The sequence below is a fragment of the Rutidosis leptorrhynchoides genome, chromosome 5, assembly GCF_046630445.1.
Source record: "Rutidosis leptorrhynchoides isolate AG116_Rl617_1_P2 chromosome 5, CSIRO_AGI_Rlap_v1, whole genome shotgun sequence".
Classification (NCBI taxonomy): Eukaryota; Viridiplantae; Streptophyta; class Magnoliopsida; order Asterales; family Asteraceae; genus Rutidosis; species Rutidosis leptorrhynchoides.
Window position 1 is genome coordinate 423,024,154 of NC_092337.1, and position 72,089 is coordinate 423,096,242.

At 34.1% G+C, this 72,089-nt stretch overlaps 3 protein-coding genes across 3 annotated transcripts; 2 read left to right on the forward strand and 1 right to left on the reverse strand.

The window, feature by feature from the left end:
• Window positions 1-22,586: 22,586 nt before the first annotated feature.
• LOC139847242 (phospholipase D zeta 1-like) lies at window positions 22,587-30,788 on the forward strand. Its single transcript, XM_071836896.1, has 19 exons — window positions 22,587-22,811; window positions 23,188-23,289; window positions 23,592-23,710; window positions 23,813-23,954; window positions 24,030-24,200; window positions 24,424-24,597; window positions 24,679-24,921; window positions 25,007-25,123; window positions 25,682-25,821; window positions 25,932-26,081; window positions 26,470-26,626; window positions 26,757-27,266; window positions 27,946-28,056; window positions 28,155-28,499; window positions 28,840-28,941; window positions 29,506-29,637; window positions 29,723-29,788; window positions 30,279-30,340; window positions 30,428-30,788. The coding sequence occupies exons 1-19, from the start codon at window positions 22,587-22,589 to the stop codon at window positions 30,678-30,680; spliced, it is 3,321 nt and encodes a 1,106-aa protein (XP_071692997.1). The 3' UTR covers window positions 30,681-30,788.
• Window positions 30,789-32,109: 1,321 nt separating this feature from the next.
• LOC139848317 (delta(12) fatty acid desaturase DES8.11-like) lies at window positions 32,110-33,512 on the forward strand. Its single transcript, XM_071838050.1, has 2 exons — window positions 32,110-32,166; window positions 32,272-33,512. The coding sequence occupies exon 2, from the start codon at window positions 32,278-32,280 to the stop codon at window positions 33,418-33,420; it is 1,143 nt and encodes a 380-aa protein (XP_071694151.1). The 5' UTR covers window positions 32,110-32,166; window positions 32,272-32,277; the 3' UTR covers window positions 33,421-33,512.
• A 2,432-nt stretch (window positions 33,513-35,944) lies between these two features.
• Window positions 35,945-36,892, reverse strand: LOC139850017 (uncharacterized). Its single transcript, XM_071839616.1, has one exon. It carries the CDS (start codon window positions 36,890-36,892, stop codon window positions 35,945-35,947), a length of 948 nt encoding a protein of 315 aa, XP_071695717.1.
• Between the last annotated feature and the right edge of the window lie 35,197 nt (window positions 36,893-72,089).

The following is a 72,089-nucleotide window of genomic DNA, read 5'->3' on the forward strand; positions in this document are numbered from 1 at the left end:
CGATTATCGTTATAACAACGTCTTACTAGGTACATATGAATCATATTAAGATATTGATACACTTGGTCAATTATGTTAAATGATAAGTAAATATATTATTAAGTGTATTAACAATGAAATACATATGTAAAAATAAGACTACTAACTTAATGATTTCGAAACGAGACATATATGTAACGATTATCGTTGTAACGACATTTAACTGTATATATATCATACTAAGATATATTATATATCATAATATCATGATAATATAAAAATTTAACATCTCATTTGTTATAATAAATAATGGGTTAACAACATTCAACAAGATCGTTAACCTAAAGGTTTCAAAACAACATTTACATGTAACGACTAACGATGACTTAACGACTCAGTTAAAATGTATATACATGTAGTGTTTTAATATGTATTCATACACTTTTGAAAGACTTCAATACACTTATCAAAATACTTCTACTTAACAAAAATGCTTACAATTACATCCTCGTTCAGTTTCATCAACAATTCTACTCGTATGCACCCGTATTCGTACTCGTACAATACACAACTTTTAGATGTATGTACTATTGGTATATACACTCCAATGATCAGCTCTTATCAGACTATGTGAGTCACATAACACATGTGGGAACCATCATTTGGCAACTAGCATGAAATATCTCATAAAATTACAAAAATATGAGTAATCATTCATGACTTATTTACATGAAAACAAAATTACATATCCTTTATATCTAATCCATACACCAACGACCAAAAACACCTACAAACACTTTCATTCTTCAATTTTCTTCATCTAATTGATCTCTCTCAAGTTCTATCTTCAAGTTCTAAGTGTTCTTCATAAATTCCAAAAGTTCTAGTTTCATAAAATCAAGAATACTTCCAAGATTGCAAGTTTACTTCCAAGTTTTCTAAATCCATTCCAAGTAATCATCCAAGATCAAGAAACCTTTGTTACTTACAGTAGGTTATCTTTATAATACAAGGTAATAATCATATTCAAACTTTAATTCAATTTCTATAACTATAACAATCTTATTTCAAGTGGAAATCTTACTTGAAATTGTTTTCGTGTCATGATTCTGCTTCAAGAACTTTCAAGCCATCCAAGGATCCTTTGAAGCTAGATCTATTTTTCTCATTTCCAGTAGGTTTATCCAAGGAACTTGAGGTAGTAATGATGTTCATAACATCATTCGATTCATACATATAAAGCTATCTTATTCGAAGGTTTAAACTTGTAATCACTAGAACATAGTTTAGTTAATTCTAAACTTGTTCGCAAACAAAAGTTAATCCTTCTAACTTGACTTTTAAAATCAACTAAACACATGTTCTATATCTTTATGATATGCTAACTTAATGATTAAAAACCTGGAAACACGAAAAACACCGTAAAACTGGATTTACGCCGTCGTAGTAACACCGCGGGCTGTTTTGGGTTAGTTAATTAAAAACTATGATAAACTTTGATTTAAAAGTTGTTATTCTGAGAAAATGATTTTTATTATGAACATGAAACTATATCCAAAAATTATGGTTAAACTCAAAGTGGAAGTATGTTTTCTAAAATGGTCATCTAGACGTCGTTCTTTCGACTGAAATGACTACCTTTACAAAAACGACTTGTAACTTATTTTTCCGACTATAAACCTATACTTTTTCTGTTTAGATTCATAAAATAGAGTTCAATATGAAACCATAGCAATTTGATTCACTCAAAACGGATTTAAAATGAAGAAGTTATGGGTAAAACAAGATTGGATAATTTTTCTCATTTTAGCTACGTGAAAATTGGTAACAAATCTATTCCAACCATAACTTAATCAGCTTGTATTGTATATTATGTAATCTTGAGATACCATAGACACGTATACAATGTTTCGACCTATCATGTCAACACATCTATATATATTTCGGAACAACCATAGACACTCTATATGTGAATGTTGGAGTTAGCTATACAGGGTTGAGGTTGATTCCAAAATATATATAGTTTGAGTTGTGATCAATACTGAGATACGTATACACTGGGTCGTGGATTGATTCAAGATAATATTTATCGATTTATTTCTGTACATCTAACTGTGGACAACTAGTTGTAGGTTACTAACGAGGACAGCTGACTTAATAAACTTAAAACATCAAAATATATTAAAAGTGTTGTAAATATATTTTGAACATACTTTGATATATATGTATATATTGTTATAGGTTCGTGAATCAACCAGTGGCCAAGTCTTACTTCTCGACGAAGTAAAAATCTGTGAAAGTGAGTTATAGTCCCACTTTTAAAATCTAATATTTTTGGGATGAGAATACATGCAGGTTTTATAAATGATTTACAAAATAAACACAAGTACGTGAAACAACATTCTATGGTTGAATTATCGAAATCGAATATGCCCCTTTTTATTAAGTCTGGCAATCTAAGAATTAGGGAACAGACACCCTAATTGACGCGAATACTAAAGATAGATCTATTGGGCCTAACAAACCCCATCCAAAGTACCGGATGCTTTAGTACTTTGAAATTTATATCATATCCGAAGGGTGTCCCGGAATGATGGGGATATTCTTATATATGCATCTTGTTAATGTCGGTTACCAGGTGTTCACCATATGAATGATTTTTTTCTCTATGTATGGGATGTGTATTGAAATATGAAATCTTGTGGTCTATTATTACGATTTGATATATATAGGTTAAACCTATAACTCACCAACATTTTTGTTGACATTTAAAGCATGTTTATTCTCAGGTGAATACTAAGAGCTTCCGCTGTTGCATACTAAAATAAGGACAAGATTTGGAGTCCATGTTTGTATGATATTGTGTAAAAACTGCATTCAAGAAACTGATTTCGATGTAACATATTTGTATTGTAAACCATTATGTAATGGTCGTGTGTAAACAGGATATTTTAGATTATCATTATTTGATAATCTACGTAAAGATTTTTAAACCTTTATTTATGAAATAAAGGTTATGGTTTGTTTTAAAAATGAATGCAGTCTTTGAAAAACGTCTCATATAGAGGTCAAAACCTCGCAACGAAATCAATTAATATGGAACGTTTTTAATCAATAAGAATGGGACATTTCAGTACCCACCATCACATACATGGGGTGTGTCCTCCATGGGGAAAGTCCTCCCCCTCGGACATGGGGCATGTCCTCAACCTCGGACTTGGGGCATGTCCTCAACCTCGGACTTGGGGCATATCCTCCACCTCTGACTTGAGGAATGACCTCCACCTCAGACTTGGGGCATGTCCTCCATCTCGGACATAGGGCATGTCCTCCATCTCGGACATGGGCCATGTCTTCCGTCTCGGACATGGGGCGTGTTCTATATCTCGGATGGGGGCATGTCCCTATCTCATACGTGGGGCATGTCTTCCATCTTGTACATGGGGCATGTCCACCAACTCGTACATGGGGCATGTCCTCCATCTCGAACATGGGGCATGTCCTCCACCTTGGACATGGGGAATGTCCTTCACCTCGAACATGGGGCATGTCTTCCGCCTCGGACACGGGGCATGTCCTTCGCCTTAGACATGGGGAATGTTCTCCACCTCGAATATGGGGCATGTTATCCACCTTGAATATGGGGCATGTTCGCCATCTTGGACATGGGGCATGTCCTCTATCTCGAACATGAGGCATGTCCTCCATCTCGTACATGAGGCATCTCCTCCATCTCGTACATGGGGCATGTCTCCAAGATTTGTGCCCAAACTTAATAAACTGCTAGCTAAGTTAAGTCATCCGGTAGAAGTCGAAATAGTGGATGGTAAGACGGTGTTAGGGTTGATGTGTGTAAAAATTATGATGTTGTATTTGGTGTCAAGAATTTTAAAATCGATCTAATCCCGATGACATTGGGTGAATTTGACATCGTCGTTGGTATGGATTGGCTCGATCATTATAGAGCCAATATTTCATGCCATGAAAAGTCCATTCGTGTAAAGACCCCAAGTGGGGGAGAGTTAATTATTCATGGAGAGAAACGGAGAAGACTCGTACCATTATGCACTTATGCACGGACTCGACGTTTTCTTAATAGTGGTGGTATGGTTTTTCTTGCTCATATAGTTGATACTTGTGACGATTCACCATCCATTCGTGAAATTCCGGTGGTTAATGAATTCGAAGACGTTTTTCTGGATGAGTTACCGGGTGTTTCGGCGGAAAGACAAGTTGAATTTCGCATTGAGTTGGTCCCGGGGGCTACTCCCATTGCTAAAACTCCTTATGGTTTAGCACCAATGGAAATGTAAGAGTTGTTAAATCAGACACAAGAGTTGCTTGAGAAAGGTTTTATCCGACCGAGTGTTTCGCCATGGGGCGCTTCGGTTTTATTCGTGAAGAAGAAGGATGGTAGTATGCGGATGTGCATCTATTATCGGGAGTTGAATAAAGTGACGATCAAGAATCGTTATCCATTACCTCGGATTGATGATTTGTTTGACCAACTCCAAGGTGCGACGTATTTTTCTAAAATTGACTTACGGCCCGGCTATTACCAAATGATGGTCCGTGAGGAAGATATAGAGAAGACGGCCTTTCAAACTCGTTACGGGCATTCTGAACTTGTGGTTATGCCCTTCGGTCTTATGAATGCACCGGCTGCATTCATGGATCTTATGAACCGAGTGTGCCAACCTATGTTGGACAAGTCGGTAATTGTGTTCATCGACGACATTCTTGTCTATTCTGTGACAACCCGGAAATTTCTGATCAAATTTAAACTTAATCTTTATATGATTTCGACATGATAAGCAAAGTCCATAATATTGAGTCTCAAAAATTTTGGAACAATATTCATGTAATCAATTACCCTTCGACTATTCTCGATGATTCACGAACAATTATATGTAAATAGATATGTATGTATGTATGTATGTATGTATGTATGTATGTATGTATGTATGTATGTATGTACGTACGTACGTACGTATGTATGTATGTATATATATATATATATATATATATATGTGTGTGTGTGTGTGTGTGTGTGTATTAAATTGTGATATATTAATAAAACATTAAACGGTTTGGTTGATATGAAAATAAGTTATGAAATCTATTATATGACTTGAAAACGTTAACAACGTATTAAATATAACGTTATACTTATTCGTTTTAGATAAACATCTACGTAATAAACGTGTTATGTGAAATGTGTGTGTGTGTGTGTGTGTGTGTATATATATATATATATATATATATATATATATATATATATATATATATATAGACAAAGTATATTGAACTTATATATAAGCGGTTTCGAATACAATTAATAGATATAGTAATAATTGATTGTTATTAAACGAGTTAATACAAACTTATAAGGATTTAAAATAAACATAAGTTCTAGTAATAGATTATGTGATCTGAATATAATTAGTTTTAGAAGAATAAACTTTATAATAGTTATTTGATTTAATTTCAAACGTACGAAAACGTTTTCAGTCTAAAAGAATTCTATTATTAAAATATTTTATAATGTAATTTGAATATGTACATAAAACCTAATTAAAGATTTATGCTATAAAGTACATATAATTATTGTTTCCAAGATATAAAACGTACTACGATATATTTCGAAAGATTTGTACATTTTACAACATGTCAAGAAGTAGATTATTAAAGTTATTATCATTATCTTTTATTGATATAAATTTTAGAAATCATATAAAATAATTTGAGTGTCACGTCTTCTTTAAAAAGAATGTAACTTTATAAATATCTGAAACTACTTTTGACAAATTGTTATCGAGCCATTTTAAAAGGGTAAAGGTTTTAACTTTATCTTAAAATTTAGAATCTTTCTAGAAACCTTTTGACAAGTTATAAATAATAATGGTCCGTGATTCAATTAAATATAAATAACTTATAACGTGTAATTAAAAACGTGTTTATATATATTTTAAATTATTTAATAAATGATATTAGTATTCGATTATTGAATCGATCGTCATTTAGATAAGTTAACTTATGAGAATTTGATGTATGAATAAATTATATCAATTATAAGTTTTAAAAATATAAACGTTATATGAAATAATAATTTTCTATTATTTAAATGATTTTAAACTTTGAAATAGAATTAATTTTGAAAAAATAAATATTATATTAAATGAATATTTCAATTATATATATATTTTACAATGTGATAAGATATTAACTAGATACAGAAACATTTTGAATTAAATTAATATTATCATATTAATGAATAACGAAACGATGAATTAGAGAAGCAAATGACCAGAACACTCATATGTTTAAGTTACATTTCATGAAATATAGTTATTGATAATTTAAGTCTATATTTTGATAAGAGTACGAGTCACGAGACTTAGAACACAAATTATTAAAGCATACGAAATGACGTTCAAAAAATCGGAACCGGGACATTAGTCGAGCGTCAACGAACAAGTTATCGGAACTAAAATTTCAAGTTAGCTATACACATGAATATAATATATATATATATATATATATATATATATATATATATATATATATATATATATATATATATATATATATATATATATATATATATATATATATATTAAAAATCGTCGGCAGAGTAAAACAAACAAACATGAGCTGTAAGTCGAGCTCATGCGATCGCATGGAGTGTGATTTCAGGAATTGTCTATAAATTGAACTCGTTCGTTCACTTGTACACACACATCTATCTCTCAGTCTCTCAATCGCTCTCTATATATATTATAATTATTATTATCATTATTATTATTATTATTATTATTATTATTATTATTATTATTATTATTATTATTATTATTATTATTATTATTATTATTATTATTATTATTATTATTATTATTATTAATCTTATAATTAGGAGTATTATTATTAGTATTATTATACATAAAATATTACGACGGAGTGCTGTCCGAGTGATTACAAAATGGTTTTTCGAGCGGGATAGAGTTAAGGAAATTACGGGTTATAGCTACGGAGGTTATGGGTATTGTTCGGGGGTATGCTCGTAAGGTCAATCTAGTGTTTATCATCTCCGTTGTGTCTACGTACTTTCCTGCAATATTGAATCACAATATTGATACGTGAGCATTCATATCTTATCTTTTATATATTAATAGTGTATCCCTGACTAGTGCTCGAGTATATATGTTTATGCATGCTTAATTTCGTCGTTAAATAGTTTATGATAAATCACAAATTTGATACATATGCTACTGAGATAATTTAACGACCCGTCAAAGTACACTTGGCGACCATCGTTATCTTGATCCCACTGCTTGATCATAACTCTAAATGAATTTAATAGATAACCTTGCATTCTTTATTTAAAAATGATTTCCTATAAAGGAAACCTACCAAAATATGTAAGTTTAAAAAAAAAATACATAAATACTTAATCAAAAGTTGACCAAAACAAAGTCAACAAACACCCACAATTTAATGTATCAAAATAGAATACAAGTTAATGTTTAACAAAAGCTTCCATCATAAATATGCAGACTCTCTAAGCATAGCGGAAGCAATCAATCATGAACCTGCGAATAAAACATGCGAGTAACTGTCAACAAAAATGTTGAGTGAATTATAGGTTTAATCATTGCAAACAATATTTAATTTAAACCATAAAGATTTATGTTTGAAAACATAAAGACCCATTTTGGACCACAAAAAGTATATGCTCGAAAACATATAAAACATTATTTCATTAACCCGTGAGCCACCTGGTAACCACTTAACCAATTCCACCCTTACCAAACACAATATACACTGAACAGGTGTATCTTCAAATAATTACGAAGTACTAATACATTCCGATTATAAATTGCTAGCGCGACTAGCTCGAAATGGGGTTGTCAAACCCGATAGATCTATCCATAGGATTCGCGTTCACCAGTAGAAACCAGTGATTACAGATACCATACTAGGGAATATTTTAGGGAATATTTTCGTTCAATTCACAATGAATAACTTAAACCAACTTCCACTTGTGTCCAATATGTAAAAAAAATGCATGTATTCTCATCCCAAAAGATATAAAATAGAAAAATGGGACTATAAGTCACCTTAACTTAAACGAAGTAATATCACAGAACGTGAACCGCAGAAATTAAAGTGATCAAGAATGATCACAACGCCGACCTATAAATAAAGCAGGTCGATATAAATAACTAACTTAGGTCAAGTCTTAGAATGATAACTATAGTACTTGTTGCAAGTAGACATAGAATAACACTCATTATGCTTCGGTTTGATCAGAACAGCGTAAGGACACGTACTTTCTATTTTTAGCAGGTTTTTCCCATTTTTGGAAAGTTTCTATTTTAGGAAAGTTTCTATTTTTGGAAAGTTTCCATATTTAGAAAGTTGCTATTTTTGGAAAGTTTATAACTTAGGAAAGTTTTCTTAATTAGAAAGTCAACAAAAGTCAACTGAAAGTCAAAGTCAACCGAAAGTCAACTCAAAAGTCAACCTTGGTCAAACATAGTCAACATTAAATTTTAAAGTATAAATTATAATAATAATATAAGTTATAATGTTATTTAAAGTCATATATGTATAATCATGTCATAATATAAGTTTAATTAAATTAAATTGAATTATTAAAGTTAACATAAGTTTAAATGATATAATTAATATAACATAAATATTTAATTAAATAATTAAATATTAATCATAACATAAGTATTATTAATTAATAATAAATTTTTAATCATATCATAAGCATTATTAATTAATAATGAATTATTAATCATATCATAAGTTTTAATTAAAATTATTAAATCATAAGTATTTAATAATTGAATTATAATTAAATAATAATTAAGTCTTATAATAATTAAATAATTAATTAATCTTTATTATAAGTCTTATTATAATAATCTCATAACGTAAGTTTAATACTTATCATAAGTATTTTTCATTAATACTAAAAGTATTATTAATCGTAAGTTTAATTAAATGTTTACTTTAATCAAATGTAATTAATAAATGATATAATAAATATATATATCATAAGTCTTAAATTAGAACAATTACTTTTATATCATAAGTAATTTAATAATAATGAAAATCATTATTTTATATTATAAGTTCCATTTTATAACCATAAGTTTTAATTAAAAGTTCACCGGGTCATAACTTGAGTCCCGGGTGTCGGTTTTCGGCGAGTCTTATATATATCTCCGCCTAACCAAACCACCTGACACATTAGTACACTAAAGAACACTCCAAGAACAGCCACCAAGTCGTGACCATCAGCCCTAACTCAACTTGGAGCTTTAATCCGTTCAAAAACATGTTTTAGTCATAACGGGTGATCCGTGGCTCGGATTTCGATGACCCGAACAAGAATGTTTATCCAATTATCAATCTTAACACACTAGTACACCCTAGACACTCCAAAAATGGTTATAAAGTCGGACCAAACCTGAACACATTCGTTTTTAGGTTTTGATTTCATGAAAACACCATTTTAATCACAATTTAAGTTCCGGGAATCGAAATAACATGAATCCGGAGTCTAAAATCAATGTATTGATGAGAGGAACACATCTAAACACTTTAATTTAACATTTATATCAGTTAAGTTTACAGAAATGGTTAAATACTCCGCTGTCCAAAATCAATCAAACCGAAAACATACACAATCGAGCATTCCTACGCATACAATCAACAATCCAACCACATACAAGTACTATATAATCATAATAAACATTAAAATCAGTAAAATAATGAAAAGATCAAAAATTTAGGGTTAGGGTTTATACCCTAATCAAGAATTGAATTATGTAGACGCGTGAGAACGAGATGAGGAATCCGAATACGTTGAAAGCCCTATGAATCAAGCTTGAATTTTTGATAAATGATGGTGATGTTGGGGATGGTTGTCGAAGGCTCAAGAAGGGGGAGGAGGAGAGGATTTTGCAAAATAAATTTTAGGTTTAAAATGGAGAGTAGTGTGTTAAGAAAGTTTAAGTACCACCTAAACATCAAAATGACAAAACAACCCTCCCATGCTCCATGGGAGGCTTTGGACAAAATCAATAAGGGAGTGGGCTCCCTTTAGTCCACTTTGAAGTATAATGTAATTGCTTGTGGCCCGAACGCCCGATCGGAGCCCGAAACGCGAATACACCGCTACGCGATTAATTATTCAGAGAGATAACAAATACGCGACGAATAAAATATATAAATACTATATATAATCATATGATATTAAAATATCATATTTAAAATAATTTGGATTTAAAAATCCCAAAAGCTTGACTGTTGGTTTGAAAACCTAAAAGATTCGCCGGATAGAAATCCACGACACGTAGAAACGTATAATTTAAAATATGAATACAAATATTCATTTAACACCTAACAATTAATATATTATTACCAAAATAATAATATAGGTCATAGAATGACGTGGGACGAATAACAATTAACGAACGTTAAATAATGAACGGTAAATGATAACGGAAAAAGTAAGGTCGTGACAGTACCTTCCCGTTACGGAAATTTCTTCCCAAAATTTAAGGAGGTGCAGGGGTTGACTCGGCATCTGAGAACAAATGCGGGTACTTCTGCTTCATCTGGTCTTCACGCTCCTAAGTGAACTCGGGACCGCGTCTGGCATTCCATCTAACTCGGACGGTAGGAATTCTACTTTGCTTGAGCGTCTTAACCTCTTGATCCATAATTTCAAAAGGTTCCTCAATAAAATGGAGTTGTTTATCAACATGAAGCTCCTCAAGAGGAATGGTTTCATCGGCCTCGGCCAAACACTTCTTCAAATTAGATACATGAAAAAAACGTCATGAACATCACTGAGTTCTTGTGGCAATTTCAAACGATAAGCCACGGGTCCAACTCTCTCGGTAATCTCAAACGGTCCAACAAAACGAGGATTCAACTTTCCCCTTTTACCAAATCGTACCACACCTTTCCAAGGTGATACCTTCAACATAACACGGTCACCAACTTGAAATTCTATATCTTTCCTTCTCTTATCGGCATAACTCTTTTGCCGACTTCTGGCGGTTCTCAATCTTTCTTTAATCTGTACGATCTTCTCGGTAGTCTCATGAATAATTTTTGGGCCTGTGAGTTGAGCATCCCCAACCTTATTCCAACAGATAGGAGACCTACACTTTCTACCATATAGAGCTTCAAACGGTGCGGCTTTAATACTTGCATGATAGCTGTTATTATAAGAAAATTCAGCCAGCGGCAAATATCTATTCCACCCATTACCAAAATCAATGACGCACGCTCGCAACATGTCTTCTAACGTTTGAATGTTCCTTTCACTTTGACCATCCTTCTGCGGATGATAAGCGGTGCTCATATCCAACTTAGTTCCCAAAGCTTCCTATAAGGATTGCCAAAACCTCGATATAAATCGACTGTCTCGGTCTGAAATAATAGATACAGGAACACCATGTCTTGAAACAATTTCCTTCAAATACAAATGAGTAAGCTTCTCCATCGAATCTGTTTCCTTAATCGGCAAGAAATGAGCTGACTTTGTGAGTCGGTTGAAATGTCCCGTTCTTATTGATTAAAAACGTTCCATATTAATTGATTTCGTTGAGAGGTTTTGACCTCTATATGAGACGTTTTTCAAAGACTGCATTCATTTTTAAAACAAACCATAACCTTTATTTCATAAATAAAGGTTTAAAAAGCTTTACGTAGATTATCAAATAATGATAATCTAAAATATCCTGTTTACACACGACCATTACATAATGGTTTACAATACAAATATGTTACATCGAAATCAGTTTCTTGAATGCAGTTTTTACACAATATCATACAAACATGGACTCCAAATCTTGACCTTATTTTAGTATGCAACAGCGGAAGCTCTTAGTATTCACCTGAGAATAAACATGCTTTAAACGTCAACAAAAATGTTGGTGAGTTATAGGTTTAACCTATATATATCAAATCGTAACAATAGACCACAAGATTTCATATTTCAATACACATCCCATACATAGAGATAAAAATCATTCATATGGTGAACACCTGGTAACCGACATTAACAAGATGCATATATAAGAATATCCCCATCATTCCAGGACACCCTTCGGATATGATATAAATTTCGAAGTACTAAAGCATCCGGTACTTTGGATGGGGTTTGTTAGGCCCAATAGATCTATCTTTAGGATTCGCGTCAATTAGGGTGTCTGTTCCCTAATTCTTAGATTACCAGACTTAATAAAAAGGGGCATATTCGATTTCGATAATTCAACCATAGAATGTAGTTTCACGTACTTGTGTCTATTTTGTAAATCATTTATAAAATCTGCATGTATTCTCATCCAAAAAATATTAGATTTTAAAAGTGGGACTATAACTCACTTTCACAGATTTTTACTTCGTCGGAAAGTAAGACTTGGCCACTGGTTGATTCACGAACCTATAACAATATATACATGTATATCAAAGTATGTTCAAAATATATTTACAACACTTTTAATATATTTTGATGTTTTAAGTTTATTAAGTCAGCTGTCCTCGTTAGTAACCTACAACTAGTTGTCCACAGTTAGATGTACAGAAATAAATCGATAAATATTATCTTGAATCAATCCACGACCCAGTGTATACGTATCTCAGTATTGATCACAACTCAAACTATATATATTTTGGAATCAACCTCAACCCTGTATAGCTAACTCCAACATTCACATATAGAGTGTCTATGGTTGTTCCGAAATATATATAGATGTGTCGACATGATAGGTCAAAACATTGTATACGTGTCTATGGTATCTCAAGATTACATAATATACAATACGAGTTGATTAAGTTATGGTTGGAATAGATTTGTTACCAATTTTTACGTAGCTAAAATGAGAAAAATTATCCAATCTTGTTTTACCCATAACTTCTTCATTTTAAATCCGTTTTGAGTGAATCAAATTGCTATGGTTTCATATTGAACTCTATTTTATGAATCTAAACATAAAAAGTATAGGTTTATAGTCGGAAAAATAAGTTACAAGTCGTTTTTGTAAAGGTAGTCATTTCAGTCGAAAGAACGACGTCTAGATGACCATTTTAGAAAACATACTTCCACTTTGAGTTTAACCATAATTTTTGGATATAGTTTCATGTTCATAATAAAAATCATTTTCCCAGAATAACAACTTTTAAATCAAAGTTTATCATAGTTTTTTTAATTAACTAACCCAAAACAGCCCGCGGTGTTACTATGACGGCGTAAATCCGGTTTTACGGTGTTTTTCGTGTTTCCAGGTTTTAAATCATTAAGTTAGCATATCATATAGATATAGAAGGATTAACTTTTATTTGCGAACAAGTTTAGAATTAACTAAACTATGTTCTAGTGATTACAAGTTTAAACCTTCGAATAAGATAGCTTTATATGTATGAATCGAATGATGTTATGAACATCATTACTACCTAAAGTTCCTTGGATAAACCTACTGGAAATGAGAAAAATAGATCTAGCTTCAAAGGATCCTTGTATGGCTTGAAAGTTCTTGAAGCAGAATCATGACACGAAAACAATTTCAAGTAAGATTTCCACTCGAAATAAGATTGTTATAGTTATAGAAATTGAATTAAAATTTGAATATGATTATTACCTTGTATTAGAAAGATAACCTACTGTAAGTAACAAAGGTTTCTTGATCTTGGATGATTACTTGGAATGGATTTAGAAAACTTGGAAGTAAACTTGCAATCTTGTAAGTATTCTTGATTTTATGAAACTAGAACTTTTGAAATTTATGAAGAACACTTAGAACTTGAAGATAGAACTTGAGAGAGATCAATTAGATGAATAAAATTGAAGAATGAAAGTGTTTGTATGTGTTTTTGGTCGTTGGTGTATGGATTAGATATAAAGGATATGTAATTTTGTTTTCATGTAAATAAGTCATGAATGATTACTCATATTTTTGTAATTTTATGAGATATTTCATGCTAGTTGCCAAATGATGGTTCCCACATGTATTAGGTGACTCACATGGGCTGCTAAGAGCTGATCATTGGAGTGTATATACCAATAGTACATACATCTAAAAGCTGTGTATTGTACGAGTACGAATACGGGTGCATACGAGTAGAATTGTTGATGAAACTGAACGAGGATGTAATTGTAAGCATTTTTGTTAAGTAGAAGTATTTTGATAAGTGTATAGAAGTCTTTCAAAAGTGTATAAATACATATTAAAACATTACATGTATATACATTTTAACTGAGTCGTTAAGTCATCGTTAGTCGTTACATGTAAGTGTTGTTTTGAAACCTTTAGGTTAACGATCTTGTTAAATGTTGTTAGCCCAATGTTTATAATATCAAATGAGATTTTAAATTATTATATTATCATGATATTATCATGTATGAATATCTCCTAGTATGATATATATACATTAAATGTCTTTACAACGATAATCGTTACATATAAGTCTCGTTTAAAAATCATTAAGTTAGTAGTCTTGTTTTTACATATGTAGTTCATTGTTAATATACTTAATGATATGTTTACTTATCATAATATCATGTTAACTATATATATATATATATATATATATATATATATATATATATATATATATATATATATATATATATATATATATATATATATATATATATATATATATCCATATATATGTCATCATATAGTTTTTACAAGTTTTAACGTTCGTGAATCACCGGTCAACTTGGGTGGTCAATTGTCTATATGAAACCTATTTCAATTAATCAAGTCTTAACAAGTTTGATTGCTTAACATGTTGGAAACATTTAATCATGTAAATATCAATCTCAATTAATATATATGACCATGGAAAAGTTCGGGTCACTACATCGGTCAACAATCACCCAAATGGTATCATAACCACCCACAACTCTCAGTAACTTCGTAATAAAGTCCATCGTAATACCTTCCCACTTCCACTCGGGAATCTCAGGTTGCACCAAAAGTCCAGACGGTTTCTGATGTTCAGCTTTAATCTTAGCACCAATATATATTTTTGGGACTGAGAATACATGCGCTGATTTTATAAATATTTGACGAAATAGACACAAGTACTCGAAACTACATTCTATGGTTGGATTATTATTACCGAATATCAACCTTTTTAGCTTGGTAGCCTAAAAATTGGTGTTTATTATAATTGCCACCAATTGACGCGAATCCTAAAGATAGATCTATTGGGCCTCGCAAACCCCATCCGGGTTACGGATGCTTTAGTACTTCGATTTATCATATCCAATGAGAGTCCCGGAATGATGAAGATATTCTAGATGCATTTTTGTTAATGTCAGTTATCAGGTGTTCACCATATAAATGGATTTTAATTCGCAGGATATGCTTACTATTTTATTACACAGGTTATGTGTAATATAAAAATGAAATCTTGTGGTCTATTAAAATTATGGAAATGATGGATTATGATAAACTAATGAACTCACCAACTTTTTGGTTGACACTTTTAAGCATGTTTATTCTCAAGTTTGAAAGAAATCTTCCGATGTGCATTTGCTCATTTTAAAGATACTACTTGGAGTCAATCATGGCATATTTCAAAAGACGTTGCATTCGAGTTGTTGAAGTCAACAAGATTATTATTAAGGCATTTATAGTTTGGATATATTATGAAATGGTATGCATGCCTGTCAACTTTCGATGAAATGAAAGTTGTCTTTTAAAAGCGAATGCAATGTTTGTAAAACTTATCATATAGAGGTCAAATACCTCTCAATGTAACCATATGTTATTGTATTCATCCTTATGGATTACGACAGGTCGTCTCATATTCTAAGAGCATGAAGGAACACGAACGTCATTTGCACGAAGTGTTGAAGACGTTGCGGAAGGAGAAGTTGTATGCTAAACTCTCCAAGTGTAAATTTTGGCTAAGGGGGTTCAATTCTTTGGCCATATTGTGAACAAAGAAGGTATCCAAGTGGATCCGGGGAAGATAGAGACGGTAAAGAGTTGGGAACAACCGACTACACCTACGAAAATTTGAAGTTTTCTTGGATTGGCCGGTTATTATCGTCGGTTTATCCAAGACTTTTCTAAGATCGCTTTTCCATTGACAAAATTGACGAGGAAGAACGTAAGATTCAATTGGGAGAATGATCAAGAAATTTTTTTTCAATTGTTAAAAGAGAAGTTGTGTCAAGCTCCGGTTTTGGTATTACCGGAAGGTGTAGAAGGTATGACGGTTTATTGTGATTCCTCATTAAATGGGCTCGGGTGTGTTCTAATGCAACAGGGTAAAGTCATCGCTTATGCATCTCGACAATTGAAGGAACATGAAAAGAGATATCCGACTCACGATCTTGAATTGGCGGCGGTGGTATATGCGTTAAAAATTTAGCGCCATTATTTGTATGATGTCAAGTGTACGATTTATTCGGATCATAAGAGTTTGAAACATCTTTTTGACCAACGAGATTTGAATTATCGTCAACGTAGGTGGATGGATGTGGTAAAGGATTATGATTGTGAGATACTTTATCATCCGGGTAAGGCGAATGTGGTCGTGGATGCGTTAAGTCGAAAGAGTCAACATCCGGCGATACGAGTAGGATCGTTACGCATGATTATTACTAACGATTTTCTTCTAAAGCTTGGTGAGATTCAAATTGAAGCTTTTGTTAACAACAAGCATGAAGAACGAATCATGGGGCGACTTAGTCCATTACTTTAGGCCCGCATGGTTTGTTGTCCTTTCAAGGACGAGTATGGGTGCCTAGAATGGGAGATTACCGACAAGTGCTACTTGATGAAGCACATAAGTCAAAGTATTCCGTTCATCCGGGTGGTACAAAGATGTATCTTGATTTGAAGAAAGAGTATTAGTGGCCCGGCATGAAACGTGATGTTGTTAAGTATGTTGAACAATGCGTCACGTGTTTGCAAGTTAAGGCCGAACACCAAAAGCCGTATGGTATGCTACAACCGTTAGAAATTCCAAAGTGGAAATGGGAGTACATTACCATGGATTTCATTACAAAGTTACCAAAGACGGCGAGAACTCAATTTGATACGATTTGGGTGATAGTTGATCGGTTGACGAAAAGTGCGTTGTTTCTCCGTATTCGGGAAATGATATTGTCGGAGACTTTGTCAAAGTTGTTTATCAAGGAGGTAATATCGAGACATGGGGTCCCTATATCTATTGTTTTGGATCGAGATACTCGTTTCACCTCTCGGTTTTGGAATAAGTTTCATGAAGATATGGGTACACAATTGAGAATGAGCACGGCGTATCATCCTCAAACGGACGGTCAAACTGAACGTACGAATCAAATGTTGGAGGATATGTTACAGGCGTGTGTTATCGATTTTGGTGGTAGTTGGGATGAACACTTGCCCTTGGTGGAATTCTCGTACAACAATAGTTATCATGCTAGTATAGGAATGCCACCATATGAGATGCTTTATGGGCGAAGGTGTCGAACTCCTATTTGTTGGGGTGAAGTGGGACAAAGGGAAATCGGGAGTACCAATTTGGTTTTAGAGACTAATAGTAAGATCGAGATGATTCGGGCTCGATTAAAGGCGGTGCAAGATAGACAAAAATCTTATGCCGATAAACGAAGGCGATCGATTGAGTTCCAAGAGGGCGACATGGTGATGCCTAAGGTTTCGCCGTAGAAGGGTATTATACAGTTTCGAAAACGAGGGAAGTTAACTCCTCGGTTTATTGGGCCTTTTAAAATATTGGCTCGTGTTGGTGAAGTTGCTTATAGACTAGAGCTTCCCGAAGAGCTTGCGGGGATTCATAACACATTCCATGTTTCCCATCTCCGTAAGTGTCTTGCGGATGACTCGATGTGGGTACCGTTGGATGAGATTTCGTTGAATAACAAGTTAGAGTATGTGGAGGAACCGATTGCCATTCTTGATGAGAAGGTTAAAATGTTGCGTAACAAGGAGGTAAGGACTTTTAAGGTCCAATGGCGTCATCGAAAGGGTTTCGAGTTTATGTGGGAATCCGAAGAGTTTGTTTTGGTGTATCTTCCTGCTTGTCATGCGGCTTGGATTGCGAGGACGCAATCCGAGTCAAGTGGGGGAGAGTTGTAAGACCCAAGTTCGAATGGTACATAATTGTGATTATAATAAAAAGCTGCCAGTATCAGTTCCATCAGGGGGCCGCGGCGCGGCCAATAGGCTCGCGGCGCGACCAATGTCAGATGGTGATTCTTTTGTTTTATTTAATTATAAAGAGGGCATTTTGGTAGTTTCACTTGTTGAACGACTTTAAGTCCTCTAGATCAGTTTTTGGAGTGTCATTTACTCCTCTCACACCAACCTTATCTCTTCCACTTCAATTTTAGAGAGAGAACCCATTTAAGAGAGAGAAAGCTCAAATCAAGGAGGAAGAAGCTTGATTCGAGTCAAAACGCGAGTATTAAAGTTGTTCATCTAGTCTCTAGCTACATTTTGATTGTGGTGGTAAGTCTTAACCTTGATTTTCTTATTTTAATTTGTTTAAGGGTTAGGGTTTTGGGTTAGTGATGAACATAAAACCCATTGCTGGCGATTTTGGGTGTTTTTGGGTAAGATTGAGTCATGAGGACTCAAGAATGACTAACCTAGGGTTTCAAAGTGATAATTGGTGTTTATGAGTCTTAAATGGTTAGTTAATCACTGGCACACTTTGATATTTAGTAAGTGTGTGTTATTTGGGTATGTTGATGACCCAAATGGGTGTGTTAACCTTGAAATGGGCCAAATGAGTCTTTGATGACCTAAGTTGTTTAATGAGTGTGAAAATGCGATAACCTTGTGCTAAAAAGTGTAATAAGACCATATTTGGCTAGTGTTAGGATTTTGGCGAAGTTGACCTAATATTATGTTTAAGAGTGCAAATGAGTCGAAATTGCACTATGGGTCAAAATGACACTAGGATGGTGAGTGAGTTGGTTGACTAACTTGATTGTGTGATTGATTATATGCATGATGTATTAGGTACATTACATTGAAGGTTGCAAGCTCGATTATCATTCACAAAAGGCTTTAAGGTGAGTGGAATAATTATATATGTATGTATATGATTTATTTGCTTGTGGGATATGGGTTTAAGTTCGATGTTGACGATACCATGTCCTAGAGTATATTGTTTGTTTTGATAAGGGTTAAAGTTCGATGTTGACGATACATCATGTATGGATTTAAATTTCGATGTTGACGAAGCCATACCACTATTGTAGTGACATTTGATGAGGGTTTAAGTTCGATGTTGACGATACCACATTAATTCCTTCGATGAGGGTTTAAGCTCGATGTTGACGATACCTCATATGTGGGTTTAAGTTCGATGTTGATGATACCACATTTATTGGGACGGATGGGAATTAAGTTCGATGTTGACGATACCATTCGTTGGGCTAGCCTTGAAACCTTGAATATTAATGGATGTTGAGAACATCAATGTTTTATATGTTGTTGTGTAGCATATTATATTGTTCGTGTTATGCTATTGTTTGTGCTAGCTTGTATATTGGAGATTTAACGTTATACTTTGCGATGGTATGCTAATTATTTTGTTAGTGTGTATGAGGTAATTGTGTAAGTGATTGCAAGTAGGTATATTATATATGTATGTGTATAATTATTGCATTCACTAAGCGTTATGCTTACCCTCTCGTTGTTTACCTTTTTAGGCTCCGGCGTGGATAAATGCAAGGGTATTTGCTTGGATTAGCGGACTCCTTAATGATTATGCTAGCGTATTGCTTTTGAAGTTCGACCTAGGTTTGGGTAGTTTAACCCCAAACACCATGCTCGGGTTTTTGTTTGGTATTTAAACTTGTGGGTCGAAACTTATACTTTTGATGTGTAAATGAGCGTATGGAGCTCGGTGGTCAAATACTCAAATTGTGGTTGCTAAAACATGTACACTTTATTTACTTACGCGGCGGAAAGCCTTTGTGTTGATGGTTGTCGATTACCACGAAATTTGGTGTTGTATAATTTTTGTACAAGCCAGAATCAGATCCAGGGTATTGCCGCGCCGCGAGTTTGAGCGCATTTTGGTGACAACTTTTTGGTGGTCCCTGACCTCCAGTTCCCAGTGTGGGCCGCGCCGCGGCCAGATGAACCGCGCCACGGTAATTGCCTGACAGGCTTGGCCTGTCCTTTTAAAAAAAAATGTTTTGCGATGTTTAACGGGTTGGGTCGTTACACATTGTAACCTAATTCCAACCTACCAATGAAGATGGTGTTACCCCGCTCTACTTGAGGTGTAAAAGAATGAAGTGGAGGTTCCGACACATGACTCCCATTTAAAACGGCATCTTCTGGTTGATCTGGACCCATCAAAAAAGGAGGAATTGAACTTTTCGGTATGCTTTCATCTTCGGCAGCAATTGAAGCAGATCTCGTCGGTACCCTTGCCTGACGCTGGCCTGACCAGATTGGACACCATCGAAAGATCTAAGAAGATCGGAAAAATTTGGGTTACTACCATCGGAATTGCAGTTTTAAAGGTTTTTCCCGGTGAGAATACGTTGTTTTGCGGCAGAAATAATGTCGTTGGGGGTGGTTTTTTTCGGAATATATATATATATATATATATATATATATATATATATATATATATATATATATATATATATATATATATATATATATATATATATATATAAAGATCGTAAAGATCCGGTGGTACACACGAACGACTAAATATTGAAAGGTCTCGCTCTGATCGTCCTACAAAATTGGGCGATAACATTGAAAGAGAGCGAGCACATTGAAATTGAAAAAGACAGTACACACGTATAAACCATCAAATCTAAATCAAAAAAATACATAAAACCGGCCTCGTATTTAAAAGCGCATTCACCACAACTCAAAAGCTAAACGACTAATATGAACAAATTGGGCACTCTAGTAGCACCTAACTTGAGGCCTGCAAACCAAAGTAACCTCACGAACCCGAAAAACCTGGTACCAACTCCGAAACCAAAGAAACATAAGCCTGTCGAATAAGATCAAATCCCCATTCGAGCGGAGAAAAGGACCCCGAGAGAAACACTCTAGTAAACATAAATTTTTCGAGGTCAACTAAGTCAACATGCGTCAGAAACGACATCAGGCCCACCCGAATAGACTCGACTACGGGATAAGTTTGAACACAACAGTGAAACATCAATCAAAGAGTGCAAAGCGCAGAGTCAAACCAATAGAAACCAGGCCATAATCACTGAATTTTCGAAGGATTTACAAACCCGGCGACTACAGATGCCAGCTCCCGCCGGCGACCACCACCAGTAGAAACCAAAGGTCTCCACCACCTACAGCCACTAGAGACCACTAGAAACCAACCGAGGCCGCTAGCAGTCGATGACCCTCCTAGGTAGCCGTCGGCAGCCGCCAGGCGTCCGGAATCAATGGGTTTCAACAAATAAACACTACAACTACTAATCCACTAGATCTAAGGGCAACCACCAAAAAAAAAAAAAAAAAAAAAAAAAAAAAAAAAAACTGAAACCCTACCTAAATGGGTATAGAACTCCGTCGGAGTTCGTCGCCTACACTCACCCGAGATAACGAAACCAGAAAAGGCACTGCATCCAAAGAAACTTGAAGAATTACCTAACCCCAACAGCCGGAACGAAAGGACCAAAGCAAAACAACCCCAACTCACGACCAACAAACAGATCTTGTACTGGAACAACCCGGAATCGCCGCCTATTTTCCGGATATGTGACCAGAGAAGCCTGTCGGACCTCACGACGCCAGAAGAGGAGAGTGGCGGTTGAACTTTATTCAACATAAAGTTGGTTTAACCGAGCCATCAGGGAGATGCCGGTGGCCGGAGATGGCAGTAGCGAGCACTACAAAACGGCGACGGCAAATGGAACAAGGAGAAGGGTGATGGTGGCTGGAGAAATTAGGGTAAAGAAGAAGAAGAGGTTGTGTAAGGAGTGTTTTTTATGAGAAAGTATGTTTTTGTGAAGGAAAATTTGACAAATGTGAAAGAAGCTTACCGGAGATCGTGAATATTAGGATGAAAAGTTAGACGGAAAAAAAGTTGTCGAAAAAGTAAAATAGATTCAAAATTCGGCACAGAAATCAAGTTAGAGGAACGTATTTTGATGCCGTTTGGGGTGGCTGAAGTGGTGACTGGTTTGAATATAATTGGGGATGGGATGAAGGCATTGAGGAAGGGGAAGTAACCATTGGTTCAGTTTGTTAGTAGGGCCCATGCTACCTCGTGCAAATAAGCCTGTACGACATCAACAAAGTAAAAAAACGTGGACCCGACCCGATCTGACAAAAAAATCTGACCATCCAAAATCCACTCATTACCGTGACACCAACGTACAAACTGCTCCGGAACACATTCATCATCACTTTCCATACTTTTTCACAATTTCCTTCGTCCAAATCGTACTTTTTCAATTTACTTTTCTAACTATAATCTGATATCAGCAACGAAACAACGCATGTACAAATTTATATCTCATAATTTAATTTGCAATAATAATATAATTAATATTAATATTAATCATCAATTATGACATTGTTTTGAACGGGTGTTAAATTAAATATATGGCATCGGAACAATTAATGCCTGAAGGTGGTTCACGTTACGTACAAATGCAATCCGAACCGGCAGCGATCATCTCATCGTTCTTTTCGCTTCAGAATCCGCCGGAAGCTAGTCGGATATTCGACGAGCTGCCGAAGGCTACAGTTGTTCAAGTTTCTCGTAATGATGCCGGTGACATTAGTCCCATGCTTCTTACATACACTATTGACTTTCAATACAAACAGGTCTATTATTATACATATACATAATACATATACATATACATATACATATATACATATGCATATGCATATACGTATACGTATTATTTTTTTAAATATACATATAATTGATTGATTGTGATTATGTTATATGTAGTTAATCTATTCAAACATTTAATGATAAAAATTCAAATTTTGCTATATGAATCTCTGTAATTTGAGATTGATGTAGATTCTAATTTTTCTTATTAGATTTGAAAATTTAATTTATACAGAGTACTTTCTTAATGTTGATTGAAATTGTCTATTAGGTCTTAATTTTGTGAAGTTACCGATTTGAAATTATTTATTAGGCTTTAATTTTGTGTATTTATACTGATTTACTTTATGTGTGTACTAGTTCAAGTGGCAACTGGTGAAGAAGGCTTCACATGTATTTTATTTACACTTTGCTTTAAAGAAACGCGCCATTATCGAAGAAATTCATGAAAAACAAGAGCAGGTGACTTTAACTTCATATTGTTCAACATCGTATAATGTGTAAAATTTACTCTGATGCGCGTAGTATGTAACTATGATGCACTTCGTACACTCTATATGCGTGTTTCATAAAAAAGTGATGCATAAGTTCACTTTTTACGGTGATCACATATTCACATTAGATGTGTAAAAGGTGCTCTGATGCATTTCTTCTACAACACTTAGGTGTGTATATGTATTTAAAAAGTGGTGTCTTACTGCCAATTTTAATACATTTAACTTGAGGCAAGTTGGATTTACCTCATCGGTGGTCTTATTTTGAAGGTGAAAGAATGGCTTCATAACATAGGAATAATGGATCATGCAGCAGTTGTGCATGATGATGATGATGAAGAACCAGATGATCCTGTTACACCTAGCAACGATGAAAGTGTGAGAAACAGGTGATTGCTGATCAATAGCTTGATTTTATTTCAGGGAGTAATAAATTTACCCTTTTTTTAGGCTATAATGATTATAGTTCTTACAGGTGGTTTTTTGTTCAGAGATGTTCCATCAAGAGCAGCGTTACCAATGATTAGACCGCCACTTGGACGACAACATTCCATGTCAGATCGTGCCAAGACAGCAATGCAAGGGTATTTGAATCATTTTCTTGGCAATTTGGATATTGCAAATTCACGAGAGGTAACTTTAACGCTCGAATGTGTGAATTGGCGAAAATTTTTGAAACTAGTGCACGTGAAAATTGTTTAATTTCAGGTTTGCAGGTTTATGGAAGCGTCTAGGTTATCTTTTTGTCCTGAATATGGGTCTAAACATAAAGAAGAATACGTGCTTGTGAAACATTTGCCCAAAATTCCTAACAGTGGTGACAGTAGACTATGTTCTGCTTGTTCTTGGTTTAATTGTTGTAATGACAATTGGCAACAGGTAGTGTTCTCTTAATCTCTTGTAAAAAGATGGTAATATACATGTTTTAACTTGCTTATTAGCTTACAAATTATTAGGTACAAATCTAGTTATATTGTAAACATGTATTTTTTTAAGATAATCGGATAAGCAATTTTTGAAGGAGTGTTTATATGTGTGTTGTAAAATAAGTAATTTACAGCATTTTTTGTGTTCTTTTAAGCCATTTTCATATTGTGTACAGGTTTGGGCTGTGTTGAAACCCGGATTCTTGGCCCTGTTAAAAGATCCATTTGACAAGGACCCATTAGATATTATTGCTTTTGATGTTTTACCTTCTCCACATGGGACTGGACAAGGTCGAGTTGCATTAGCAACTGAAATCAATGATCGTAACCCCTTACGCCATTCATTCGAGGCAAGTAAAATATAACTTTTTCACATACTTTATCAGGGTGATTAAACATAAAAATCACCTATTTCCTTGTAATGTTTTTAGGTATCAAGTGGAAACAGAAGAATCACTATAAGAAGTAGGACTAGAGTTAAAGTTAAAACATGGGTGGCTGCAATTAACGATGCGGGGCTTAGGCCCCCTGAGGGTTGGTGCCACCCTCATCGGTTCGGGTCGTTTGCACCGCCTCGGGGTTTGAGTGATGATGATAGTCAAGCTCAGTGGTTCATTGATGGTAGTGCAGCTTTTGATGCAATTGCTTTAGCAATTGAAGAAGCTAAATCAGAGGTTCTTAACTAAATTTAGTTAGTTATTCATGATTAATTACCATTATTAAGTTTATAACACTTAGATAATTGTTGCTTTCATGCAGATATTTATGTGCGGCTGGTGGCTGTGCCCGGATCTTTATTTACGTCGTCCTTTTCATGTCAATGCATCCTCTCGTCTTGATAATCTACTGGAGGCAAAAGCCAAGCAAGGTGTTCAGGTATATGGATAATCTTTTAATATACATCATCTATCTAGTTGTTAAAGTACAATAATTTGTTCAGGTACCACATCAAGGGGAAAAAAGTTGTAATATACCTATGCTAGAGTAAACAATTTCAATAAATACTTTCTTATACATGTATATTAGAAGACAATAAGTGCCAAATAACATTCTATATCAAAAACTAAGTTGAGGACTAACGGTATGTTTGATAAAACTGAATAATTAAGTGTTGAATGGTTGAATGATTTATAATCTAAATGATTCTAAGGTTCTGTCAGACAATAACCTATTTTATAATCAATGTAAATTATGTAAAGTTACCTTATTAACCTTTTACATGAATAAATAAACATTATAGTTGTTTAATAAGTGTTCATGATTTAAAGAGGATATTGCATAAAATTTAGGTAATGGTTAAGAGGGTATTTTAATTCTGAATGGTTCAGCAATCAGCACTGAACCTTTCAATTAAGAGGTAATCAAAAGCAACCTAATTTGTGAAAAATTGTAACAGATGATGAGTTTTTACGGTATTGTCCATTTTTGATGCAGATTTATATTCTGATGTACAAAGAGCTTGCTCTTGCTCTTAAAATTAATAGCTTTTATAGTAAGAAAAAGCTAGTTGGCCTTCATGAGAATATCAGAGTTTTACGTTACCCAGACCATTTCTCCAGTGGTGTCTATTTATGGTAAGCATTCTACATGTCGTATATTTATTTGTTTCCTTTCATTGTCTTGTTTATGTTTATGCTGATCTTTATACATTAAAACAAATTCCTGCAATTATGTTTTAATGTAGGTCCCATCATGAGAAATTGGTGATTGTTGATTATGAGGTTTGCTTTATTGGCGGACTTGATCTTTGCTTTGGTCGTTACGACTCATATGAGCACAAAGTGGGTGATCACCCAGCTTTGATATGGCCTGGAAAGGACTATTATAATCCAAGGTAATATGTTTTATGTTACTCATATATGAGCCAATGCAGAAATCATATATATTAAAGATGACTGTTTTGACCTTGTTAGTCACGGATGTTTGATTTGGGTTGTGATTCCTTTTAACCGATCCAATAGGTCACATTAGATAAGTTAGCCAAGAGGAAAATGGTTGAAGTGGGTCCAACTGTTTAAACCTCATCCAAAGCTTAATTTTAATGCATGCAACCAAAAAATTTGACTATTTGCTGAATAATAATGACTGAGGCCTAAGTTATTCATAAGAAAGGTTTAGAAATGCACATAATGTGTTTGGAAGTCAACCTGAAATGGTCTGATTTGAACCGTTAACCCAACCCACCCATATAGCAACCTTTATATTATATCCCATTTTTACAGGGAATCAGAACCTAATTCGTGGGAAGATACCATGAAAGACGAGCTGAATAGAGAAAAGTATCCCCGTATGCCATGGCATGATGTCCATTGTGCCATATGGGGACCACCATGTCGTGATATAGCTCGACACTTTGTTCAACGTTGGAATTATGCAAAGGTTAACGCTTTTCTCCATTAAAATTCACCTAAAAGAAACACACAAGTAGTATCAACTCATCATCATTGTTTGATCTTATTTGGTTATTAATATTAATATTTAATATATAATATAATTTAATTTAATTCAGAGAAATAAAGCTCCAAATGAACAAACAATTCCACTACTCATGCCTCAACAACACATGGTAATCCCACATTACATGGGTCGGAACGATAAAGAACAAGAAGATGGAAAGCCCGAAATAGTCGACGTACCACAAGCAATCAACCGACAAGATTCATATCCCTCGTTATCAACATTTCAAGATATTCCATTACTAATTCCTCAAGAAGCAGATGGTCTAGAAGCTTCCACTGGACATTTCAAGCAGAACAGTTCGGGTAAAGCTCATCATATTCATGGTCATTCAAGCAGGCCGCCACGGGCCCCGTTTTTTCGAAAATCCAGGGTGGAACCGTTGACTTCTGATATGCCAATGAGAGGGTTTGTTGATGATCAAGATACTTCAAATGTTAAGCAGGGGAAGTCTGTTAAATCGAGTGATAGAGAATGGTGGGAGACGGAAAAACGAGGTAACCTTGTTGTTTCTGTCGATGAAACAGGACAGGTTGGTCCTCGTGTTACATGTCGCTGCCAGGTCAGCTTTTACTCTTTTGTAAATGTGGGTAATTTAGTATGTTATTTGTAATTGCTTGACTAGGCTATGTTTTAGGCCGTCTCATTAATTTATAAGCCTCTCTTCGAGATATAAAAATGAGTCCTTATTAATCTTAACTTTTTAAATACATATAAATATAAATAGATAATACTACTAAAAAGCTATCATTATATATAGCCTCAAAAGTTATCATTGTGTTCGTGATCTCTTAATCAAAATGACTTCTGGCTTGGGGTAAAATGTGTCGAAAGAAGATATTTATTTTTTCAGCCGTAAGTTCTTTTTGTCGTACTTAGACCGATAGTAAAACAAGTATATATAATGGGTTTTTTAAAAATTTTGGGCCCTTTCAAAATTTTGGACCATGTTCGATGGCCTGTCTTGCACAACCTCAAAAACGCTACCGGCTATGTTTAGTTTTTCTTAATGGGCAAAACATGTAAACTGAAACAATAGGACAAAAGGAAACGGGTCAAATGGGTTGAGGGATTTAAATGGGTCAACCTGATGCATATTTAACATGCAAAACAAAAAAAAAAAAAAAAAAAAAAAAAAAAAAAAAAAAAAAAAAAAAAAAACATGTCTTGAGACCCATCCTACTCATTTTTCTGTCTCTAAGTTGAACGTACTTGGTTAGTTACTGAATTTTGGTTTATAGGTTATACGCAGTGTGAGTTTATGGTCTGCCGGGACAAGTCAAGTTGAAGACAGTATTCACAATGCTTACTGCTCCTTAATTGAAAAGGCGGAACATATGGTCTACATCGAGGTACCTTTTCATATTCTACTTATGTAGATGCATTTCAGAAATAGGTGAATGATGTTAGTTGTTGATACATCTCTTTTTGAATGAATATTTGTTCTCAGAACCAGTTTTTCATCTCGGGTCTTTCGGGAGACGAGATCATACGAAACCGTGTATTGGAATCTTTATGCAAGCGTATTATGCGGGCTTATCAAGAATCTCAGTGTTTTAGGGTCATCATTGTTATACCATTATTGCCTGGATTTCAGGGTGGACTAGATGATGGTGGTGCAGCATCTGTAAGAGCTATTATGCATTGGCAGTATCGTACAATATCACGTGGGCCCAATTCTATATTGCACAATTTATCAGATCGTCTTGGTCCTAAAGTTCATGATTACATTTCGTTTTATGGTCTTCGGGCTTATGGTAGAATTTCTAATGATGGGCTTTTGGCTTCTAGTCCGGTATCAATCTTAACTACTTATAAACAACCTCCTTTATTTTTTTAAACTTTTTTTGGCTTATGACTTTACTAATTCTGTGGCTACTAGAGGTGGAGATTTTTGACCCATTAATGGGGTAATTTGAGTTCAAATGGTTGAATAAAATATCACGGATGGTCCTTGTGGTTTGTATCGGATAACACTCATGGTCCCTGTGCTTTTTTTTTTTCCGTCTAGGATGGTCTCTGTGTTTTTTTTCGTCAAGTATGGTACCTGTGGTTTGCACCAAAAGAGAGAACTTTTAGTTGGTTACTAAGATCTTTGACCATGTTTCTTGTTAATGTCTATTTACTTACTGCAGGTATACGTGCATAGCAAGATTATGATAGTAGATGATAACACAGCGCTGGTTGGATCAGCTAATATTAATGACAGGAGTTTACTTGGATTACGCGACTCTGAGGTAATTTATGCATTCTTATTTTCTTCTTTCTATCGAACTAATTAAAATTAACAACTGAGAACCATTAACTTATGAATGGAATGTTCTTATATCTGTAACATATCAATATCATGTGACTTAAAGAAGGCTTGTATGGTAAAGGTTCAAATGTTGTCCACCATGATTTTCATAATGAATTCAAAACCTCCTAGATTGTATACAAGAATATACTTAATTATCTAAAGAATACAAAAAAAGTGTTATAACAAAAAAAGTTATAACCTTTGGACTAAAAGTGTTATAGGTCAACCCGATCGTAAGTTAAAGTATCTGTATTGACCTTATCATCCAACCGGCTTTGTTTTTCTCTTCTATTATCATCTTTGATTCCTTATCCTTATGAACATGGCCCAAACGCTTATATGATGCTTCTTGTTCATCATTCTTTGTATGTGACTCACACATTTCTTCTTTTAAGTTTCTCTCTCTTTTCAACTTGAACTACTATTTAGGACAGTCTGTTTATAACGAAGCTTCATTATTTAACTACAAACACCACCCTTGATTTAATGACTACTTGTGCAGATTGGAGTAATTATTGAAGATAAAGAAGTTGTTGATTCGTATATGGGAGGGAACCCATGGAAGGCCGGAAAGTTTGCCCTGAGTCTTCGTCTTTCACTATGGGCTGAGCACCTTGGTCTTCACACTAGTGAGGTTGATCTTAATTTTATATGATGCTACTTCGTAGAGTATATATATTGACATAATACAATCTTATAGTTACATCGCGTCTTTATAGGTTAATAAAATAAATGACCCGGTGATTGATTCCACCTACAAAGACATATGGATGGAAACTGCAAAGGTAAAGATTCAACCTTTATCAAGATTTCCAATACATGAAGAAGAATCATACAGGAACAAATTAAAAAATCACCTTTATAAACGGGAAAGTCGGTTTGGTGACTAGTCTGTCCCGTTTCGCCCAAAAATGTATGATTAGTCGCATAGTCAGTCCACGCTAAAAAGTCAGGTCAAAGCCAGTCAAAGTTGGTCATAGTCAGGTCTGGGTCGGTCAAAGTCAAGGTTAGTAAAAGTTAGGTCGAAATTTTAATATTTCATATACTCAGATTTTGTGCCCTATACATATGTTTGAAATATTATTTATATAAATACGGAGTATATATTGCTAAAGGTCAACTTTAGTCAATGCCCGAATTGACCGACTAGGCGTTTTCAAAGTCCCGACCGACTCGTTTCCGTCTAGCAGACTTTTCCAACCTTGATCATCTAGAGAGTTTTGCACTTTTGTACTAAAAGGGTTTCAAGTAATGCTTAAACTTTGCTAATGACAGACAAATACGATGATCTACCAAGATGTCTTCTCTTGCATCCCTAATGATCTTATACATTCAAGGTACAATTTTTCATCTCACTCCAATTGTTGTTTATGGTTATTAACATTCATTAATTTCATTTACGAGCTTTGAAAATTAACACACAGAGCGTCGCTAAGGCAATGTATGGGTGAACTTAAGGGAAGACTAGGACACACGACAATCGATCTAGGAATAGCTCCAAAGAAGCTGGAATCGTATCAAGATGGAAATGTTAAGGGTAATACTGATCCAATGGCTAGATTAGATGGTGTAAGGGGACATCTTGTTTCTTTCCCTACAGATTTTATGTGCAAAGAAGATTTAAGACCCGTGTTTAAAGAAAGCGAGTATTATGCATCACCTCATGTTTTCCATTAAACACGCGCTCGTGCTACCACATAATCAAAAAGTGGTTTTTTGTTCATTTCTTGTTTCGGGTTTTCGGATGAGAGTAGATAGAACATAAGAGGCATACATCATCATTCTTTTTCGGACTTTCAATGTATTATATGATTTCTCTGTTTTTTACTCTTTTTTTTCCGATTATGATATCAATAAGACTTGTTGCATGTATGATTGTATGGTATTAGCATCAATAATGACTCGAAATAAATGTTGAATTCATGACATATTTCGACATCTCCCAAATCATCGCTTTAGAGCCTATGCATTATGTCTCCCAAACTCTCACCAGCTTTATAAAATGCATGTAGGAAAACCTTCAGATTAGTTTACTTATGTTAACAGTGTTATATGTGATTCCTATTTAACTAACCCAAAAATTATCTATACAAATACAACCACTCTTGATGTTCATAAAGTATTATTTGTACGTTTCACAAACTTCATATGTACACCAATAAATATGTTTTTTTGTCTGCTATATACCAATTTTGACTACAACAACGCTATCTCGATTATCAAATGGAGTTTATCGTAATTTATTCTTTATTATTACCACGCGTATTGCATTGCATTCTATATAATTATAATTTATATTTATAATTTAATATTTAATTTGAAGTTTGAGACAGTAGCGACAAACCGATGGTCGTTATAAAATAATGGGTGTTTTATATGTCTACAAATTTAGTCAACATATACGTCAAAAATTGCGTTGCAAAATACTATTTGTTGGATTTTTTAAGTGTAATTACAAATTAATGATTTACTGTATTAGTTAGCGTTGTGAAATTTTCATTATAGCTTTTTAACTTAGTAACTTACAATGGTAACTATACATTTTTGCATATATAATTTTTAACTTATTAACTATACATTTTTGGTGATCAATAAAAGGATTCTAAATTTCATATAATTTTTCATACATTTATTTGTTATCAAAGTGGCAATCAAGTTCATAGGATTCTAAATTTCATTGATAGACAGCTCACATAAATAGACTTCACTTATACTAATGGAATAATAAAATTAATAAGTTAAAATATATAACAAAGTCTCGTCAGAAGATGAAACTAACAAGGACAAATAGTAGTCGATTATAATTAATCAAAAATCAATAATATTTGTTTTTACGCCAAAAAAAATTAATCAGTAATAGAGTAACAACAAGGGGAATGTAGTTGAAAGAAGACACAAAAATAAAAAATAAAATAAAAAAAACAGATAAAGACGAAACAAAAGTAGTTGCAAGTAAAGGAAGTAGAACCTATAGTCTTCTTGGTAGTCGGTACTGTATCTTAAACAAAAATATAAGTAATCAAATCAATAAAAAATTAGGAGCACACAAACTTCGACCCCATCTAAATCTAAATCTTAACATCTATAAAAAGGAAACACATATTATGTAGTTTCAACATAACCCAAAAACCCATCAACTTTAAGCTCAAAACATCTTACAGAGGTATTTATTTCAGTTTAGTCTTAATTCATGAATCATGATCAAAAATATTTTATGCATAGTTATGTAATTAATAGTAAACTGATCTTTCTTTTTTGACATATATAGGTTGCGATGGGTGCCGGTGGACGGATGAATGTGGCTAAGGCTGAAGAAAAGCCCCACGCTTTTAAACGTGTACCAGTCTCAAAACCTCCATTCGAGCTTAGCGATCTCAAAAAAGCGATACCGCCACATTGTTTCAAGCGTTCTTTAGTACGCTCATTTGCAGCTGTTTTTCGCGATTTCATCATCATTGGCGCCTTATACTATCTAGCCGATACTTTCATTCCTATGCTCCCTAAACCCTTAGCTTACGTAGCGTGGCCCGTTTATTGGTTCTTCCAAGGCGCTTATCTTATGGGCTTGTGGGTCATTGGCCACGAATGTGGTCATCACGGGTTTAGCGACTACCCATGGCTAAACGACACCATTGGGTTTATCGTCCACTCTTTAATCCTTACTCCGTATTTCGGATTCAAATATAGCCACCGAACCCATCATGCTAACACAAATTCAATTGAATACGACGAGGTTTGGATCCCCAAACGCAAGTCCGATAAACTATATTCCGAAATTCTCAACAACCCAACCGGCGCGTTCATTGTGTTCGTATTCAAGATCGTTCTTGGATTCCCGTTGTACTTTGTATTCAATCTTTATGGACGAAAATACGAAAAGGGTATCACGAGCCACTTTTACCCATACAGTCCTATCTTTAACGATAGCGAGCGATTTCAGATCTTCCTAACCGATCTAGGTGTTTTTGGGACATGTTATTTGGTTTACAAGATGGCTGCAATCAATGGGACACAATGGATGATGAACATTTATGGAATGCCTATTCTATTCATGAGTGGTTTCTTCATTTTATTGACATATTTACATCACACTCACCCTGCAATTCCACATTACGATTCGACCGAATGGGACTGGCTTAGAGGTGCTCTGGCTACGGTCGATAGGAACTTTGGATTCTTGAACCATGCGTTCCATGATGTGACTCGAACCCACACCGTACACCATTTGTTCCCAACGATTCCACATTACCATACATTTGAGGCTAGAGAAGCAGTTAAGCCGATATTGGGTGAGTACTACAAGTACGACGATACGCCCATTCTTGAAGCTGTTTGGAGGGAGACGAAAGATTGTATCTTTATCGAGCCCGATGAGGTTAACGGAGAGAAGAAGGGTATTTACTGGTTTTACAAATAGAAGGGCTGATACTTTATGATATCATATATCTGTTGTTAAAGTTTGTTTCTCTTTTGATATATCTATATCTATAATATATAATAAGGGCTATATGTGGTAGCGATTGGTGGTGTAAGTACGTACTCATGTCAATGTGATTTGATCTAATCTTGTTTTGTATAATGTTTCTTGAGTTAATGCAAGTCAAAAGACTTCCATGAGTTGGGTTAATTTAAGGTTTAAATTAAGATATGTTTTTCTTACAACTTTTTTTTCCACTGAAACCAGACAAATAATTTAGATATGTTTGTGGTTTGATGTTCGAATAATCGATCAAGTAGCTCTACAAGTATAATAGTACTCCGTATATCACAAATTGAGAATCAATCGTGAACAACTATAAATTAGTACGTGAAAGGAGACTTATATAATCATTAGCTTATTACTTACTGTATATTAGTTGTCGTGTTAAGTTTACTTAAAATGCAATCGTAATTTGCAGTTGGGCATCATTTAAGGTCAGAAAATTTCGCCTCTTTGATGTTTTGTTGAGGGAAAATTGATCAAATATCTTATTTAAGAAGTAGCATAACAATTAATCATCTTTTTTATTTTGAAAAAAAATTGCATTTTACTACCTCATCTACACAAAATTTGAGTCACTGGCTTTATTTATGCGCAAGCTCGGTTACCAGAAATGATTTTGGGAGCCCGTGAATGGCTTTCGCCCACCATCACCATGCGATCAGTTAGCTTTTGGGTTAACACAATCCCTTGCTACATAAGTGCTTCTATAACTCGAGCATTAACAACTATGAACCTGCCTCTTCCTATGACCCATGAACAGTTTGTAAACCAAGCAAAGCAGGATCTAAACGCAAACCTCGCCTAGGCATTTTAACATACACTTTGTGGGCATTACTAGTGAAGCAAACAATGATTTTTTTTTAAAAATGGTAATTTTTTTTTATCCCACTTTCAAAAATGGAAAAAACGAAATTTTTGCTGCGAAAATGGTAAAACCGAAGTTTGGAACCTCGGTTTTGCCATTTCCGAAGTTTCAAACTTCGGTTTTGGGTGACCTGTCAGCAAAAAACCTAAACCGAAGTTTGGAACTTCGGTTTTGACCAAATCCGAAGTTCCAAACTTCGGTTTTGGTATTTTTTTTTTTAAACACTAATTTTATAAATAACTTGGTTTTGATAGTTAATTTACAGTTTCATACGCTAATATTACTTTAAAAATATATAATAACATTACAAACAATAAAATATTAATAGTAGTAAGATGCAAATACAAATTTTTTGAACAACACTTTTATTAATATCAGAATTACGGTTACATTTTTTTGAAAATAAAAATACATAATTTAAAACAACACATAGAAATTTAACACATAATTAAATTAGATGCAATGGAAGAGGTTGGTTTTTCACAATTGCTTCGTTTTTTATCATAATCCATTCATCTTCCTCACAAAGGTGCTCGAATTTTCCTTTACCTTCATTCCAAAACATCACGCCCGAGTGTTCAACCGTAATGTTTTCTTTGAGCCACTCAAACACCTTCGAAATTGTTGTCATCTGACTAACATCCACATTTTGAAAGTACTTATATTTGTACCCATAGTAAAACTTGAATTGTGTTGAAAACTGTCCATTCCAATAGACATTAATTTGAACAGGAATTGGTGACATGTTTACAAAATTAAAATATATGTTTGGAGAAGGGAGAAGAGAGTGATGCACATCCGTTTGTTGTAATAGATGTCGGTTTATATAGTGTAGTTATAATTGAAAAATCGGCATTTCAAAATTCGATTTTAGTAAAAGCTGCCGAACAGTAAAAGGTAACAGTAACATATCTTTAGTTGCTTTTTATGACATGTCTTGTACCTGATAGGTCTGAAACCGAACTTTAAAACTTCGGTTATTTGTAGATTCGGGCTTATAAAAGTGATTTGTGATTGTTTCATAAATACATAACAAAAAATGAATACGTAATACGTATCAATTGACGTGTATCATGGTTGTGATTTTAAATGAAATGATGGTAAAACGGAACTCTCTAAAGGGCCTAAAATGACGTTTGATAACGTAGATGTTCAGGGCTTTAATATGGAGAAGTTGAATGAGTTTCTTCGAGAAAAGCTACCAAAGAATCCACGTTCAATGGACATATACTACTACAAACCAGGAGCAAGTGAAGCCGAAGCAATGTGCTATGATGAAGAATGGTATACATTAGTAGGGAAAGCGTGTATACTTTCAGAAAATATCGAGTTGTATGTTTTATTTGGAGTTTTTGAAGATGCACTAGAGCTCGATACGATGTATGACAGTCATGGTGAATACTATTATGCACCTACACCTTTTATAAATTAAAGTTACTTGTAATAGATTAGTAACTTGAATAAGATTAGTAACATGCAATTTTATTATTTCAACAACACTTTTTTATTCATAAACAGAATTAGCGATTACAACAGACAAAGTACAAGAAATAAAGTACAACAAACTAAATACAACAAATTACTAATGAAAACCTATGACATTCTAGTAGTTGGACAGGTGTTCCTGTTGTGACCTTCAACCCTGCATATACCACACTTTGGTTTTTGCTTTTCACGTTCATCCATCTGGTTCTTCATACATTTTGATTGCTTCCGCCCCCTGTGCTTAATCAATCTTGATGGATCGGCCATAATTTTCCATTCTATAGGTGTCCAGTAGCTCGCATCTCTTAATGGATTAAAATGATCGCTATATTGCTCTCTCCATGTAGGAGTTGTATACTTTTTACTAATTTGTTTATTTATATCCTCGTTTAGATGGCTACATACAGAAATGGCATGAGAGCAAGGTAATCTTTGGTGTTGCCAAATACCACATGAACACCTTTTCTTTTTAAACTCCACTGTGTAATCGGTGCCACCTTCACCACTTCTTTGATAAGTTGAATGAACCTTGTAGATACCTTGTTGTTCGTGATAACATGTTGTTTTGTAACGTTGAGCTCTTTTTGCCCGTTCGTTAAAGACGTTAAACATGTTCTTCGAAAATGGTGAATTACATAGCCTTGCTTCTCGACTTTGATCGTAGAAGTATTGTCTGGTGTAATCAAATGTATATTCGATACACGCTTTGATCGGCATCATACGGGCATGACGGAACACATTGTTGAGGGACTCATACACAGTCCATTTGCCTACATCAGCATCTTGCAAATATTGCCAAGCCTCAACACTAGCTTGTTTCAGGGCTCTGAAAGCATTCTTGTACAATATTTGATTTGTTGTTAAACCGACTGTCCAACACAAGTGTTTGAGCAATTTCACTTTAGTGTATTTGCCCAACAAGTTGCTACGAATGTGGCGCAAGCAGTACCTATGTTCCCAACCATATGTTTGAACACCCATTGCATGTAAGATACCTGGGTGTCGATCAGAGATGACACACAACTTTTCGTTTTCAATAACATTTTCTTGGAGCATTTTCAAAAACCAAACCTAACTTCCGTTACTTTCTTCATCAACTAGGGCAAAGGCAATGGGTAAAAGTTGATTGTTAGCATTTTTGGCAACCGCTGTTAACAATTTACCCTTATAACTACCTTTCAAATAAGTGCCATCGATGCAAATCATTGGAATACACATTTTAAATGCTTTAATGGCTGGACCGAATGCCCAAAACACAAATATAAAGGTGTCGAAACCTTCTTCAATTTCATGTCCATTTTCAAACACAACAATTGTGTCTGGATTGGTAGTAACTAATTCATTTATATAATTTGGTAAACGAATAAAGTTACTTTCCCAAGTTCCAAACAATCGTTCGATTGTAATACGCCTAGCATTCCATGCTTTGCCGTAACGGATATCCACATGCCATGTATTTTTTATTTGGGCTTGGATGTTGGCAACAGGATAAGCAACGTTTAAACATATTTGATGTTCAATTTCAGTAGCAATTAAGCTAGAGGTTAAACAACGATTGTTGTTTTCTGATATGTGTCCATAACACGTGTGTTCATCTTTCCATTTTGTTATTTTCCATACCTTCGATCGATTGTGAGACGAACCACTAACACTCCAGGCACAATGGTATCTTTCTTGTGGACCCTTATAACTTGAGCTAGTTGTTCTACAATGTGCTTGCCAATAACCCGACTTGCTTTGTGTAACAACTATTTCTCTATTATGGTGTATATTCCATTTTCGAACAGCATAAATAAGTTTGGCTTTGTTCTGGAACACCATTCCTTTGGAAATAATACCGATCTCCTTATCATAAAAAACCCATGAAGCTTCTTGGTCGTCATCGAATGGAAAACTATTACTACCCTCACCTTCATTAACAAACCCGAAACGTGAAACTGGGGCAGGCTCAATTTGTGGTTCCACTTGCTCCTCTCTACCTTCGTCACCGGAAACATTATCTTCAACGCTATATTCAGAAACTGTATCATCGGTTGCAGTAGATATACCATCATCTGGGTCTACTACATTTTCTACTTCATCTCTTCGTTCTTGTTCATCTTCAACAACTGTTGAATGGTGGTTTGATGTTGATGGACCACCCTCCAAAGTTTGAATAAGATCAATATAACCCAAACCTTGGGTGGTTGAAAAAACTTCCTCAAACTGAATTTCAATTTGAGCCTCGTAATTTGGATCATTCTGAGAATAAAAATATATTGTTTCCAAAGTGTTATCATCAGTAAGTTCACTTTTCCATTCATTTCCATTGAAAAGAACCCACAAGAACATTTTTAACGTGTGTGATCTTTGACTCACACCTATATAATTATACGCCATTTGGTTTAACTGCATATAGTTAACCTTGGTTGTCAACACAAAACTCCTTCTATCCGTTGTGTTATCACCAGTAAGCCAACCATTTTGGAATGAAATTTGGCCTCCCCAAAGAAAATGAACCATGAATGGACGAATTATAGACATTTTTGTAATTGTTGATGTATGAAACTGATTAAGATTAGTTTGAATTGTGTTGTTGGTGTTTGAAACTGACTTTGAAATGCTTGAATTGTGTTCTTGGTGATGTTTGTGTTTGAGTCCATGATAAGGGTGATATAAATAAATGAAAAAAGATGATAAATCATATTTTGATATGATAGGTTAGCAGGTTTCAGTCCATTATTGAGACTAGGGTTGCAGGTTTCAGTCCATAATTATGACTGATGATGCAGACTGCAAAACCAAAGTTTGAAACTTCGATTTTACTGTTAACCTACAAAACCGAAGTTCCAAACTTCGGTTTAGGGTTTCTGCTGACAGGTCACCCAAAACCGAAGTTTTAAACTTCGAAAATGGCAAAACCGAAGTTCCAAACTTCGGTTTTACCATTTTTGCAGCAAAAATTTCGATTTTTTCATTTTTGAAAGTGGGATCAAAAAAATTACCATTTAAAAAAAAATCAGCAAACAATTGCTTCAAGTTCGTCCACACTACTATAAAATATTTAAGCCAATCACGTGGAAAAAGCCAAAGAAAACAATATAAAGTCACAATTTTTTTCTAAGGGAGTCGTCACGTTAACGATAGAAAAAGGGATATCAGTATATTACCTGTTTGAGAAGAAGGTTATGTTATAAAAGTGAGAGCATTTTTTGAATTGGTCCAGCAATGAGAATCCGAGCTGCATGTTAGCATGTATGTTGGGGTAAGGAAAATGATCCGAAAATTGTGATAATTTCCAGCCGTAATCTAGTTCTTCCTAGATGTTCAAAGTAGTCTAAAAGTTTATCTCATGCAGAAGTAGTAGTATTAGAAACGAAGACGGCTAGATTTTTTGTTCTCCGTTCACACCATTCCACCTCCTCATAAAGAAGTAGTAAGATTGGAAACGATTACGGCTAGCCACCATTCTGCGTTCACACCATCTACCTCCTCAAACTTTTCTTATAAATAGGGGTGTAAGCCTCATTTGTAATTCATTCAGAAAAGAGTAATCACAACCTAGTTAATGTGTGAGTTTGAGAGTTTCTTTTTATTTGAGTTTTGTAATACTCTTGTAATCGATCCTTGTGAGTAATAGAGTTAGTTTCTCTCAAATTTGTGTCTACCAACGTCCAGACGATCCTCTTATAATCACAACAAGTGGTATCAGAGCCAGGTTAGAGGTGTTGGTCGAGTTTTTGAGTTTTCTGAAGTTTTCAACCCCGTTTGTGTTGAAAAATTATTTGTAAGGTGATAATGTCCACGAAAGAGTCAGGATCTTCTTCCGGAGCTATGATTATGCTCACTGCCACCAACTACACACTGTGGAAACCTCGGATGGAAGATCTCCTCAGCTGTAAGGATTTGTTTGACCCTATTGAATTAAAGGGTATAGATCCTGATTCTGCCAAAGAGAAAGAGTGGAAGAAGTTAAACCGAAAAACTATTGGTCAGATCCGTCAATGGATTGATCATAGTGTCTTCCACCATGTTGCATAAGAGACAGACGCATTGTCCTCTGAAAAAAGTTGGAGGACATGTACCAGGCCAAGACTGCTCGAAATAAAGCCCTGTTGATGAGGCGTTTAGTCAACATGAAGCTGAAAAATGAAACTTCAGTTGCCGAGCATACCAGTGAGTTCCAAAGCTTGGTCAACCAGTTATCTTCTGTAGAGATGCCTCTTGGCGATGAAGTTCGGGCGCTATTTCTACTTAGTTCTCTTCCCGATAGTTGGGAAATGCTGGTAGTAACACTCAGCAACTCAGCCCCGAATGGCAAACTTACCATGTCAATGGTAAAGGATGCCCTATTCAGTGAAGAGGCAAGGAGAAAGGACATGTGCACAGATTAGACTCATGTCTTTGTCACCGAGAATCGAGGGAGACAACGAATGAGTAGCAAAAACAAATGGAGAGGTAGAAGCAAGAGCAGGGACAGGTCTGTTGATGGTAGAAAAGCAATATATAAATGCCATCATTGTGGATTAGAAGGACATATGAAGAAGAACTGCTACAGATTGAAAGAGGAAAAAGATCAGAGCAGTTCACAGTCGAAGAACAAGGGTGGAGAAACATTAGTTACTATCACTGGTGATGTAGCTTAATGTTTAACCCATGATGAGACATGCCTTCACGTCTCACGAGAAGACATGGAATCTGTGACGATCGCTCCAAATCCATATGGACGAAGACGTCATTCATCGATTTCATTGCGAGGTATTTGACCTCTATATGATACGTTTTGTAAACATTGCATTCTTTTGAAAAGGCACACTATAAATGAATATTTAAATCAAAGGTTTTTGACATCTGATGATTTCTATATATAGACAATCACCATAAATAATAGTTTACAATAGTACTTCCGTTGACAATGCAGTCAAAATAAGATACATGGTGATGATTTGGTGAATGCAACGTTTCCTTGAAAAAATATGCCATGTAAGACTCCATGCACATAGCTTGTGTAACATATAATCAAACAGCGGAAGACTTCTAGGGAACCTGAGAATAAACATGCTAACAAGTGTCAACACAAAGGTTGGTGAGTTCATAGTTTTAATGTTTCGTATAATCTGTATATAAAGGTGGATCACAAGATTTCAGTTGTTTCATCCAGAAACGTTTATCAAAATATTCTACGAAATTGAGCACCCTGGTAACTAAACTTTAACGTATATATAATTTGCACCCTTTGTATAATCATCTTAATAATACACGCAAACCAACGTGTACGCTTCTCAAATAGCATACATCCGTTAAAAGGCTAGTGCTCTAGCTCGGACGGGGATATCAAGCCCTATGGATCCATATACAACTACTCGCGCCCACCAGTTCTTATAACTGGCAGTTACTAGTTACCAAAGCTAAGGGATTTTTGGTTCAAACTCGGTGTAGAATTTAGTATGTACTTGTATCCATTACGTTTAAAATAAAGTGCATGTATTCTCAGCCCAAAAATATAGATTGCAAAAGCAATTAAAAAGGGAGCAAATGAAACTCACCTTAGCAGCATATAAAGTCGTTCACCTAAATGTGATCGAAACTCGGATTACCAAATAATCGTAGATGTCAACCAAGAGAAAATATGTTGGTCAATAAACGTCTATCAAGCTAGGTCAGGTCATAGTGTATCACAATCCTAATGCTCGAGATCGACATACAAAAGTTATCCAATGTCGTTTCAAAAAGTCAATTTTGACAGTTGTTTAACAAAACGAGACGTACCTTATATAAGGATTCATTTACTCGGTTGGTAATATTCAAAAATCCAAATTATCAATCTCGTAAACGAGTTGTTTAAATCTTAATTGTAGATTCAAAAGCAATTTCAATTAACGGCAATCATAATTCAGTTGATCATATCTTTTAATCCGTTCATCGAAATTATTCGATATCTAAATGAAAAGTTATTGATTTTTCGCCAGCTTTCCAAAAATATGTATATCATATACTTTTTATCAGTAATATATGTATTTAATTCGTGATTCATTATAACTATTTAACGACGAAATTTAGCATACAAACATATATAAATATATATATATACTCGAGCACTAGACATGGATACACAGTTAATATATAAAAGATAAAATATGGGTGCTTACGTATAAATATTGAGATTCAATATTGTAGAAAAGTACGTAGACGTAACGGAGATGATAAACACTAGATTTGATTCACAAATATACCCCTGAATATTACCCATAACCTCCTTGGCAATAACCCATAATTTCCTTAGCTCTATCCCGCTCAAAAACCCATTTTGAAGGTGACACGCTCATAACCTCGTCGTAGTATTTTAGGTATATATACTACTAATAATAATATTATAATAAGATTAATAATAATAATATTAATCTTAATAATAATAATAATAATAATAATAATAATAATAATAATAATAATAATAATAATAATAATAATAATAATATAAAAAATAATAATTCGGAGGAATGAACCGAGCTTTTATAGTATGTGGCCTGCTACAGTACCTCATGCGATCGCATGAGTTTTCAGTGTTTTTGCCATGCGATCGTATGGCCGCCTTATCCGTTTTTGTTTGCTAGTCTGTCGACATCAAATAATGGTACTGTAGCACATAGTGTTACTGTAGCAAATAGTGTTTACTGTAGCAATCACTGTAGCAAGTCGTTTTCACTGTAGCACTGTAGCAAAATACGGTTTCACTGTAGCAAATAGTGTTTACTGTAGCAAATAGTGTTTTATTGTAGCAAAGTTATTTTACTGTAGCAAATAGTGTTTTACTGTAGGAAAGTCGTTTTTACTTGTATATATATATATATATATATATATATATATATATATATATATATATATATATATATATATATATATATATATACATACATATAATTGTTCATGAATCGTCGAGAGCAGTAAAATGTAATGAAACAGTTCTAAAATTTTGAGATTCAACTTCATAGACTTTGCTTATCGTGTCAGAAACGTTAAATCATTTAAAGATAAAGTTTAAATTTGGTCAAAAATTTCCGGGTTGTCACAGTACCTACCCGTTAAAGAAATTTCGTCCCGAAATTTGAGTGAGGTCATCATGGCTGACAATAAAAATGTTTTCATGACAGATATGAGTTGATAAATAGAATTTTATCACCGTTGAATTATATGGATAAAACAATCCGATTTCTCGAAGCGTATGAGAGAAGTTATCGTAAAAGAGTGAAATGAAAGAATAGATATTCGTCTTAACTTTTGACGTAGTTACGATTGATTTCCGAAATTTAAGGAATAGAAAATCTTCATAATTTAAATAAAATTTGATTCTTCGGAATTTGCGGAAATTAGGATTTTCTTTGACTAAATGCGTAATCTGCGTCGATTGCTATGTTTGATATTTCGCTATAAATTGACCTCTTCCATTTCATTTATTTTCACCACTCCTATAATCTTCTTTCTTATTTCATACATCCCAATAGATTGTGAAAATGCTTAATCCAGTTCTGATTCTTGATATTTTCCTGGCTATCGTATCCTTCATTCTTCTTTTTCATCTGCCACCAGAGGAAGTTATTTTCTTCTACTATTACCTTGGGGTTATAGTGTTTTTCATTCTCCTGTATCTTTATATTGCTATACGCATTGATATACACGGTTTGTAATTTCGGGGTTGTTATCGGGCTTTATATTCTCCATTATATTTCGGAGCTTCATGCTTTCGTTTTCTCTTCCCGACCTTAAGTCAAACGGATAATGGTACAGAATTCGTAGGTATGAAGTTTCAGATGAACATAAATAATGTTCTAAGAAAGAAATGGCAATAGTACAATCTGACTTGTCAAATTACCAGAATACCTCAAAAAAGACCGAATCATCAAGAAATATATTTTTTTGTTATATTTAGAGATTATATAGAATGAAAGAGTTATGTAACATGGTTCATGATGAGGGTGGGATCTGTGAACCTTTATCACGTTCCATTAGAAACTCAGCATGACTTACTGTAATATAATCACGTTGATCAAGTGTCATTATATTATACTAATTCATGCTTCAGTTCCCAACATTACTTCAAAACATCCATTTTTCGAATTTTTCAGATTTTAGAAACTAAAATAGTTTCTTTTATGATGTAAAAAAGATAGCGTGAAGAGATAAATGATTTCAGATAAGAATAGTTATGAAAATATCTTCAGAAATATGGAGAATATTTATAATGGAAGATACGATGATATCTTAGAATTTCTAATATCAGAGGATGATGCGGAAAATCTGTCCGTGAAGGTTTAGAATAAGAAGTAAGGTTCTTACTAATGGTTTCAGCAGATACTGAATCATTTGGATTCTTTGAAGGTAGATTTTGTCTTTGTGATTTGTCCACAGCCTCCTTCATGGTCTGCTCAATCCGTTTTTCAGTTCCAAACCTTCTCTTTTTCTTAGCTTTACCACCATACTATTCTTTATCATCAAACTTTTGACTGTTAAGGTCGTTTACAGTTTTTGCTGCTTCATCAACATTTTTCCAAAATTCGGAGAACTAGTTTCGTAGTTTGGGGTGTTTTTCGGAAACTTCACATTCAAAGTATGTAAGTCCAGGAGGTAGACGTTATATGTACACATATAACTGTTGGCGTAGACGTGCTACAAGATTTCAAAATACTGATTGCTAATTCCCGATAGTTGGTATGTCAATTGCCGTTACAAGATGTGGATGAGTACATGATACGGTTTCAATGAGTATAAGGATTTTTCGGAAGGTCAAAGATCAATGAAGTTGTTGGTAAATTTACTGCTAATGTGGTGGAATATGAAAGGTTCCCCAGTAAAAAAAACGTATATATCAAGGTTATAATAAGGCTAATCTGAAAAGTTGAAGTTGACTGGTTGGAAGTGTGGTAAAACTGGATACTTTGAACAGGGATTGCAAGATTATTTTCGGTAATAACAATGATAAAGGATCTTTCACAGTTTTAAAGTTAAAGTATACCTTTGAAAGATGTAGAGATCTAAGAATGATGTCACCAGTTTAGAGTTATGGCTTGGATTCTGATACGTCGATATCAGAATATGTGATTGAATTTGTATGAAATGATTGTGTATCATTGTGAAGATAGTGAGTATAGTTAATGATTTTTGAATCAAAATTGAAGAATGTACAATATAACATATTAATTGTGAACTTATATATTTCCCGAGAATTACCTACCCGTTAAAGATTTCACAAGTAATATTTTGTACAAAAGAACTTTTATTACAGTCTTTATGAAAATATATGTATGTATATTTCTTCAGATGTAATACGGATTTAATGAGTTAATATCATATTAAGCTCATTTGATTTTTGACTTGACTTAAAAATGATTAATCTCTAAAACATTAAAGATTACATAGTCTTTGCGGAGTATTTCACTAATGAAATTAACACTTCATTATTTATTCTTATTGATATTCCTCAGTGAAGGATGTTGGTGCTCGTGGAATTTTTGTGAACCTTACAAGGCACAGATGATGTTTTCTGAAAAGTTTCGAGTACATCGAAAATAAAAATGTAAAATCAATTATGTAATTGAATAATACACTTGGTTTATTATGAAATGGAATTCATTAGGTTGAAACAGAGATTGTAGTTAACAATGGTTAAGTTGTTAAGGAAGGATGTACATCATTGCATATTAGTAATATGAACTAACCGAGTAGTACCTACCAGTTAATATTCACACGTAATAGCTTAGTACGAAAATATTTATTTTGATTTCAAAATTTATATATATTAAATATATATAAAATTTCTTCAGGGGAAATGAGTTAATACTTCATCGGTTATTGTTGCTGGTATTTCTTGGTAATTACGGTGCGTATGACATTGATGCTCGTGGAATAGATTGTGAAGTTGAGGTTTGCGATGCGGATGTTGTTGGTGGTGGTAATGGTACTATTGGTGTTGTTGTCGGTGGTACTGTTGCTGCCGGTGATGCTGCTGGTGCTTGTAACCTTTGCACCGTATTCTCCAAAGCCACTACCCGAGCGCGAAGCTCGTTGACTTCTTCTACTACACCGGGATGATTGGCTGTTCGGACTAGCGGATGAATAAGATCCAGAATTTGAGAGTGTATATGATCATGACGAGATATTCTGGAGATGAGAGAGAAAATGGTATTACGAACAGGTTCGCCTGTAAGTGCTTCAGGTTCTTCGCCAAGAGGGCAATGTGATGGATGGAAGGGATCTCCTTCTTCTTGTCTCTAATAATTAAGCAGGCTACGAACCCATCCCCAATTCATCCAGAATAGATGATGGCTGATTGGTTGATCCATTCCGGTTACACTGTCTTCGGAATTCAGGTGAATATCCATATCAGAATAGCTGTCGGAGTTTAAGGAATTTGAACTAGATACGGGATCCATCTTGTATAATTATAGAGATGATTTTTGATATGAAATAGATTATAGAATTTAGATTGGTACTCTTCAATACATAATTTACATATGTATATATAATGCCAAAATTCCATAAATCGCGGAGGAATTTTCGGAAGATGTCAGGAAAAGTTTACAGTAACAGATACGCTAAGATATGAATTTTTGTCTATATACTATTTATGCAATAAATGCAGGAAAACGTGTCTAGACTTAAGAATGATAAACATGTAATTTCCGACAAGAAATGATAAGCAAAACTTTTAACATGCAGACACGGTCGAAGTCCAGACTTACTAATGCATCCTTACAACTATCAGTTAGACACACTCATGCAAGACCTGGTTCGCTAGGACCAACGCTCTGATACCAACTGTGATGATCGCTCCAAATCCATATGGACGAACACGTCATTCATCGATTTCATTGCGAGGTATTTGACCTCTATATGATACGTTTTGTAAACATTGCATTCTTTTGAAAAGGCACACCATAAATGAATATTTAAATCAAAGGTTTTTGACATCTGATGATTTCTATATATAGACAATCACCATAAATAATAGTTTACAATAGTACTTCCGTTGACAATGCAGTCAAAATAAGATACATGGTGATGATTTGGTGAATGCAACGTTTCCTTGAAAAAATATGCCATGTAAGACTCCATGCACATAGCTTGTGTAACATATAATCAAACAGCGGAAGACTTCTAGGGAACCTGAGAATAAACATGCTAACAAGTGTCAACACAAAGGTTGGTGAGTTCATAGTTTTAATGTTTCGTATAATCTGTATATAAAGGTGGATCACAAGATTTCAGTTGTTTCATCCAGAAACGTTTATCAAAATATTCTACGAAATTGAGCACCCTGGTAACTAAACTTTAACGTATATATAATTTGCACCCTTTGTATAATCATCTTAATAATACACGCAAACCAACGTGTACGCTTCTCAAATAGCATACATCCGTTAAAAGGCTAGTGCTCTAGCTCGGACGGGGATATCAAGCCCTATGGATCCATATACAACTACTCGCGCCCACCAGTTCTTATAACTGGCAGTTACTAGTTACCAAAGCTAAGGGATTTTTGGTTCAAACTCGGTGTAGAATTTAGTATGTACTTGTATCCATTACGTTTAAAATAAAGTGCATGTATTCTCAGCCCAAAAATATAGATTGCAAAAGCAATTAAAAAGGGAGCAAATGAAACTCACCTTAGCAGCATATAAAGTCGTTCACCTAAATGTGATCGAAACTCGGATTACCAAATAATCGTAGATGTCAACCAAGAGAAAATATGTTGGTCAATAAACGTCTATCAAGCTAGGTCAGGTCATAGTGTATCACAATCCTAATGCTCGAGATCGACATACAAAAGTTATCCAATGTCGTTTCAAAAAGTCAATTTTGACAGTTGTTTAACAAAACAAGACGTACCTTATATAAGGATTCATTTACTCGGTTGGTAATATTCAAAAATCCAAATTATCAATCTCGTAAACGAGTTGTTTAAATCTTAATTGTAGATTCAAAAGCAATTTCAATTAACGTCAATCATAATTCAGTTGATCATATCTTTTAATCCGTTCATCGAAATTATTCGATATCTAAATGAAAAGTTATTGATTTTTCCCCAGCTTTCCAAAAACATGTATATCATATACTTTTTACCAGTAATATATGTATTTAATTCGTGATTCATTATAACTGTTTAACGACGAAATTTAGCATACAAGCATATATAAATATATATATACTCGAGCACTAGACATGGATACACAATTAATATATAAAAGATAAAATATGAGTGCTTACGTATAAATATTGAGATTCAATATTGTAGAAAAGTACGTAAACGTAACGGAGATGATAAATACTAGAGTTGATTCACAAATATACCCCTGAACATTACCCATAACCTCCTTGGCAATAACCCATAATTTCCTTAGCTCTATCCCGCTCAGAAACCCATTTTGAAGATGACACGCTCATAACCTCGTCGTATTATTTTAGGTATATATACTACTAATAATAATATTATAATAAGATTAATAATAATAATATTAATCTTAATAATAATAATAATAATAATAATAATAATAATAATAATAATAATAATAATAATAATAATAATAATAATAATAATAATAATAATAATAATAATAATATAAAAAATAATAATTCGGAGGAATGAACCGAGCTTTTATAGTATGTAGCCTGCTACAGTACCTCATGCGATCGCATGAGTTTTCAGTGTTTTTGCCATGCGATCGCATGGCCGCCTTATCCGTTTTTGTTTGCTAGTCCGTCGACATCAAATAATGGCACTGCAGCAAATAGTGTTTACTGTAGCAAATAGTGTGTTACTGTAGCAAATAGTGTGTTACTGTAGCAAATAGTGTGTACTGTAGCAATCACTGTAGCAAGTCGTTTTCACTGTAGCACTGTAGCAAAATACGATTCACTGTAGCAAATAATGTTTACTGTAGCAAATAGTGTTTTACTGTAGGAAAGTCGTTTTTACTTGTACATATATATATATATATATATATATATATATATATATATATATATATATATATATATACATACATATAATTATTCATGAATCGTCGAGAGCAGTCAAATGTAATGAAACAGTTCTAAAATTTTGAGATTCAACTTCATAGACTTTGCTTATCGTGTCAGAAACGTTAAATCATTTAAAGATAAAGTTTAAATTTGGTCAAAAATTTTCGGGTTGTCACAGAATGGGTGGTAGATACTGCAGCTTCCTACCACGTGACTCCATACAAGGAATACTTCACAACATACAAAGCTGGTGACTTTGGAGCTGTGAAGATGGGAAATTCCAGTTCCGCTAAGATTTTCGGAATTGGTGATGTCAAGATAAAGACAAGTTCCGGGAGTACAATCACTCTGAAGGATGTCCGCCATGTGGCAGATCTTCGGCTGAATCTACTTTCTGGAGTAGCTCTAGACAAACAGGGCTATGATAGTCATTTCAGTAAAGGCACATGAAAATTGTTAAGAGGAGCTATGATAGTCACTCGAGGACGCATTTGTGGAACACTATACAAAACTCATGTGAAGATCTGCACAAACAGTCTTAATGTTGCAGAAAATGAGGCTTCACAAAATTTATGGCACCAGAGACTCGGTCACATGAGTGAAAAAGGGTTGTCTACCCTAATAAAGAAGGAGCTTATCAATGTAGACAATGATGTTGAGCTAGATTCTTGCAACCATTGTCTGTTTGGTAAGAAGCATAGAGTCTCAATTAATTTCCTCTTCAACGAGAATATCAGAGTTACTCAGTCTAGTGCACTCTGATGTTTGCGGTCCCTTGGAGGTTGAATCAATTGGCGGAAACCGATGCTTTCTAACGTTTATCGATGATGCTTCTCGAAAGGTGTAGGTATATTTCTTGCAGACGAAGGACCAGGTTTTCGATTACTTCAAACAGTTCCATGTCATGGTAGAACATGAAACAGGAAAGAAGTTAAAGTGTCTTCGATCCGACAACGGCGGTGAATACTCTTCCAGGCAGTTCGATGCCTATTGCAGATCATATGGCATCCGATATGAGAAGACAGTTCCACGTACCTCTCAACACAATGTTATAGTAGAAAGAATGAACCGAACAATCATGGAACGTGTTCGGAGCATGCTCAGTATGGCTAAGCTTTCAAAGCCATTCTGAAGAGAAGCAGTCAGAGCCGCATGTTACTTGATCAACCGATCTCTATCAGTACCACTGAATTTTGAAGTTCCAGAGAAACTTTGGCCTGTCAAGAATACATCATACTCTCACTTAAGAGTATTTGGATGTTTGGCGTACGCACATGTATCCAAGGAGCTTAGACAGAAGCTGGATGTAAAGACTACTCCATGTATATTCATAGGCTATGGAGATAAAGAATTTGGATACAGATTATGTGATCCAAAGGAGAAAAAGGTGATCAGAAGTATGGACGTGGTGTTCCATGAAGGCTAGACAATAGAAGATATTGAAAAACCCGCAATATCTCAGAAGACAAATGTTGCTGCTCAGGTGCTTGAGGCAACAACGGAATCATTCATGAGAAATGAATTTTCAGTGCAAGAAGAAATACCAGAAGTAGAAGATGATGAGGAAAATGACGGTGCTGAGTAGGGGGAGCCACAACCCCGTCTGTCAGACGTTCCAGAACCATCGCAAGGCCAAGATGATGGTTTATCTCTTCACAATGTTCCAGAAATTCGTAGATCTGAACGAAGCCGGATTTCATCGTGTAGATATCCAGAATCCGAATACCTTTTACTTACTGAAGATAGAGAACCAGAGAGTTTTCATGAAGCAGTAACTGATAAGGATAAAGAAAAATGGTTGCTCGCAATGCAAGATGAGATGGATTCTCTGCAGAAAAGTCAAACTTATGAGATTGTAGAACTTTCACGCGGGAAGAAAGCACTGAAAAACAAATGGGTTTTCAAGCTGAAAAAGGATGGCAGTGGAAATGTGGTGAAATACAAAGCACGACTTGTAGTCAAATGATTCCAGCAGAAGAAAGGGATTGATTTTGACGAGATATTTTCACCAGTAGTCAAGATGACTTCAATTAGAGTCATACTTGGATTGGTCGCAAGTATGAACTTGGAGCTTGAACAGATGGATGTAAAGACAGCTTTTCTTCATGGAGATTTACAAGAAAAAATTTACATGGAGCAGCCTGAAGGTTTTGAGGTTTCAGGAGATAACCTCATATGCAAGCTGAAGAAAAGTTTGTACGGTTCAAAGCAGGCACCTAGGCAGTGGTACAAGAAGTTTGACTCGTGCATGGTGTGTCAAGAGTACAAGAAAACTATAGCAGATGAATGTGTCTGCATCCAGAAGTTTTCTGATGGAAATTTCGTTGCTCTTCTACTATATGTAGATGATATTATGATCGTAGGGAAAGACGCAACGAAGATCAATCAGCTGAAAAATGAACTCTCTAAGTCTTTTGACATGAAAGACTTAGGACAGGCACAATAAATGCAGATAGCTCGAGACAGGAAGAATGGAAGGTTATGGCTATCTCAGGAGAAGTATATTGAACGAGTACTTTCACGGTTCAATATGAACAATGCCAAACCTGTTAGCATTCCATTAGCCAATCATTTCAAGTTAAGTAAGAGTTCATGTCCCTCATCTAAGGAAGAGATTGGGGAGTTATCGTGAGTACCATATTCTTCGGCTGTTGGAAGTTTGATGTATAAGATGGTGTGTACGAGGCCCGATATTACTCACGCAGTGAGAACAGTGAGTCGTTTTCTCTCTAACCCTGGGAAAGAGCATTGGAATGCGCTAAAATGGATTCTCAGATATCTTAAAGGTACAACGAAGATATGTCTTTATTACGGGAGAGCTGATCCAATCTTGGAAGGCTATACGGATGCTGATATGGGTGGAGATCCGGATAGTAGGAAATCTACTTCAGGATTCATTTACACTTTTGCAGGAGGAGCTGTTTCATGGAAGTCAAGACTACAGAAGTGCGTTGCATTATCCACAACCGAAGCAGAATATATTGCTGCCGCAGAAGCTGGAAAAGAAATGTTGTGGTTAAAGCGTTATCTCCAAGAATTTGGAATCAAGCAAAAGGAGTACAAGGTACATTGTGACAGTCAGAGTGCTCTAGATTTGAGCAGGAACTCCATTTACCATTAACGTACAAAACATATTGATATTCGTTATCATTGGATACACGAGGTAATTGATCGATAACTGTTGGGACTAGTGAAGATCCATACAAAGGAGAATCATGCGGATATGTTGACAAAGGTGGTGAGTCGAGAGAAGCTAGAGTTATGCAGAGACATAACCGGGATGTGTTTTCCCTGTATACTGCTGGAGGGGGATAATTGATAATTTTCAGCCGTAATCTAGTTCTTTCTAGATGTTCAAAGTAGTCAAGAATTTTATCTCATGCGGAAGTAGCAAAATTAAAAACGAAGACGGCTAGATTTTTTGTTCTCTGTTCACACCATTCCACCTCCTCATAAGGAAGTAGTAAAATTGGAAACGATTACGGCTAGCCACCATTTTACGTTCACACAATCTAGCATTCACACCATTCCACCTCATCAAACTTTTCTTATAAATAGGGTGTAAGCCTCATTTGTGATTCGTTCAGAAAAGAGTAATCACAATCTAGTTAGTGTGTGTGAGTTTGAGAGTTTCTTTTTATTTGAGCTTTGTAATACTCTTGTAATCGATTCTTGTGAGTAATAGAGTTATTTTTCTCAAATTTGTGTCTACCAACGTCCAGGCGATCCTCTTATAATCACAACAAATTGCCTAGTCGAACGACTCAAATATTTTGTGTGAACGAAGGGGCAAAAAATTGAGTGATTATTTAGGTTGAGTTCATTTGTTGTTGTGTAATAAAAGTCTAAATGATGCATTTGTTGCGTGTGAAAAGCTTATACTTGTGATTCAACATGAACTTTTGGTAAACTTTAGTCCGATCAACTAGTGGTTACAGGCCCGACCAGGTCGCCGAGTCTCTTGTGGATAACACTTGTGGTTGTTTTTGTGTTAGTTACTTGGAATGTGTCATGCTAGTGTAACTATATTGTATGTTAAAGTTGATAGATCGTTCTATTTACTTAGTTTCTTGCTAACCCTTTATCTTTTGCATGCTAGATTTTTTTGGAGATGATGGGAGATGTGCGTGTTATGTTTGACATATTCAACTCTGATGTCGTTTTCATAAAATATTGCAATGTAGTTGTTTTTGCAAGTGGCATCCGTTGTTTGTAAACATTATGCTACATTGATAATTGTGTAATGTTTATAATATAAATACTGATGTGTTAAAAAAAGAGGTACGGTGTCTAACTTATAAACCTTTTGAATGAATAAAAAACAATATAGTTGTTTAATATATGTTATTGATATAATTTAAAGAAAATATTATATATAATTTAGGTGTATAATAGTTAAGAAAATATTTCAACTTTGAATGATTCAACACTGTATGTTGAACCACTCAACATATTATTCAACATATTATGCTATTCAAATTTCAAAAACAATTGCGTTAAATGCTAAATAGCTTAACATTGGCGTTGAACCATTCAGTTAAGAGGTAATCATACGCACGCTATGTTGAATATTAATTCGATTTCCGGTTCAACTTTTAAATCTGAATTCGATTTTAGGATCTATTTTAATTTTGTTATGCCGACACTCAAATTCAAACCAAATTCAAATAATAAATTTATATTAGGGGTGAGCAAAACACCGCATTAACCGAAACGCATCCATATTAACCGATAAAATCGAACCGAATTAACTGCACCCAATGTATAACTGTGGGTATGATTAACATTTTTGAATTAACCGCACTTTGTGGGTTGGTTATGGAAATGAAAGGTACCCGCACCATTTTAACCGCAACCACATCGTTTAGTACTCTACATACGATTTTTTCTTTAAGAAGATGGTGAGTTTGTCAAAATAATAAAGCTCATAGACTTATGTGTAATATCAAATTTTTAAATTTAAAAAAGATAACTACAATCAATTGTAGTCCCCAATATGTCGTAAAATTCTTTTCAATTCACTATGAATAAATACAACACAACATTATCGAATTAGACAAAAACGCTATGCCTTCTTGGAGTACAACCCTGAATATATACGGACGATTGAGTAAAGAGAAAAATTGTAATTCACTATCGGGTTTCACTTTATTATAGCAGCTACGGATTTCGAAATATCTTAGGTATTACGTGTCAGAGGTAAATATATTATTACAACTATTTTTATTATTTTTCTTTTGATCCGTCTATATTGGTTGAGTTTGGTGTAACAATATGTTATCCTTAAATAGAATAACACAGTAGTATTGTATGTGTGTTAGGCTTTTGACTTATCCGATAATTCTTTTGAAAAGCACCTATAATTATCTTAATTAGATTCTATTGAACACTAAAATAATATATAATAATCATATATTGAAATGTTCGTTTTTATATATTAGGCACAAACACATGATTTTTTTTCTCGTATGGTTAACCAAATTAATCATTTTAATACCATTGGTTAACCAATTTAACCGAATTAACCAAACCGTTATTAACCAAATCCAACGGTTAAAATTATTGATTAACCGCAATGTTGGTTATGGTTGTGATTTTCATTCTCACCCGCCCCAAACCGCCCCATGCTCACCCCTAATTTATATAGACTTCAAACGGATTTCAAAACTAAGAGTCAAATTCAAAATCGAAATGTAATGATTATTTTGATTACATTATGATTTTGCGTTTCATTCGGTTTAGTAAGACTTAAATTGAATTCAATATGGGTTTTCAGTTTAGGTTTTTTTTTTAACTTAATTCTTTTTTCAACGTTGATTTTTTGGCATCAGTGGATCATTTATTTCAACGACCTTCATCATTTGCACGTAACACACACGTTCGGGCGGAACCCGAACCCGCTCGAAGGTACCCGGGAAGACATCCATTCGGGCAGTGGTCCGGGTAGAGGTCCGTGAACGAATCCGGTAAAACCTCCCTATAGGTTCAATATATACCACCATTATTGATGTTCAATTGGTTTAAAGAAAATCATGTCATCCCTAGGAATCGAACCCATGATCTCTCACTATCTCATGACACAAAGTACATGGGGAGAACCATTAGACTATGTCCGCAAGTTCTTTTTTGAATTCCATCATTTTTCAGTTTTCGATTGTACTTCCAAAGGTTTTAAAAACGAAAACTCTAATATCGCCACCTTTTTAAATAAACTTGCCTTGTAAGACTATACGTTACGGTAGACACTGAAATTCTTGTTGTTGACGTGGAAGATAGACAACGGTCACCACATTGCATTGTGGGCCGTTGTCAATGCAGTCGTGAGAAATTGAGGGGCAAACCACCAAGCAAAGAACGATGATGAGAGTATTTGATTAGTTTAAATTTTTATTTTTATTTTTTTATATCTTTATTCATTCAACTACCAATCATATTTTACCATATCACCCACAACACTTCACAACATTACACTTATCACAGCGTTCACTTTATCCCACAATAATATCACGTCACCCCCAGCACCCACAACACCATAACAATTTAAATTACCATCACGAATGGTCCAAAACTTCTCTGTTGTTCAATTGAATAACAAAATTACTTTGTAGCTAGCTTTGGTATATCAACACACATGGTTTTATTCCAAACCATATACTCTCGTACACATGCAAGCTACAAGAGTTCATAATTATCTTATACTTTAATATAGCACCTTGATTGATAAGAACAATCGTTTTTTGCTTACTTTGCAAAGGACAACTAAATAAAGATCTTCTTGATATGATTGGCTGTAACCAGGAATATAAAAGGTAACCAGCAACCAGGGGCGGATCTAAGAAGGGTCAAGCGGGGTCAGATGCCCCCAATGATTAAACAAGCTTTAAGGTATTTTTCTAGACATTTTGGGTTGGGTTCTCGGTTTAGAAACAATATTGCCCCCAGTCCTTAAATTGTACTTGGTCCAAGTACGTAAATGTCTTTTGTATTCGTAACAAATAAGTAATAAAGGTAAGAAAAAATAAACTCTGCAACTGTGTTTTAATGGAGAATGAGTGACCTAAGCTTGGAGAAGATGAGTAGCAAATTGGTAAAGTGAAAAGCAGAATATTCAGAAACTTTACGGTGTCTTATTTAAAATGGCTCTTATAATAGCGATATTGACATATTTAGTCCCCAAACTTATGTTTTCATGAAGAAAAAAAATTATTATCCGCACTGTATTCTAATTTTGTTTCTTTTTACTAACATTCATTATTTCAATTGGAAAAACTTATCTATACCATAAAAAGACTATTTATTAACTAAAATGGTCTACTAATATGAGAACGAAAGTAAAAAGTGGATTGTTGGCAACTAAATTTATTAAAACAAATATCCAAAATTTTTAACGAAATTTTTTGAATTGGTGTTTTATAACACTTTTTTTAATCAAAATTTTAACAAAACATTTCGCCCCCAACGGAAAATAATCCTGGATCCGCCACTGCCAGCAACCAGCGACGGTTAAGCGAAAAAAAAAAAAAAAATAGAGAGAGAGAGATGGAATCTTCCTAACATGTTTTAAGAGTTGCTGACTCCGCAAAATTGTGATGGACCGTTGATATATCATTAAAATTAAAATTATTTATATATCACTAAACATGCATTATTATATTATATTGTATAATTTCCTTAAGCAATTTTAGCGATAAATAGATAAATCTTGATGGTGTAAGTATATCAAACAAAAGTAAATAAAAATCCTTTAATGTTACGTTTTTTTTTTTTTTTTTTTTTTGAAAGACAAGAAAATTGTATTAATAAATAAAAAGTTACACGATTGGAACTAGCCAGAAGCTAGAAACAAAGACACGAGACAAAACCCAACGACTAACTCACAACAAGGAGACTCGAAGCAAAAATAAAACACGAGATTAAGAGAACACGAATAACGCACACCACGACTAGATAGTAAACTAGGTTTCCGAATCCGATGACTCATAGGAGGAAGCACAACATGAGCAACAACCTTCCTCATCGTCGTCCTCAACCGCACCTTTCATCACATTATCAATGAAAAATCTATCCTGCCAACGAAAGTTTTCTCGACGTCGGCTACGCTTCATACTACGTCTTCCCCACACATGATTAATGAAGTGACTTTTAATCAGGGGTGGGGCTTTTCTTTTCTTGATACGAAAACGAGCCACAACGTTGGATGATTGATACTCTATAACCCCGTTCGATTCGGCAAAATTCCCGTCATTTAAACTAGGTTCACCCGAAACCTTTCCATGCTCATCTAGAAAAGGTTCTGGCCCAATTGTAAATTCGCAGTCCACCATAGGTTCATTATATTGAACAGGCCCATTACTCAAATTTTGTACAGGCCCAATGTTAATTTGAATTTGCCTTGGGGGAAACAAACCCTCACGCGTGCTATTGGGGTCTGTAGCTGTATTGGAAAACACAAAATCTTCCCTCGAACCGAGATCCTTATCGGCCAACGGAGAGTCGACCGGCACAAAATTCGGTGGAGAATCAGCAACCGGAAATTCGTCGGACAGAGTTAGACGAAACTCCCCATCTTCAAGCCTATCGTCCACACCTGTTGACCCATCTCCTTCATTTTCTTGCTCAATGTTCACTTCGTTGTAGGAAACACAGTTTGAAGCCACCTCGTGAAATGTCCCGTTCTTATTGATTAAAAACGTTCCATATTAATTGGTTTCGTTGCGAGGTTTTGACCTCTATATGAGACGTTTTTCAAAGACTGCATTCATTTTTAAAACAAACCATAACCTTTATTTCATAAATAAAGGTTTAAAAAGCTTTACGTAGATTATCAAATAATGATAATCTAAAATATCCTGTTTACACACGACCATTACATAATGGTTTACAATACAAATATGTTACATCGAAATCAGTTTCTTGAATGCAGTTTTTACACAATATCATACAAACATGGACTCCAAATCTTGTCCTTATTTTAGTATGCAACAGCGGAAGCTCTTAGTATTCACCTGAGAATAAACATGCTTTAAACGTCAACAAAAATGTTGGTGAGTTATAGGTTTAACCTATATATATCAAATCGTAATAATAGACCACAAGATTTCATATTTCAATACACATCCCATACATAGAGATAAAAATCATTCATATGGTGAACACCTGGTAACCGACATTAACAAGATGCATATATAAGAATATCCCCATCATTCCGGGACACCCTTCGGATATGATATAAATTTCGAAGTACTAAAGCATCCGGTACTTTGGATGGGGTTTGTTAGGCCCAATAGATCTATCTTTAGGATTCGCGTCAATTAGGGTGTCTGTTCCCTAATTCTTAGATTACCAGACTTAATAAAAAGGGGTATATTCGATTTCGATAATTCAACCATAGAATGTAGTTTCACGTACTTGTGTCTATTTTGTAAATCATTTATAAAACCTGCATGTATTCTCATCCCAAAAATATTAGATTTTAAAAGTGGGACTATAACTCACTTTCACAGATTTTTACTTCGTCGGGAAGTAAGACTTGGCCACTGGTTGATTCACGAACCTATAACAATATATACATATATATCAAAGTATGTTCAAAATATATTTACAACACTTTTAATATATTTTGATGTTTTAAGTTTATTAAGTCAGCTGTCCTCGTTAGTAACCTACAACTAGTTGTCCACAGTTAGATGTACAGAAATAAATCGATAAATATTATCTTGAATCAATCCACGACCCAGTGTATACGTATCTCAGTATTGATCACAACTCAAACTATATATATTTTGGAATCAGCCTCAACCCTGTATAGCTAACTCCAACATTCACATATAGAGTGTCTATGGTTGTTCCGAAATATATATAGATGTGTCAACATGATAGGTCGAAACATTGTATACGTGTCTATGGTATCTCAAGATTACATAATATACAATACAAGTTGATTAAGTTATGGTTGGAATAGATTTGTTACCAATTTTCACGTAGCTAAAATGAGAAAAATTATCCAATCTTGTTTTACCCATAACTTCTTCATTTTAAATCCGTTTTGAGTGAATCAAATTGCTATAGTTTCATATTGAACTCTATTTTATGAATCTAAACAGAAAAAGTATAGGTTTATAGTCAGAAAAATAAGTTACAAGTTGTTTTTGTAAAGGTAGTCATTTCAGTCGAAAGAACGACGTCTAGATGACCATTTTAGAAAACATACTTCCACTTTGAGTTTAACCATAATTTTAGATATAGTTTCATGTTAATAATAAAAATCATTTTCTCAGAATAACAACTTTTAAATCAAAGTTTATCATAGTTTTTAATTAACTAACCCAAAACAGCCCGTGGTGTTACTACGGCGGCATAAATCCGGTTTTACGGTGTTTTTCGTGTTTCCAGGTTTTAAATCATTAAGTTAGCATATCATATAGATATAGAACATGTGTTTAGTTGATTTTAAAAGTCAAGTTAGAAGGATTAACTTTTGTTTGCGAACAAGTTTAGAATTAACTAAACTATGTTCTAGTGATTACAAGTTTAAACCTTCGAATAAGATAGCTTTATATATATGAATCGAATGATGTTATGAACATCATTACTACCTTAAGTTCCTTGGATAAACCTACTGGAAAAGTGAAAAATGGATCTAGCTTCAACAGATCCTTGGATGGCTCGAAGTTCTTGAAGCAGAATCATGACACGAAAACAAGTTCAAGTAAGATCATCACTTGAAATAAGATTGTTATAGTTATAGAAATTGAACCAAAGTTTGAATATGATTATTACCTTGTATTAGAATGATAACCTACTGTAAGAAACAAAGATTTCTTGAGGTTGGATGATCACCTTACAAGATTGGAAGTGAGCTAGCAAACTTGAAAGTATTCTTGATTTTATGTAACTAGAACTTGTAGAATATATGAAGAACACTTAGAACTTGAAGATAGAACTTGAGAGAGATCAATTAGATGAAGAATGAAAGTGTTTGTAGGTGTTTTTGGTCTTTGGTGTATGGATTAGATATAAAGGATATGTAATTTTGTTTTCATGTAAATAAGTCATGAATGATTACTCATATTTTTGTAATTTTATGAGATATTTCATGCTAGTTGCCAAATGATGGTTCCCACATGTGTTAGGTGACTCACATGGGCTGCTAAGAGCTGATCATTGGAGTGTATATACTAATAGTACATACATCTAAAAGCTGTGTATTGTACGAGTACGAATACGGGTGCATACGAGTAGAATTGTTGATGAAACTGAACGAGGATGTAATTGTAAGCATTTTTGTTAAGTAGAAGTATTTTGATAAGTGTATTGAAGTCTTTCAAAAGTGTATAAATACATATTAAAACACTACATGTATATACATTTTAACTGAGTCGTTAAGTCATCGTTAGTCGTTACATGTAAGTGTTGTTTTGAAACCTTTAGGTTAACGATCTTGTTAAATGTTGTTAACCCAATGTTTATAATATCAAATGAGATTTTAAATTATTATATTATCATGATATTATCATGTATGAATATCTCTTAATATGATATATATACATTAAATGTCGTTACAACGATAATCGTTACATATATGTCTCGTTTAAAAATCATTAAGTTAGTAGTCTTGTTTTTACATATGTAGTTAATTGTTAATATACTTAATGATGTGTTTACTTATCATAGTATCATGTTAACTATATATATATATATATATATATATATATATATATATATATATATATATATATATATATATATCCATATATATGTCATCATATAGTTTTTACAAGTTTTAACGTTCGTGAATCACCGGTCAACTTGGGTGATCAATTGTCTATATGAAACATATTTCAATTAATCAAGTCTTAACAAGTTTGATTGCTTAACATGTTGGAAACATTTAATCATGTAAATATCTATCTCAATTAATATATATAAACATGAAAAAGTTCGGGTCACTACATGTATCGTCCTTTCGCTCTGCCCATCAGTTTGTGGATGATAGGCAGTACTCATGTCTAGACGAGTTCCTAATGCTTGCTGTAATGTCTGCCAGAATCTTGAAATAAATCTGCCATCCCTATCAGAGATAATAGAGATTGGTATTCCATGTCTGGAGACGACTTCCTTCAAATACAGTCGTGCTAACTTCTCCATCTTGTCATCTTCTCTTATTGGCAAGAAGTGTGCTGATTTGGTGAGACGATCAACTATTACCCAAATAGTATCATAACCACTTGCAGTCTTTGGCAATTTAGTAATGAAATCCATGGTAATGTTTTTCCATTTCCATTCCGGGATTTCAGGTTGTTGTAGTAGACCTGATGGTTTCTGATGTTCAGCTTTGACCTTAAAACACGTCAAACATTCTCCTACATATTTAGCAATATCGACTTTCATACCTGGCCACCAAAAATGTTTCTTAAGATCCTTGTACATCTTCCCCGTTCTAGGATGTATTGAGTATCTGGTTTTATGAGCTTCTCTAAGTACCATTTCTCTCATATCTTCAAATTTTGGTACCCAAATTCTTTCAGCCCTATACCGGGTTCCGTCTTCCCGAATATTAAGATGCTTCTCCGATCCTTTGGGTATTTCATCCTTTAAATTTCCCTCTTTTAAAACTCCTTGTTGCGCCTCCTTTATTTGAGTAGTAAGGTTAGTGTGAATCATTATATTCATAGATTTTACTCGAATGGGTTCTCTGTCCTTTCTGCTCAAGGCTTCGGCTACCACATTTGCCTTCCTCGGGTGGTAACGAATCTCAAAGTCGTAATCATTCAACAATTCAATCCCCCTACGCTGCCTCATATTCAGTTGTTTCTGATTAAATATGTGTTGAAGACTTTTGTGGTCGGTATATATAATACTTTTGACCCCATATAAGTAGTGCCTCCAAGTCTTTAATGCAAAAACAACCGCACCTAATTCCAAATCATGCGTTGTATAATTTTGTTCGTGAATCTTCAATTATCTAGACGCATAAGCAATCACCTTCGTTCGTTGCATTAATACACAACCGAGACCTTGCTTTGATGCGTCACAATAAATCAAAAAATCATCATTCCCTTCATGAAATGACAATATAGGTGTCGTAGTTAGCTTTTTTGTGAGGACCCGTCCTTATCCCCCGGGACGAACTCATCAACATTTGGTTCCATTGCGATGATCGACTCCAAGTAATGTCCTTAACATGAGCAAATGCACAGCGGAAGACTTAATTTGTACCTGAGAATAACATGCTTTAAAATGTCAACATAAAGTTGGTGAGATATATAGGTTTGATGCTAGCAGCGTTATAACAATGGACCACAAGATTTCGTATATAATCATTTAATAAAAATATTCTAAGTGGTTGAGCACTTGGTAACCATACTTAACATTTAATCACGTCGCATATTCCCTTTATTATGAAATCTTACTACACTGTACCAAGTGTAGTCACAAACGAAGTACTGTGCAACCGTTGAATACTGGTCGTCCAGTCCGGTTGGGGTTGTCAGGCCCGATAGATCTATCAACAGGATTCGCGTTTACAATACCGCTGTAAATATTAGTTACCAAGCTACAGGGAAGTATGCCAGTGGTACAACTCAACGTAGAATATATTTTTCAGTTACTTGTGTCCATATCGTAAAACATAAAATACATGTATTCTCATCCCGAAATATTTAGAGTTTAAAAGTGGGACTATATACTCACCTAATGTATTTTGTAGTAAAAATACATATAACATCATTGATCAAGTATAGGGTTGGCCTCGGATTCACGAACCTATATCAAGTATATATATTAAACATATAATCACATAATTCAATCTTTTAATTATATAATATTTATCTATGTTATAAGATAACATTACTAATAAAAAAAATCATGTTAATAATAAAAATATTGATATTGATATTGATATTGTTAGTAATAATAATAAATGATAATTTTTTTTTATAGTAAAAATGATAATATTGATAAAGATAAAAATTAAAATTTTTAATAATGATTCTTTCTAACAAAATTAATAATAATAATAATTTCGAATAGAAATGATAGTTTTAATAACAATAATAATAATAAGAATAATAATAATAATAATAATATTAATAAATTATATTTAATGATAATAATAATAATAATGTTAAAAATAATAATATTTATGATATTTTTAATAATGTGATACCTTTGATGACACTTATAATTAAAATGGTAATTTTTGTTATAATGATATCTCTGTCACTTTTAATATTAATAATAATAATAATAATAAAAGTATCCACTACCTTAAAAGCTAAAAAAATAAACTGCAGGAGCCCAGATTCGAACCCACAATCTCTTATTAACTCAATATAACACATGACCATCTACTCTGCCCCGTTTTCTCTGATTTACTCCGATAACTAATGCATAAATCCCGTCTGTTTTCTCTTTGATCCAACAAGTATTAAAAGCTATCGGCCCAGATAAGTAAATCAAGTCCAACAGACAAGAACAATTACGGCCCAGCATCAATTACCCTATCCTTCGATTTATATCAATTATACACCGTGATATTTCTGTTTTAAAAAGATAATAAACAAAAACCTCCTTTAATAATTCAAGTGGAAATTATCAGATTATTCTTGTCAGCCATAAAGTAAGGTAAAAAAAAAATAAACACGTCCCCATATCGCATTGTTTGTTTATTAGAAAGTGGGTTTTAGTTGTTTGAGACCCCATATCCGAATGTTATAGCAGATAGTTGTATAAACGGGCTGGGTTTCATTGATCGCGAAGCAAACAAATAGGTTAAAGCAGTAGCAGTCTTCTTCAGAAAGTGGAATGGAAACAATATCGAATGGCAGAGGGTTGCAGGGTTGTTTGTGGCGGTTTATAGTTGTGAAGTGGGTGTCTAAAGGTGATCGTAGGTTTTGATAGTGACGGTGGTGGTTGGTATAATGGTGGCTCACGGTTGCAGTGGTGGTTTGGTTGATTAATATGGATGACGGTTTAGGGACAGATTCACATAAAATCATAAATTACTAATCATCATCTTCATTGTTAGGGTTGATCGGTCAAAGAAACAGATAACATGAAACCTAGTACAGCTATATTGGTGATTTCGAATAATAATATAAACAAAGGGGTGTTATTGGATGGTTTATGGTGTTCGATTACAGTGGTGGTGAAGGTTGGCGAAACAGAAGTCAAGACAAGGTTAGTTGCAGTTTTTATGGTTTTGGGTTATGTTCAGATCAACGAAAACAGTAAAACAAAATTTATAGTTGATGATAGTTGTGATTATTGTAGTGGTGGTGGTTTGCTATGATCAAGGTGGTGGATGGATGAGGCGGAGGATGATGGCCGAGAGTGGTGGTGATGAGATGGGTGAAGGAGGTGATTGGTGCAGGTTTATGTCAAAAATAGAAAAGAAGTAAACAGCAACAAACGAGTAGAATATGTATGGTTCTTCATGTGAGCTTGTTCTTTGTCGATAATAGCCAACAACCCGATCAGTTAGATTAGTTTTTGGATAGTAGTGATCACGAGTAGATAATTGGGTTATGGATCTTGAGTTTGGTTGATAAAAGGAATTGAAGAACTTGAATAATTGAGTGTATAGATTTATAAGAGGATCAATTTTTAGGGTTGGTGATAGATGACAAACAAAACTCACGGGCATACAGTTTGGAGAAAAATATCAAAAATTCACTTGATAAAGATGATACCGAATACTAGGTGCCTGACAATATATCCTCTATAAATTATTTAATTTAATTAATAATATTAATAATTAATAACATATTAATAATAATAATAATAATATTAATGATAACTAAATTCGATAATATTAATAATATTAATTGTATTACTTGATAATTTTAATAATGATACTAGTAATTATATAAATGATAATATCTAACCACATTAATAATGATATAAATAAAGATAACTCTAATAATATTTGACATAGCAATTCATGCTTGACCAAAATCACCTCTATATATTATAACAGTACCGATATAGATTTCAAACTTTCTAGACTCAAAATTAAGGTTTTTGATTATCGTTTCGGAAACATATAGAGATTAGGGTTTAAATTTGATCGGAAATTTCCGGGTCGTTACAGTACCCACCTGTTAAAGAAATTTCGTCCTCGAAATTTGGTAGAGGTTGTCATAAATAATATTAGGAATGTTTTCATGACGAATATGAGATAATAACGGAGTTTTATCATTATTGATAGATATAGATAAAAACATTTCGATCATGTGAAGCGTACGATTGAAGCTATCACAAAAGAGTGAAATGAGTAAGTATGGATGCATTTTAACCAATGACGTGGTTAGGATTTGATTTCCGGAATTTAAGGGATTTAAGGGAAAATCTTACGTAATAAGATTTGGTTCTTCAGCGATCAGAATCTTCTTTGATTTAATACTGCAATCTGTTTTGATTTCTCTGTCGGATATTTCACTATAAATCTACCCCCTTCTTTCCTATATCTTCCATATCCCACATTTTCTATTCTTTCTTCCTCAATTCACACCTTAAAACATTCGTCAATATGCTCCATCTCATTCTAATCCTTGATATACTCTTAATTTTTACATCTATTATTGTTCTCTTTCATCTACCACCGGAGGATCTTATTTACTTCTACTATTTTCTTGGGGTTATAGTGTTATTAATTTTCCCGTGCCTTTACGTGGCAATACGTGTTGATATGCACGGTTTGTAGTTTTGGGTTTGCTGTTGGGTTTTATATCTTACCTTATATTTCGATGTCCCTACTTCTGTCTTTCACAATCATTGTTATCCATAGATAATACTCTATTCTATTTGCTGCGATTTATACACCAATTTCTATTTTGGGGCTTTGTCCCTTCGTTTCTTCTTCCCGTCCTTGAATCAAACGAGCAATGGTTCAGAATTCGTAGGTATAAGATTTGAAATGAACATAGCTAATGTTCTCAGAAAAGAATGGAAATGGAACGATTTTGGTTTGTCAAATTACCAGAATATCCTGGAAAAAATAGAACTATCAAGATGATTTATTCTTAATACGTTTCGGAATTGGATAGAATGTAAGAGCCGTGTAACATGGCACATGATGACGGTACTGTGAATCATCATGCTTCATTAGAAACTCAACATGAGTTACTGTAATATAATGAAGTTGATCAAGTTTCATTATATTATACTAATTCATGTATCAGTTCCCAACACTGCTTCAGAACATTCCTATTTTAAACTCGAAGATTTTAGAACTTAGAAACTAACACAGTTTCTTTTATGTTGTAACGCAGATGTTATGGAGAGATAAATGATCTCAGATAAGGATAGTTATGAAAATATCTCCAGAAATATGAAGGATATGTTAATGGAAGATATGAAGATATCTTATAGTATCTAAGATTTGATGATGATGAAGAATATCATCTGGAAAGGTTTAGAATAACGAGTAGGGTTCTTACTAACAGTTTCAGCAGGCACTGATTTGTTTGGATTCTTTGAAGACAGGTTCAGTCCTTGTATTTGTTCTTTGTTTCCTTTACGGTTAGCTCAAACCGTTTTTCAGTACCAAATTTCCTATCGAGTGTTCCTAACACTCCCTTCTTTATCCTCAAACTTTTGGCTATTTAGGCCATCTATGAATTTACTGTTTCCTCTGCATTTAATGCAGCCATAACTGAATCGTCGGTTATCAATCCGAGGTGTTTTCGAGCGAATTGTGTTTTTAGATGATTAAACGCTTATGGTAGTATGGTGGAATATAAAAGGTTTTCCGATACCGACGATGCAAGAATAACGTATATATCGAGACTAACCTTTCTGAGAAGTCGAGGTTAACTTGCTGGAGCTATGATAAAATTGGCTAATTTGGAAAGGGATTACAAAGTTATTTTGGGTAATAATAACACTAAAGATATTACTACTGATGCGTGTTAAACGTTGACTCAGTCTCCGAGAGTTTTCGAGTGCATAACTATACGCAAGAATATTTTCTTCCAGAGATGCGGTGCGGTTAGTTCTTTCTCTCGATTGAGGGGTTTTCAAGAATCATGAAAGATTTGAACACGCATTGTAATTGTCGAGATACAAATGAGGTTTAAGATGAAATCAAGTGGCAAACTTGAAGAATTATTTAGTTTCATATGTTATAATCAATATTTTAATTTAATTCATTTTAATTGTCCAAAGTTAGCAGTCCAATAGTCCGATGGTTCAATGATTCATATATAATTTAATATATAATATTCGAATTAAATAATACGTATCGTGACCCGTGTACCGGTCTCGGTGTCGATCACAACTCAAAGTATATATATATTTTGGAATCAACTCCGACCCTGTATAGCCAACTCCCACCTTCACATATAGAGTGTCTACGGTTGTTTCGAAATATATATATAGATGGGTCGATATGATAAGTCGAAACCTTGCATACGTGTCCCGTTATTTAAAGTGCGTAAAAGTAAATAACAGAAATTAAATGACGATAAATAAAATTGCGAGAATGTAAATTGCGATAAATTAAATGTTAATCAGTTAGCTGGGAACAGTTAGCCGGAACAGTTAGCGTGGAATCCTTAACAGATTTTCAATTAGTTAATTCGTGTGTTTCTAAAAAAAATTTTAATTTGTCCAATGTTTTCTTCTTTATGCCACTTGTCGGATTCTGATAGATCAAAATCCGAATATGAAATTTGAATGAAAATGGTTATTCTGGGGTAAGCGGATACGAATATCGGTGGTTGCAAGTAGGATAATAGATGACCGTTGAATCAGATTCGAAGAATGTACAGTGTAACTTATTAATGTGAATTCTAAATATTCCTCGGGTACTACCCACCCGTTAAAATATTTTCATCATTAACAGTTTGTACAAAAGAATTTTAATTACAATCTTTATGAAAATATACTTGCATATATATTTTCATTAGATGTAATCATGGATTTAATGAGTCAAAAACTCATCTGGTTTATCGTTAATACTAGATTACATAATCTTTAAAACTTTAGAAATTACATAATCACCATGTCGAACGAGGAAAAATGAGGTAGAATGATACGTAAAGCGAAGATAGTCGATGTAGATCGATGTGTAGAACAAAGTTCATACTCGAAGTACAGATGGTGATATCGAGGCGTGTAATGTTGATATTTGAGGTACAACTTGTGATGTTGAGAGTTACGGCGCGGTTATGGTTTAGGGATGATAAGGGTACTGTCATCGTCGATGATGGTGTTACTGATTATGCTACTGGTGCTGTTGCTGGTGTTCGAAACCTTCGCACCAGGTTCTCCAAAGTCGTCACGTGAGCGCGTAGTTTGTTAACTTCTTCTAGTACTACGGGATAATTAACGGTTGAAGCGAACGAATGAATAAGATTCGAAATATGGGATAGTATGTAATCGTGATGAAATACTCGGAAAAAGGGGAGAGAAAATGGTTTCTCGAACAGATTCGCCGGTAAGCGCTTCAGGTTGAAAAGGGCAATTTGGTGAATGGAAAAGATCTGCAATGTGAAATAGTTTTCGAATAGAGGATGATATTCTAACTTCATAGAGTATCTATATATATATGATACTAAAGATTATGTAGACCACGAAGCAATTTACGGCATGTGTCAGGCAATTCTACGGTAGCAGATGCTCTAAGATATGAATTTTGTCTATACACTATCGATGCACTAAATGCAGTAAAACGTGTCTAGACTAAAGAATGATAGGCAGGCAATTCCCTAAGAATGATAAGCAGATGATTTCCGACCAGATATGATAAGCAAAACTTTTGACATATAGACACGGTCAAAGTCCAGACTCACTAATGCATCTTAACAACTTCTCAGTTTGACACACTAATGCAGACCTGGTTCACTAAGACCAACGCTCTGATACCACCTGTGAGGACCCGTCCTTATCCCCCGGGACGAACTCATCAACATTTGGTTCCATTGCGATGATCGACTCCAAGTAATGTCCTTAACATGAGCAAATGCACAGCGGAAGACTTAATTTGTACCTGAGAATAACATGCTTTAAAATGTCAACATAAAGTTGGTGAGATATATAGGTTTGATGCTAGCAGCGTTATAACAATGAACCACAAGATTTCGTATATAATCATTTAATAAAAATATTCTAAGTGGTTGAGCACTTGGTAACCATACTTAACATTTAATCACGTCGCATATTCCCTTTATTATGAAATCTTACTACACTGTACCAAGTGTAGTCACAAACGAAGTACTGTGCAACCGTTGAATACTGGTCGTCCAGTCTGGTTGGGGTTGTCAGGCCCGATAGATCTATCAACAGGATTCGCCTTTACAATACCGCTGTAAATATTAGTTACCAAGCTACAGGGAAGTATGCCAGTGGTACAACTCAACGTAGAATATATTTTTCAGTTACTTGTGTCCATATCGTAAAACATAAAATACATGTATTCTCATCCCGAAATATTTAGAGTTTAAAAGTGGGACTATATACTCACCTAATGTATTTTGTAGTAAAAATACATATAACATCATTGATCAAGTATAGGGTTGGCCTCGGATTCACGAACCTATATCAAGTATATATATTAAACATATAATCACATAATTCAATCTTTTAATTATATAATATTTATCTATGTTATAAGATAACATTACTAATAAAAAAAAATCATGTTAATAATAAAAATATTGATATTGATATTGATATTGTTAGTAATAATAATAAATGATAATTTTTTTTTTTAGTAAAAATGATAATATTGATAAAGATAAAAATTAAAATTTTTAATAATGATTCTTTCTAACAAAATTAATAATAATAATAATTTCGAATAGAAATGATAGTTTTAATAACAATAATAATAATAAGAATAATAATAATAATAATAATATTAATAAATTATATTTAATGATAATAATAATAATAATGTTAAAAATAATAATATTTATGATATTTTTAATAATGTGATACCTTTGATGACACTTATAATTAAAATGGTAATTTTTGTTATAATGATATCTCTGTCACTTTTAATATTAATAATAATAATAATAATAAAAGTATCCACTACCTTAAAAGCTAAAAAAATAAACTGCAGGAGCCCAGATTCGAACCCACAATCTCTTATTAACTCAATATAACACATGACCATCTACTCTGCCCCGTTTTCTCTGATTTACTCCGATAACTAATGCATAAATCCCGTCTGTTTTCTCTTTGATCCAACAAGTATTAAAAGCTATCGGCCCAGATAAGTAAATCAAGTCCAACAGACAAGAACAATTACGGCCCAGCATCAATTACCCTATCCTTCGATTTATATCAATTATACACCGTGATATTTCTGTTTTAAAAAGATAATAAACAAAAACCTCCTTTAATAATTCAAGTGGAAATTATCAGATTATTCTTGTCGGCCATAAAGTAAGGTAAAAAAAAATAAACACGTCCCCATATCGCATTGTTTGTTTATTAGAAAGTGGGTTTTAGTTGTTTGAGACCCCATATCCGAATGTTATAGCAGATAGTTGTATAAACGGGCTGGGTTTCATTGATCGCGAAGCAAACAAATAGGTTAAAGCAGTAGCAGTCTTCTTCAGAAAGTGGAATGGAAACAATATCGAATGGCAGAGGGTTGCAGGGTTGTTTGTGGCGGTTTATAGTTGTGAAGTGGGTGTCTAAAGGTGATCGTAGGTTTTGATAGTGATGGTGGTGGTTGGTATAATGGTGGCTCACGGTTGCAGTGGTGGTTTGGTTGATTAATATGGATGACGGTTTAGGGACAGATTCACATAAAATCATAAATTACTAATCATCATCTTCATTGTTAGGGTTGATCGGTCAAAGAAACAGATAACATGAAACCTAGTACAGCTATATTGGTGATTTCGAATAATAATATAAACAAAGGGGTGTTATTGGATGGTTTATGGTGTTCGATTACAGTGGTGGTGAAGGTTGGCGAAACAGAAGTCAAGACAAGGTTAGTTGCAGTTTTTATGGTTTTGGGTTATGTTCAGATCAACGAAAACAGTAAAACAAAATTTATAGTTGATGATAGTTGTGATTATTGTAGTGGTGGTGGTTTGCTATGATCAAGGTGGTGGATGGATGAGGCGGAGGATGATGGCCGAGAGTGGTGGTGATGAGATGGGTGAAGGAGGTGATTGGTGCAGGTTTATGTCAAAAATAGAAAAGAAGTAAACAGCAACAAACGAGTAGAATATGTATGGTTCTTCATGTGAGCTTGTTCTTTGTCGATAATAGCCAACAACCCGATCAGTTAGATTAGTTTTTGGATAGTAGTGATCACGAGTAGATAATTGGGTTATGGATCTTGAGTTTGGTTGATAAAAGGAATTGAAGAACTTGAATAATTGAGTGTATAGATTTATAAGAGGATCAATTTTTAGGGTTGGTGATAGATGACAAACAAAACTCACGGGCATACAGTTTGGAGAAAAATATCAAAAATTCACTTGATAAAGATGATACCGAATACTAGGTGCCTGACAATATATCCTCTATAAATTATTTAATTTAATTAATAATATTAATAATTAATAACATATTAATAATAATAATAATAATATTAATGATAACTAAATTCGATAATATTAATAATATTAATTGTATTACTTGATAATTTTAATAATGATACTAGTAATTATATAAATGATAATATCTAACCACATTAATAATGATATAAATAAAGATAACTCTAATAATATTTGACATAGCAATTCATGCTTGACCAAAATCACCTCTATATATTATAACAGTACCGATATAGATTTCAAACTTTCTAGACTCAAAATTAAGGTTTTTGATTATCGTTTCGGAAACATATAGAGATTAGGGTTTAAATTTGATCGGAAATTTCCGGGTCGTTACATTTTTCTTCAATAACTGAAATGCTTTCTCTTGTTCATCCTTCCATTCAAATTTCTTCCCTTTATGCGTTAATGCAGTCAAGGGTTTTGCTATTCTGGAAAAGTCTTGGATGAACCTTCTGTAGTAACCAGCTAGTCCTAAAAATTGACGTATGTGTTTCGGAGTTTTCGGGGTTTCCCACTTTTCAACAGTTTCTATCTTTGCCGGATCCACCTTAATACCTTCTTTGTTCACTATGTGACCGAGGAATTGAACTTCTTCCAACCAAAATGCACACTTTGAAAACTTAGTGTACAGTTTTTCTTTCCTCAATACTTCTAGCACTTTTCTCAAATGTTCTTCGTGCTCTTGATCATTCTTTGAGTAAATAAGTATGCCATCGACGAAAACAATG

Bases quoted from the DNA above. Each gene is read 5' to 3' on its own strand.
- LOC139847242 (XM_071836896.1), top strand. From the start codon at position 22,587: ATGGCATCGGAACAATTAATGCCTGAAGGTGGTTCACGTTACGTACAA. The intron at 24,201-24,423 runs GTAGTGTTCTCT...TATTGTGTACAG, and splicing joins GTAATGACAATTGGCAACAG to GTTTGGGCTGTGTTGAAACC. The intron at 26,082-26,469 runs GTAATATGTTTT...CCATTTTTACAG, and splicing joins AAGGACTATTATAATCCAAG to GGAATCAGAACCTAATTCGT.
- LOC139848317 (XM_071838050.1), top strand. From the start codon at position 32,278: ATGGGTGCCGGTGGACGGATGAATGTGGCTAAGGCTGAAGAAAAGCCC.
- LOC139850017 (XM_071839616.1), bottom strand. From the start codon at position 36,892: ATGCTCCAAGAAAATGTTATTGAAAACGAAAAGTTGTGTGTCATCTCT.